Source organism: Camellia sinensis, chromosome 1, assembly GCF_055761805.1.
Source record: "Camellia sinensis isolate YWXY chromosome 1, ASM5576180v1, whole genome shotgun sequence".
Classification (NCBI taxonomy): domain Eukaryota; kingdom Viridiplantae; phylum Streptophyta; class Magnoliopsida; order Ericales; family Theaceae; genus Camellia; species Camellia sinensis.
The window spans coordinates 175,744,520-175,816,608 of NC_138961.1; positions in this window are offsets into that span (position 1 = coordinate 175,744,520).

Below are 72,089 nucleotides of genomic sequence, written 5' to 3' on the forward strand. Positions count from 1 at the left end.
TTTTTACACACATTGCTTGCGTAGACCGCTGTAGACACCCCATTTTTGACCGTCCTCAAGACTTGGATGTCACCGTTTGAACACCCGGTGATCATCTATGTTTGTGTTCGTTTGGAGTTCCCGGAGGTCTCGGCTATGCACCTTGCCTCAGGATCTCCGAACTCGACTGTTTAGTGTCTGGTTTTGCACCAAACACTTGTGTTTTGCCTTGGAGGGGTAGGGAATGCCTTGTGAAGCATCCCCACACATCACCGGCCATGGCCAGAGGCCACCAGCTGGTGTTTTGTTGCCATCGGCAATGTATATTGCCGGTCGGCAGTCCATTTTGTCAAAATGGCAATTTTGAGCAGCCGACTACTGTTCATCTGCTTTTGCAGATATTTTAATACAACTGTCTTGCATTTGGCTCCCCTCCATGTATGGAGGGATCTCTCTCTTTAGAAGCTTGTCTTGTAAGCTTTACAAGACAAAAAGCTTTATAAAGAGAGGTCTTCTCTCTTGTTGAGGGGGGTTAGACATTTTAGATAGCCATTTTAGGGTTTGAGTTCTAGGGTTAGTGTTTGTCTATATCCTAGCTCTATATCTCTCTTCCTCTTGTGTTAGTGTGTGTGTTTAGGCTCACTATTGCACACAAACACATAGTGTTACACCTTTTCTTGGTTCTAAAGGACCAGAGGTCTGTTCTTGGAGTTTTGGGGCTGGTTTAAGCTCAAGGAAGCAGCTGGTCCACCATTTGTGAAGAAGGTCTTCAAGGGTAAGAAGTTTGTCCCTTTATTCCCCATTTTTGAATTGTATTTTTACCTACCTTGAAATTGTTTTTATGTTTAGTATATAACATAAAAAAGTTATGTTTTTAGGCCCTCTAAATAGTTTGTTTAGAGTGTTTTGTGGTTTGAGGTTGTTTGACCCCTCTTAAGCCTTGTAAGGCTCCATTTTGTGCCATTTTGTGTGAGCTCCGAGACCTTGGTGTTTGGGCCTCCTCACCACTGAAATCTTGAGGGATTTCAGAGGTGAGGATGGTGCCTTGAGGTCCCAAGAAGGAGAGGGCCACCCCCTCTCCTTGTTGTCCTTGAAAAGGACCATTTTTGGCCTCTTGAGAGAGCACCTAGCTTAGGCTCTTGTTGACCATGCCTTAGCTGATTTTTGTGCTTATTATGTCATAATATGCCTCTGTTTTTAGTTGGTTTTGGTACACCATGCTTGTTTAGCATACATGCCTTGTAATGCCACTTTATTGCCTTAACATGCCTTAGGTTATAAACCATTGTTCTAGCATGTTTTAGGCTTGACTTTGTGAAGATTTTGTGCTTATTTTGCTATGTTTGAGGTCTGTCCTTAGTTGTTTAGGTCGAATTTGGCATGCTTAGTATAGCCCCTTTGCATTTTTGCCTTGTTGGCCTTAAGTGTGTGAATGTATAGCATGCATCCTTGCCTTAATTTAGTGGGTTGGGACCATTTGTCATGTTATTTCAGTCCCTTTAACATGCTTGTATGCTTGCCTTGGATGCCTCTTTGAAGCTTTGAAAGCTTGTCTTGCATGCTCCATGTTTTGGTCATTATGCATGCTTTTGAATTTGAGCCACTTAGATGCCATCTAGGTGTCCCTTGGGTGTTGTTTAGGTTCATATTAGACCTATTTTAAGTCCTCTTAGCCTTGTGAGGCTTGGTTGACTTAGTCTTGGTTTAAGCCTCTTGGCTTGTCTTGGGTTTTTTTTTTTTGGCTTTGTTTGCATGCCTTGTTTATCTTGTTTAATTGGCTTAGCACCTTTTGTAACATGATTTTCAATGCTTACCTTGCATGCCATTAGTCCATGTTATGCCTCTTTCAAGTGTGATTGAGAGTTGCCCTTTTGTGCTTGAGTGTTAGCCCTTTAACATGTGCATGTGTGTATGTGTGTTTAGTCCTCATTTCATAGAACTTATGGCCACTGTTTTGGGCCTAATTAGAGCTGCCTAAATCATGTTTAAGTCCATCCTATGCTTGTTTGCATACTTACTTTGCATGTTTGTTTGCATGCTTGCATGTATATCTTGCAATCCCATGTTGCATCCTTAGCTTGCATGCCTAGGTTGCATTGCATCTAGCATGCATGTCTTGTTCCTTGATCTAGTGATAGGAATTGGGCTTTCGTTTGTTGGTTTGCATTGCATTTGACATCAAAATATGCACACTTGGTCCCATGGGCCATCACGCATGGAAATGCACGATTGATGGTCCGAGAACCAAGGAGCATGTCCCTTTGACTCACTCACATGATAAGGGACATGATTGGTCCATATATGGCTTGAATTGCATTGCCATGCAAAGTTCTGTCCTCTGCTGCTGTCAAACAGGTTCTGCAGGAACTTCTTGCCGATTGACTGCATAAAGTGCCGACCGGCAATAAATCGGTGGCCGATGGATTCATTGTGTGCCGATGGACACCAAATCACAACCGGTGATGATTTCCTCCAGCCGGTGGTACTCTTCAACATCCAGTAAGCACATCCTAAGACTTTGGCAGTCTTCAGAGAAGTATAGCAGGGAAAACAGAGGCAGCTTGCGCATGGCAGTGTACGTCCAAGCAGGACCGAGCATGCATTGCATTGGGCTCTCTTCCCGAGGCAGTTTATCTGTTTTCCCTAGATTAGTTAATTTGCTTAGCTAATTAGATGGTCTGTAATATTTAATTAGCTTGTAGGTTAATCATCTGTAATATTTATTTGGTCCCTCCGGGCGAGGGCGAATCTGTAATAAGTGTGGGTGCGTGTGTGTGCATGTCTTCCAATCCCCACTTCTTTCTTCCCTTTTATTTACCTGCTTATGAAGGTAGATTAGGGCATGTTTAAATTAGCATACCTTATGCTATGCATGCGTGCATCCATACATTTGTCTTGCATGCATCGGGCTCGGAACATCATGCTAATTGCATTTGTACTTCAATTCCAAATTGAATACGTGCATCAGTTGATTGCATTTCACATGCCATGTTTAGGTTAGCCGAGCCTACTCTAATTGCATCCTGTATGTGTTGCATCAGTCAATTTGACATGAACTAGGGCCATGCATGTTGGCTAACTAGTTTATTGTTTTGGCACGGCGTACGATGTAAGTATTTTCATGCTTTAGCATATCGCATGTGTGTGAATACTATGATGACAGCATGCTTACCATGTGGCTAGATGCTTACGTGATAAATTGTTTGAATGCCCGTGGGTGAAGGTTGGATTGTCTGAGTTGGAAAAACTTGTTGAAATCCGTATTTTCGCCTACTTGCGAGTAGCAAATTCCAAAGTGTTTTTCCAAAACAAACGGATATGCAATGCTTATTCCCAAATTAGACAATCTAGTCTATACTTTTGTGCTGTGCACATAACATAGTAATTCTAGGCTAATAACCGGATTAAGAACACATAACGTTTTGAAAAATGGATATCATGCTTAGTAGAGGGCGATCTTCGGATCGGGCGAGAGGGGGTGCTCATAGCTGACCTTCCCCAATCGTACCCAAGTTCCCGAGCCGAGGCAACTTTGGTGATGATGGACACGTGGCCTTTGGCACTGAGTCAGGGTTTCCTAAATTCCCCAAAATAAAATATTTAGGTGGCGACTCTGTATCTGGCAAAGCAGTCCATGTTTGGCACTTCTTTTCAAAAATCTGTTTCTCAAAACGATTTGTCAGATTTTGACTCTTTGGTTCAAATTACGAACCGTGACGCAAATCGAGTCCGAACTGTAGCGCGGGGTCCCTCGCGGGCGCGTGTCTACAGTTTCTGGCGACTTTGCTGGGGATTTTAGAGAACTTGACTCAAACTCGTGATATCCTATTTTGATTTCATTTATGTGTTTCTTTGCATTGCATGTGCATTAGTGCGCCTAGGACACCATGTTTGCCATCTGCCATTCCTGAACGGTTTGCCAGAGACTTGAGTTTGTCAATGCATGCCATAAGACTGACCGGTTGTGGGCTCTGACAGTATGGGAACACAAACCCCGGTTTTACCAGGGCACCCCTTTTTGACCATTCGACCTATTGCATGTTCGGATCCATAGTGACCATTCCAAATTAGGACAGGTTGCTTACCCGATTATAGGTTGTTTGAAACTGCTACGTGCATAGTGAAACCCCAGCTCCTGACAAAATAGGACAAGGAAACCCTACCCCAACATGGGGGTGTTTTGGCTCTCACTTATCTGCTATGTGCTTTAGAGTGTATCTCTACAGGAACGTACATACCTGTTTGCAAGATTGAGTATTAGGCCTGAGGGCACCAGTATTAGTATTGTTGAGAAATCAGTTATCTGTGGGTATCAAGTTCAGTTTTGGGAACAGTGGTTCTGGGGAACAGTGATCAGTAGTAGAGTGCAGTTGTTCGGCTACACCTGTGTTTGATCTGTTTGGGCTGAAATGCTGTTTGTTTTTCCTTTCAAGGTTCAGAGGTTCAGAGAGTTGATACAGAGTAGCTAGTGTTCCCCTTTGCTGAGGTAAGACAGATATCTGATCCGTCTGTCACCGTTTAGTACAGCGGACTTATGATGACGCAGAATTCAGAAGAGGTTGTGATTATGACGGCTATGCTAGATCAAGGGATCACCCTGCAGGATGAAACCAATGTTGATGTATCGCATCCGCCCAGGTCGCCTGTCGCGCACCCGATCTAGACTCCCCAGTTGTATCAGGCTCGCGAGCCCACCACATTCGAGCTGATGGGAATGATTGGTGACCTCCAGAAATCCGTGGCCGATCTGGCCTATGGAATGTCTGCTTCGCCACCAGCGGTACCGTATGCCGGGAATTTCATGCCACAGGAGCTCCCGCTACTGGGGCGGATTGTGATAGAGCTCAGTCAACCAGAGGTTGCCTCCAGCTACAGCAACGACGTGTCAGCAACAACCGGGCTTCGCCCTGAAGTAACAAACCAAACCCTTGACCAGGCCGAGGCCAGAGGCAAGAACAAAATGAAGGTAGATGCTGATCCCATTGAACAATTGTTGTGGGCAGTCGAGGCTTTGAAAGCCGAGGGGATGTACAAGCAACAGATATTCGCAGTTGTGGCAAAAACTGTAGAGGATGCTTTCCCCACTCCACCTGAGGGTAGTTCAAGTCAGTCAGAAAATCGGGATAGGCCCCGTCATGCCAGAACAGTTCCTCCTATTCCCAACCCTGCACCTGGGAAAGATCAGAAAGCTAAGGCAGTGCCTGCCGACCCCTTTGCTAGTGCGTCTAGTAAGGATGCTTAGACTTCAAAATACCTGCCCCGAGGGCGCAGGACCTTTCATGCTCTCTACATGCCTCTGTCTAAGGTACTTCAGATTCTTGCCGAAAGGGGGCACCTAAAACCCCTTGAACCTCGGCCTCTCCCGAAGAATCTCCCTCTCACACATGACGCTGCTTTGTATTGCGTGTACCACCAACAGACCGGTCATGCCACCGACAACTTTTTCCGCCTTCGCCATGAAGTGCAGGATCTGATCGATAATGAGGTCATTCTTCCACCTACCTCGGCAAAGTCTGTTACCACCGAGCTGTTGGACTTTGAGGATACTGCGAGTATTTGATCAGGGGTTGCACCACCTGCGGGCAGCGCTCGGTGTATTTCAGATGTGGCGTCTGGAACGCACTTTTTGAGCATTTGTAAATGCAGTTTGGTAGCTTCTGCCTTGGGTTTTGAGTCAGTTCTCTGTTTTGTTTTGAGTCTGCCTCTTTGCTTTGAGTCAATCTTTTTGTTTTTGGGTTTGTCTTGTTGTAGCGAGTCAGTCCCCCTGTATAGAATGTCGAGTGATTCCGGGGCTGTTGCCTCGAACACCGTTTCTGTAGTTAACCTTTTTTGCTTTCTTTTTGAATCTGTCTCTACCGTGGAGCCAGTTACATCCGAGAAACCTGAATGAAATAGCTGCGGCTATCATGTTTTTGTGCTTATTGGTTGTTTGGGGCTAGTTGTGCTAGAGAATTTGAATCAGACGGCCGTGCATTCCACCTGTTCTCTTGTGCCCTGAAAATCATTGCATTGACCAATGTTTTTCAAAACCTCTTTAACACTACGGTAAAAAAAAAAAACGAAGAGGAAGGAATTCCTCCGGTTTTGTAAAAATTTGATCAATTGAGAGAAAGAGTGGCATGCTAAGCCCTTAATGAATGAAACCATGCTTGTTAGCGTGAGTACTGAGAAGGACCCTGGCTTGATCCAGATTGGTTCCACACTATCTTCGGCGCGAGCGATTTGTCGCTTTCTTAAAAATTTTCAAAAACAAATGATTTGTGCGGCCCTGTGAAGACCTGTGTGGAATCGCTCTTGAGATTGTGCAGCCTAGGATCACTCTCAGCCTCGAGATTCGACCTGTTCGTTTTCAAACCTTGAACCCCTTCAGAAAGTTCAACGGTCAACTGTCAGAGGAGGCCCGTGCGGCCAGTTTTGAAGCAGCCCTCGAACAAGAGGCACCAAAGTCGAATGAAAAAGATTAGATCTCACCAGAAGAAGCTCATGGAGTAGCCACGATGGATTCTTCGGCAAATCACAGCAACAGCCGTTCTCCTAGACAGAGAGAGGCTTCAACTTCAAAAACCATTTGGCATGGACTTGTTACACTTTTACCCTTTGAGAGGCTCGCTGGGCCGAAAACCCGGAACGGCGACCCAGGCAAAAGTTAGAGCAAGAGAAAAATACAAAAAACGCAAAAAAGAGGAGAAGAAGTAAAATAAAAAAAAATCAAGAAAAAAAAGAAAATGAAAAAAAAGCTCGCAAGGTCGAAAACCCGCATCGGGCACCTTGGCAAAAGTTAGAGCCTGAAAAGTGAAGGTTAAAATACCCGAGAGTACCTTAACCGGAACTACGTAAGGCTTGATTCCCATGTTTGGGATACGTAGGCAACTTCATCATGAAGTCCAGCCCCCAACGCTTTCATAGCATCTCAGTCCATACAATGGTTTCGATTTCATCCCAAAGTCCAGTCGCCAACACTTTCAAAGTGACTGTGTCCGTATATTGATTACGACCGTCTTCGTAATCTCCGTGTCCAAGAGTTCGACCACCACCAATGAAGACTGTTTGCGGACTGCTGCGGCATCATCCAAACAAGGGGCAACTTTCCGTTGCCATGATGTCGTCGTTCAAACCAGGGGCAATTTTCCATTGCCTCCGATCCGAGGTTGCGCATCTCAAAGAGTAAGTTCCATGCTCGTTGAGCATTGACTGTTTGCAAAATAGTTTTTGAAATTTTTTACTGAGGTTGACTATTTTCTCGAAAGCTATTCCATTTTTCAAAACTGGACTATTTTCTTGGACCCAAAAAGGAAAATTTTCAGTGCTTATATCCTGACTTGCATGATTTTCAAATCAAGAATCGAACAAGTACGTTAATCCGACTCTCATCTTGATCAAAACTGTTTTAGTGGAAAACCAAAACAAAAAATGGTCAAAATGATGAACTAGGGGCACAGTTGAGTCAGGCGTTCTATCTTTCCCCCGTCGTCAACATACTTGCCAGGAGGGCACTCTACCAACCAGAAGAAATAGCTGTGAGCTGACGGCATTGGGCATGAACCCGCAACTTCCTATTCATTCATTAATCACCTTGGGGAGGGACGAAAAATGAGAGAATAAGGAATAGAGAGGTGTAAGTTGAGAGAAAAAATGAGCCAAAGGGTTTTGAGAGAAAAAATGAGCTTGAGTGCCAGAGTGATGTGAGAATCACAAGTGAGAAAAGGGTGGGAAACAATACCTTGAGAAACTGGCTCCTCCTGATCTGAGGTCCCCCGTCTTCGTTAACGCGTTTGTATGTCGTGTCTTTTGTTTTGTTTACCTCAACCTTTGTTTTAGGTCTTTTTCGAGCGTGTCTCGTTGTGGTTAGGTTGTGTACCCTTTTGTTTGAGTCCTCCCCGCTGTGTTCGGTTGTAGGCTCGATACCCCAGTTAAAAATCCCTTTTTATTTCGAAAATGGTTTATGCTCAGAGTGCTGTGCCATTCTCTACATCTGTGCGAAACAGAAGAAGAAGAAAAATTCAGGGCATCTGAGCATGCTTCAACTCCAACTGGTTCCATCTTTGTGTTCCGTCTTGTCAGATTGGGCCGTTTGTTCAGGATTTGTTGTGTGCAGAATGAACCGAATGTGGCGTTAGGGGCTGTATGCAAACTAATCCCCAACAGAGTATGGGCTGTACGTTCAGTTTGAGCAGTGTGTTGCTTGGGTTGTTTTGGTTATGAAGTCGTTTGGTTATCTGATCATTACCGTACAAATGCTCATTTTTTTCAGACAACAGGTCAATTCCATTTACATTGAGGTGTAACGTGATGTAATGCAATACATGAGATATGTAAATGTAACACTTTTTAAGCAAAAAGGTTGTTCATTTCATTATCTTTTTCGAGTACATAGCTTTGAAAACAAAAATCTGCCTGTGGCAGTACAGGGTAATCTAACTACCAGCAAAGAAAAAAGGAAAAAGAAAAAGTACAAAAAAGAAGAAAAGCAGCAATCTGGATCATCATTAGTAGTCTCGGACCCGGGGATCTGTCCTCACCCTCTTCCTGGACGAAGGTCCAGGGGCATCGTCATCAGCACCGTCATCTGAGCCTGAGTTTGAGTCGTCTCCAACCTCCTCAGATGGCCCGGCCTCTGCCTTGCCTCGGACTCGTCATCATCATCATCGTCATCGTCAGGGGTCGACGCCCGAGAGCTACTCCCGACATGAACACGCCCCCCTGGTACGGGGACGTACAGTGTCTCCACGCCCTCCTCGAGCAGGAATAGAGGGCCTAGCCGGAGCACCACCCACTGGAGGAATTTGGAAGGGAGGCTAAAAAGTACAAAAGGCAAATACATCATAATACTGTGAGCAGTGTATCAGTGTGGAATGCAGTGTATGAATACAGTGTGTGAATGCCGTGAGCAGTTTATCAGTGCAGAATGCAGTGTATGGGTACAGTGTATGAATGCCGTGAGCAGTTTATCAGTGCAGAGTGCAGTGTATAAATGCAGTGTATGCAGTGTATCAGATGCTGTGAGATCAGTGTGTCAGGTGTTGTGTCGTGCATCAGACTACGTGAATCAGCTTATGAATGGTTTGAGACCGTCGTCAGAAGAACATACCGGAATACTATAGAGGGCCAGGAGGTCGAAGGTCCGCTGTAGCATCCCCGTCATGGAGGCATTCAACTCCACGGACTGCCGAGTGTACTCGGAGGACGCCTGCAAGAGTACAAGATGTATCAGTATTCCGCGGAATATCAAATAAACTGAAATGAAATACCAATGCAAGATGCAAAATGAAGTAATACATACCGGAGGCAAGTCGGTGATACCGGCTAACTCATGACTAGCCGGGGGAGGAGCAAAGGGGATCTAGTAGGTCGCCCCATCCTGCCCTCTATATGTTAGTAAAGTGGGTAGAGTAGGCCAGCTGGTCCCCCGCCCTCTCTGAACTCCACCCCTGCCGCGGACTCGAGCTCTCCTCGACGCTCCTGCTCCAGCCCCCACTCCCACTCCAGCTGCTGGCGCCGCTAGCCTCTCTCCCTCAACTCGACGGCCACCGCTCAAGGGTCGCATAATGTAGGTCCGAACGTACTCTGCGTAGTCGCCCTCACCTCTGTGATGCTCTGCACCCTAGCCAACGATGTAATGCCTCATCTCCTGGGCGGCGAACCTCTCAGTATCTCTCATATGGGCGGGAGGAGGACCCGGCACTATCTGCTCCGGTAAACCCAGGGTCTGATGCAAGAAACGCTCGCCCAGGTACCAAGCCCGACAGACCGAGCCCTCCAACAGAATCTGACAACAGGCAGTCTCCCATGCGCCCTCATAATGATCCCACACCACGGCCGGCAACGGAGCCCAGGGCTGCCAGGTGATCTGAAATGAAATGCAGTTGGTTATCTACTGATATTGAAAACATACAGTGCTAAGCGAAGCCTAAGCAAATTCTAGACATGAACATCCCTCCACGGCGGTGATGGTGTCGAAGTAGCGGCGGAAGAAAATGAAAGACTCCCGTGGCCTCCGCACGCATCGCACGTCAAAGCGATGGGAAAATGGGACACCGAGTGGGGTCTCCACATTAGGTACTAGGGCAAGCCTGGGAAAGTAGGCATACACCCACAACTGCAGAACAGATATAAGCATGACTATCAGATAAAGCAAAATACAAAATAAAGCAGAAATGGCAAAGCCGTGTGTTGTGCAGTGTATTGTACAGAGTATACAGTGTGTGCAGTATACAGTCAAAGTAAAGCGGAGTACATGTGTGCCGCGTGTGCAGTATATAGCCAGTGAGAGGCAAATCGTGGTGTGTGCAGTGTACAGAATACAGAAAATGTGAAGCAGAAATGTAAAAGGGGAAGAAGATGTACCTCCCAAGCTCGCCAGTAGCCGCCGAGAAGCTGCCCGCTGAGGCGGGAAGAAGAGCTCATGTAACCGTACAAAGTGGCGAAGCCGGCGCTGCCCCAATCATAATGGCAGATCCGCCTGACATCGACCAGTGCACTCAACAGGCATAGAGGCACTGTGTTCGCCCGGTCAGTGAAAAGAGTCGTCCCGAAGAGGAACATGATGAAGCCTCGCGCATACTAATCCACCTCCTCCGGGGTCATCTGCGCCACCTCCGCCAAGGCTGGCTGGAATCGGAAACGGTTCTCAAACCAAGAGTACCTAACAAACCCTGCTCAAGCGAGGGGAGGCAGAGTGCCGAGAAGGTACAGCTGGGCGGTGTCCCACTCACCCATATCGGTGTCGAAGGGGATCAGATCACCCCCTACCCCGATGCCGGTGAGCATCGAGAAATCATAAGGGGTCATCGTCATGTCCTCTGCAACGGAGAAGTGGAAGGAGTTGGTGGTATCCCACCACCTCTCCACTAGAGCGGCGAGCAAGGGCCTGCAGGTCGTGAGCCGGGAGAGCCCCCTGCAGAAGATGCCGAAGCCGGCCTCGTCAACGATACGACAAACAGCATCTGGAAGCTCTAGATACCAATCCCGAGCGACGATATTCCCATACCCGCGGATGGTATGGGAATCCCCTTGTAATAAAAAATAATTGCGAGGCAATATTCAAAACACAGCTTTAAGAAGCAAACAGGTATACAGCATGTGCGCATGTTTTCAAATTTGAACAGACATCGGGTGCCGGTGTACTTACAGTGAACTACAACGTGTGATGTGTCAGCGTGTTTGAGTGGTTCAGGGCAAATACAGCATGTGTACATGTTTTCGGACTCAAGCAGATATCGGGTACCCGTGTGTATGCAGTGAAATACAGTGTGCGCCATGTGTTTGGGTGATTCAGGGTCAGTGCAGTGTGTGTGCACATGTAAGTTTCAAACAGATATCGGTTGTAAGTTTGTTCGCAATCAGCTACAGTGTACAGTGTATCAGTGAATCCGGGCTAAGCTGTTAGAGAACAGAATCAACTAATGACAGTTATATTCTACATTGCGGGAAATAATAACACAGAAGAAAGAATGTTACCTCAGAAGCGCCGAAGGACAAATGAGAGGTAGGCTCACGTAGGAGAAGCTCGGGTGCCACGCTCCTCTCGAAGCTCCGGAACTGGCGTAGTCCATCGGGGAGCATCACATGAACCGCGGGCCTGTAGGTCTCCGGATCGAACGGCCGGATATGAAGTGGCAAAGGGTCGGCCTCGGGATCCATCTCGAGCTCGAGAGGGGCCCCGCCCTGTGGAAGATCGTCCGCCATCTCGAAGAGAATGTGAAAATGACCGGAAGACAAAAACATCGGGCGAGAATGTGAAAAGTCAACAGAAAGTCAACCCCGAGGAGGGCCGAAAAAGCCGAAGTGCGGAAAAGGCATAGATATCGAGAAAAACTCGAGGGAAACGAGCCCCGAGTGGCGAAAGTCAAGAATGAGACACCGAAATGAAATTTTAATCAGTTCAAAATGATCGAAACGCGAAGATATTCGCGAATCGGACAACGAAACGGGGGCTAGAACGCACGAAAATGAGAGAATCGAAGGAGGAAAACACTCTAGACAGAGAGGGAGAGGATTTTTGAGCAAAAGGAAGTGAACAAAATAGGGCTAGAAGCCCTATTTTAAAAGACCCGTAGCGAAATGACAGAACTGCCCCGATACAGGGACTTTTTGCCAGTCGGCCACACTCTTTGCCGGTCGGCAGGATAGTGTGCCGATGGAAATTGTATGATGGCCGATGGATGGCCGGTGATGCATTTTGATGGCCAGTGGACATCCAGTGATCTCTTACAGTGATTTTGGAGCCTCCTACACCCTTGTTTGAGTTATGTGTGGGGTCCAGGGCCTTTAGTGCTCAAAACAGTGCAAAACAGTGCATTTTTGACGCTTGACCGGCCTCCGTTTTCACCTCGGGTTGTGTCTTCTGTGCGTGGCACTCGAATTCGTGCAAGGTGTATCCTTTCCGTATCCTTTTGGCTTTTACGAAACTCAAAAGTTGTCCCATGTGCATCACATGTCAATCGCACTGTCTTGTGCACTCGCGTTGTCGAAACGCATCGCGCAGTTTTGCTCATTTCATTGCATTTTGCATGCATTCAATCTTGCTTACTTGCGTAGACCGCATATTTTGCTTGCGTAGACCGCATATTTGCATTCAATCTTGCTTACTTGCGTAGACCGCATGTTTTGCTTGCGTAGACTGCATATTTGCATTCAGTTTCATTACTTGCGTAGACCGCATGTTTTGCTTGCGTAGACCGCATATTTGCATTCAATTTCATTACTTGCGTAGACCGCATGTTTTGCATGCGTAGACCACATATTTACATTCAATTTCATTACTTGCATAGACCGCATGTTTTGCTTGCGTGGACCGCATGTTTGTTCAATTTCATTACTTGCGTAGACCGCATGTTTTGCTTGCGCGGATCGTATGTTTGTTCAAATTCATTATTTGCGTAGACCGCATGTTTTGCTTGCATGGATCGCATGTTTGTTCAAATTCATTACTTGCATAGACCGCATGTTTTGCTTGCGTAGACCGCATGCTTGTTCAAATTCATTACTTGCGTAGACCGCATGTTTTGCTTGCGTGGACCGCATGTTTGTTCAAATTCCTTACTTGCGTAGACCGCATGTTTTGCTTGCGTGGACCGCTTGTTTGTTCAATTTCATTACTTGCGTAGACCGCATGTTTTGCTTGCGTAGACCGCATGTTTGTTCAAATTCCTTACTTGCGTAGACCGCATGTTTGTTCAAATTCCTTACTTGCGTAGACCGCATGTTTTGCTTGCGTGGACCGCATGTTTGTTCAATTTCATTACTTGCGTAGACCGCATGTTTTGCTTGCGTAGACCGCATGTTTGTTCAAATTCCTTACTTGCGTAGACCGCATGTTTTGCTTGCGTAGATCGCATGTTTGTTCAAAATTCATTACTAGCGTAGACCGCATGTTTTGCTTGCATAGACCGCATGTTCTGCTTGCGTAGACCGCATTCTTATGTTCAATTTCATCGCTTGGATAGACCGCATGCTTATGATCAATTTCGTCGCTTGCGTAGACCGCGTGCTCCACTTACATCACTGTGCCTTCATGGCATTGTTATGCTTCCCACTTGCTTTGCGTTGTCACGCATCTTCAAGTACGTTAACGTGCATATTGTTAACCACATTGTACCTGTTAAGTTTGTTTTCTTTGCAGGCACGATATTGTATGTACGGTTCGTTTAAGGCTGGTGCAACCAGACGAACCGGACAGGTATGATGTACTCCGAGTGAGACATATCGAGAATATTGACGGTCTAGGAGACCTTAAATCCTCTGAAGGTGCAAGTCCTTCGGTGTTTGTCGTGCCCGAACGACTTTTGATAAGTTGCATTATACATGTATTTCAAGCGACTCGCGTCGTCGCATATTCAAGTTCACGTGCATCTTAAAAAACGTGCGTTGTCGCGCACTTCGAGGTCATGCATCATCATGCATTTGCATTTCAAAAAACAAGAATAAAACAAAAAATATAATTGCATTGTCATGCATCATCGTAAATAGTTGCATTGTCATGCACCATCGTAAATAGTTGCATTGTCATGCATCATTGTAATATAATGTACATTGCATTGTAGCTTGCAAGCATTCACTGCATCACCTCTGCCTATGGCTTGCGTCTTTCCATGTTGAGCTTGGTCTGGTATGTGCCCATACTTTTTACGTCGAAACATAGTTCAGTAGACCGTTCTATGTTAGACACGACTTGTATGTGTACATGCCTTTCCTAGGCAAGATTTGGTTTGGCCCGCAGGCCATATCCATTGTATCTATTTCCATTCCATTGCATATTTGTAGATATTGCATTGTAATTTGCATGCATTCACTGCATCACTTCCATCTATGGCTCGTGCCTTTCCATGATTGAGCTTGGTCCGGTATGTGCCCATACTTCTTGTGTCGAAGCATAGTTCAGTGGACCGTTCTATGTTAGACGCGGCTTGTACGTGTACATGCCCTTCCTAGGCAAAGATTTGGTTTGGCCTGTGTGCCTTATCCATCGTATCTTTTCCATCCCAGTGCACATTGCATTGTAATTTGCATGCATTCACTGCATCGCCTTTCATCTATGGCTTGCGCCTTTCCATGTTGAGCTTAGTCTGGTATGTGCCCATACTTCTCGTGTCGAAGCATAGTTCAGTGGACCGTTCTATGTTAGACGTGGCTTGTATGCGTACATGCTTTGCCTAGGCAAGATTTGGTTTGGCCCGCGTGCCATATCCATTGCCATTTCCCCAGCCTTTTCATTATATATTACATTGTAGTGTAATTGTTGCATCCAGCATTAGGATCGTAGTTCTTTCCCCAGCAGGTCGTTTCCCCAACTTTGTCACCCCCCCCAATACTTGTTCTTGTGTCCGTCTACATTACTCATAGTTCAGTTGACCGTTCTAAGGTAGACAGACTTGTTACCTCCATCAATCTATTTGACATAGGTGTGGTTTTGAACCGCTCATGATTGGATCATGATTCAATTGCTTTGCATATAGTTTGCATTGTTTCAATTACATTGCATCTTCATTTGCATTGTTTATACATAGTTTTGTATATATTGCATATCATCTTGCATCCATTTTGCATGCTATGCATGTTGCTAATAACATCGTACCTATTGAGTTGTTTTCTTTACAGGCACGATATTGTATGTGCGGTTCATTTGAGGCTGGTGCAACCAGACGAGCCCCACAGGTATTGTATCCTCCGAGTGAGACGTATCAAGAATTGCATGATTCTCTTACATCTTTTCTGCATTGTAGGGTAGTTCGGTGTATGCCAGCTTAAAACTGTTGCATGTGTGCTTCGTTACAGCCTTTCTTTGCATGATCATAAGTTATGCTTGGCTTCGTGCATTGTCTTGCATTTTGCCCTTGCCTTCAGGCGAATACCTTGTTTGTCTTGCATGTTTGTCTAAGTCTTCGGCCTTGTCAAAAATGGGTCGTCTCTAGGCTTTGACATTCACTCCCATCATTGTTATGACTTTCGAGTTCTGTCAAAGAGGGGCAACTGTAGACACCCCATTTTTGACCGTCCTCAAGACTTGGACGTCACCGTTTGAACACTCGGTGATCATCCATATTTGTGTTCGTTTGGAGTTCCCGGAGGTCTCCGCTACGCGTCTTGCCTCAGGATCTCCGAACTCGACTGTTTAGTGTCTGGTTTTGCATCAAACACTTGTGTTTTGCCTTGAAGGGGCAGGGAATGCCTTGTGAGGCTTCCCCACACATCACCGGCCATGGCCAGAGGCCACCAGCTGGTGTTTTGTTGCCATCGGCAATGTATATTGCCGGTCGGCATTCTTTGTTGCCGGTCGGCAGTCCATTTTGTCAAAATGGCAATTTTAAGCAGCTGACTATTGTTCATCTGCTTTTGCAGATATTTTAATACAGCTGTATTGCATTTGGCTCCCCTCCATACACGTGTATGGAGGGATCTCTCTCTTTACAAGCTTGTCTTGTAAGCTTTACGAGACAAAAAGCTCTATAAAGAGAGGTCTTCTCTCTTGTTGAGGGGGGTTAGACATTTTAGACAGCCAGTTTAGGGTTTGAGTTCTTGGGTTAGGGTTTGTCTATATCCTAGCTCTATATCTCTCTTCCTCTTGTGTTAGTGTGTGTGTTTAGGCTCACTATTGCACACAAACACATAGTGTTACATCTTTTCTTGGTTCTGAAGGACCAGAGGCCTGTTCTTGGAGTTTTGGGGTTGGTTTAAGCTCAAGGAAGCAGCTGGTCCACCATTTGTGAAGAAGGTCTTCAAGGGTAAGAAGTTTGTCCCTTTATTCCCCATTTTTGCATTGTATTTTTACCTACCTTGCAATTGTTTTTGTGTTTAGTATATAACATAAAAAAGTTATGTTTTTAGGCCCTCTAAATAGTTTGTTTGGAGTGTTTTGTGGTTTGAGGTTGTTTGACCCCTCTTAAGCCTTGTAAGGCTCCATTTTGTGCCATTTTGTGTGAGCTCTGAGACCTTGGTGTTTGGGCCTCCTCACCACTGAAATATTGAGGGATTTCAGAGGTGAGGATGGTGCTTTGAGGTCCCAAGAAGGAGAGGGCCACCCCCTCTCCTTGTTGTCCTTGAAAAGGACCATTTTTGGCCTCTTGAGGGAGCACCTAGCTTAGGCTGTTGTTGACCATGCCTTAGCTGATTTTTGTGCTTATTATGTCATAATATGCCTCTGTTTTTAGTTGGTTTTGGTACACCATTCTTTCTTAGCATACATGCCTTGTAATGCCACTTTATTGCCTTAACATGCCTTAGGTTATAAACCATTGTTCTAGCATGTTTTAGGCTTGACTTTGTGAAGCTTTTGTGCTTATTTTGCTATGTTTAAGGTCTGTCCTTAGTTGTTTGGGTCGACTTTGGCATGCTTATTATAGCCTCTTTGCATTTTTGGCTTGTTGGCCTTAAGTGTGTGAATGTATAGCATGCATCCTTGCCTTAATTTAGTGGGTTGGGACCATTTGCCATGTTATTTCAGTCCCTTTAACATGCTTGTATGCTTGCCCTGGATGCCTCTTTGAAGCTTTCAAAGCGTGTCTTGCATGCTCCATGTTTTGGTCATTATGCATGCTTTTGAATTTGAGCCACTTAGATGCCATCTAGGTGTCCCTTGGGTATTGTTTAGGTTCGCATTAGACCTATTTTAAGTCCTCTTAGCCTTGTGAGGCTTGGTTGACTTAGTCTTGGTTTAAGCCTCTTCGCTTGTCTTGGGTTTTTTTTTTGGCTTTGTTTGCATGCCTTGTTTATCTTGTTTAATTGGCTTAGCACCTTTTGTAACATGATTTTCAATGCTTACCTTGCATGCCATTAGTCCATGTTATGCCTCTTTCAAGTGTGCTTGAGAGTTGCCCTTTTGTGCTTGAGTGTTAGCCCTTTAACATGTGCATGTGTGTATGTGTGTATGTGTGTTTAGTCCTCATTTCATAGAACTTATGGCCACTGTTTTGGGCCTAATTAGAGCTGCCTAAATCATGTTTAAGTCCATCCTATGCTTGTTTTCATACTTAGCTTGCATGTTTGTTTGCATGCTTGCATGTACATCTTGCATTCCCATGTTGCATCCTTAGCTTGCATGCCTAGGTTGCATTACATCTAGCATGCATGTCTTGTTCCTTGATCTAGTGATAGGAATTGGGCTTTCGTTTGTTGGTTTGCATTGCATTTGACATCAAAATGTGCACACTTGGTCCCTTGGGCCATCACGCATGGAAATGCGCGATTGATGGTCCGAGAGCCAAGGAGCATGTCCCTTTGACTCACTCACATGATAAGGGACATGATTGGTGCATATATGGCTTGAATTGCATTGCCATGCAAAGTTCTGTCCTCTGCTGCTGTCAAACAGGTTCTGCAGGAACTTCTTGCCGATCGACTGCATAGAGTGCCGACCGGCAATAAATCGGTGGCCGATGGATTCATTGTGTGCCGATGGACACCAAATCACAGCCGGTGATGATTCCCTCCAGCCGATGGCGCTCCTCAACATCCAGTAAGCACATCCTAAGGCTTTGGCAGTCTTCAGAGAAGTATAGCAGGGAAAACAGAGGCAGCTTGCGCATGGTAGTGTACTTCCGAGCAGGACCGAGCATGCAATGCATTGGGCTCTCTTCCCGAGGCGGTTTATCTGTTTTCCCTAGATTAGTTAATTTGCTTAGCTAATTAGATGGTCTGTAATATTTAATTAGCTTGTAGGTTAATCATCTGTAATATTTATTTGGTCCCTCCCGGCGAGGGCGAATCTGTAATAAGTGTGGGTGCGTGTGTGTGCATGTCTTCCAATCCCCACTTCTTTCTTCCCTTTTATTTACCTGCTTATAAAGGTAGATTAGGGCATGTTTAAATTAGCATACCTTATGCTATGCATACGTGCATCCATACATTTGTCTTGCATGCATCGGGCTCGGAACATCATGCTAATTGCATTTGTACTTCAATTCCAAATTGAATACGTGCATTAGTTGATTGCATTTCACATGCCATGTTTAGGTTAGCTGAGCCTACTCTAATTGCATCCTATATGTGTTGCATTAGTCAATTTGACATGAACTAGGACCATGGATGTTGGCTAACTAGTTTATTATTTTGGCACGGAGTACGATGTAAGTATTTTCATGCTTTAGCATATCACATGTGTGTGACTGCTATCATGACAGCATGCTTACCATGTGGCTAGATGCTTACGTGATAAACTGTTTGAATGCCCGTGGGTGAAGGTTGGATTGTCTGAGTTGGAAAAACTCGTTGAAATTCGTATTTTCGCCTACTTGCGAGTAGCAAATTCCAAAGTGTTTTTCCAAAACAAACGGATATGCAATGCTTATTCCCAAATTTGGCAATCTAGTCTATACTTTTGTGCTGTGCACATAACATAGTAATTCTAGGCTAATAACCGGATTAAGAACACATAATGTTTTCAAAAACGGATATCATGGTTAGTAGAGGCCGATCTTCGGATCGGGCGAAAGGGGGTGCTCATAGCTGAACTTCCCCAATCGTACCCAAGTTCCCGAGCCGAGGCAACTTTGGTGATGATGGACACGTGGCCTTTCGCACCGAGTCAGGGTTTCCTAAATTCCCCAAAATAAAATATTTAGGTGGCGACTCTGTATCTGGCAAAGCAGTCCATGTTTGGCACTTCTTTTCAAAAATCCATTTCTCAAAATGATTTGTCGGATTTGGACTCTTTGGTTCAGATTACGAACCGTGATGCAAATCGAGTCTGAACTGTAGCGTGGGGTCCCTCGCGGGCGCGTGTCTACAGTTTCTGGCGACTCTGCTGGGGATTTTAGAGAACTTGACTCGAACTCGTGATATCCTGTTTTGATTTCATTTATGTGTTTCTTTGCATTGCGTGTGCATTGGTGCGCCTAGGACACCGTGTTTGCCATCTGCCATTCCTGAACGGTTTGCCCGAGGCTTGACTTTGTCAAAGCATGCCATAAGGCTGACCGGTTGTGGGCTCTGACAGTATGGGAACCCAAACCCCGGTTTTACCGAGGCACCCCCTTTTGACCATTCGACCTATTGCATGTTCGGATCCATAGTGACCATTCCAAATTAGGACAGGTTGCTTACCCGATTATAGGTTGTTTGAAACTGCTGCATGCATAGTGAAACCCTAGCTCCTGACAAAATAGGACAGGGAAACCCTACCCCACCATAGGGGTGTTTTAGCTCTCACTTATCTGCTATGTGCTTTAGAGTGTATCTCTACAGGAATATACATTCTAGTTTGCAAGATTGAGTAATAGGCCCGAGGGCACCAGTATCAGTATTGTTGAGAAATCAGTTATCTGTGGATATCAAGTTCAGTTTTGGGAACAGTGGTTCTGGGGAACAGTGATCAGTAGTAGAGTGCAGTTGTTCGGCTACACTTATGTTTGATCTGTTTGGGCTGAAATGCTGTTTGTTTTTCCTTTCAAGGTTCAAAGGTTCAGAGAGTTGATACAGAGTAGCTAGTGTTCCCCTTTGCTGAGGTAAGACAGATATCTGATCCGTCAGTCACCGTTTCATACAGCGGACTTATGATGATGCAGAATTCAGAAGAGATTGTGATTATGATGGCTATGCTGGATCAAGGGATCACCCAGCAGGATGAAACCAATGTTGATGTATCGCATCCGCCCAGGTCGCCTGTCGCGCACCCAATCTGGACTACCCAATTGTATCAGGCTCGCGAGCCCACCACATTCGAGCTGATGGAAATGATTGGGGACCTCCAGAGATCCGTGGCCGATCTGGCCTATGGAATGTCGGATTCGCCGCCAGCGGTACCGTATGCCGGGAATTTCATGCCACAGGGGCCCCCGCTACTGGGGCGGATTGTGATAGAGCTCAGTCAACCAGAGGTTGCCTCCAGCTACAGCAACGACGTGTCAACAACAACCGGGCTTCGCCCTGAAGTAACAACCCAAACCCTTGACCAGGCCGAGGCCAGAGGCAAGAACAAAATGAAGGCAGATGCCGATCCCATTGAACAACTGCTGTGGGCAGTCGAGGCTTTGAAAGCCGGGGGGATGAACAAGCAACAGACATCCGCAGTTGTGGCAAAAACTGTGGAGGATGCTTTCCCCACTCCACCTGAGGGTAGTTCAAGTCAGTCAGAAAATCGGGATAGGCCCCGTCATGCCAGAACAGTTCCTCCTATTCCCAACCCTGCACCTGGGAAAGATCAGAAAGCTAAGGCAGTGCCTGCCGACCCCTTTGCTAGTGCGTCTAGTAAGGATACTCAGACTTCAAAATACCTGCCCCGAGGGCGCAGGACCTTTCATGCTCTTTACATGCCTCTGTCTAAGGCACTTCAGATTCTTGCCAAAAGGGGGCACCTCAAACCCCTTGAACCTCGGCCTCTCCCGAAGAATCTCCCTCTCACACACGACGCTGCTTTGTACTGCGCGTACCACCAACAGACCGGTCATGCCACCGACAACTGTTTCCGCCTTCGCCATGAAGTGCAGGATCTGATCGATAATGAGGTCATTCTTCTACCTACCTCGGCAAAGTCTGTTACCACCGAGCTGTTGGACTTTGAGGATACTGCGAGTATGTGATCAGGGGTTGGACCACCTGTGGGCGGCGCTCGGTGTATTTCAGATGTGGCGTCTGGCACGCACTTTTTGAGCATTTGTAAATGCAGTTTTGTAGCTTCTAGCTTGGGTTTTGAGTCAGTTCTCTGTTTTGTTTTGAGTCAGTCTTTTTGTTTTTGGGTCTGTCTTGTTGTAGCGAGTCAGTCTCCCTGTATAGAATGTCGAGTGATTCCGGGGCTGTTGCCTCTAACACCGTTTCTGTAGTTAACCTTTTTTGCTTTCTTTTTGAATCTGTCTCTGCCGTGGAGCCAGTTACATCCGAGAAACCTGAATGAAATAGTTGCGGCTATCATGTTTTCGTGCTTATTGTTTGTTTTGGGCTAGTTGTGCTAGAGAATTTGAATCAGACGGCCGTGCATTCCACCTGTTCTCTTGTGCCCTGAAAATCATTGCATTGACCTATGTTTTTCAAAACCTCTTTAACACTGCGGTAAAAAAAAAAATAAAAAAAAAACGAAGAGGAAGGAATTCCTCCGGTTTTGTAAAAATTTGATCAATTGAGAGAAAGAGAGGCATGCTAAGCCCTTAATGAATGAATCCATGCTTGTTAGCGTGAGTACTGAGAAAGACCCTAGCTTGATCCAGATTGGTTCCGCACTATCTTCGGCGCGAGCGATTTGTCGCTTTCTTAAAAATTTTCAAAAACAAATGATTTGCGCGGCCCTGTGAAGACCTGTGTGGAATCGCTTTTGAGATTGTGCAGCCTAGGATCGCTCTCAGCCTCGTGATTCGACCTGTTCGTTTTCAAACCTTGAACCCCTTCAGAAAGTTCAACGGTCAACTGTCAAAGGAGGCCCGCGCGGCCAGTTTTGAAGCAGCCCTCGAACAAGAGGCACCAAAGTCGAATAAAAAAGATTAGATCTCACCAGAAGAAGCTCGTGGAGCAGCCACAATGGATTCTTCGACAAATCATTGCAACAGCCATTCTCCTAGACACAGAGAGGCTTCAACTTCAAAAACCATTTGGCATGGACTTGTTACACTTTTACCCTTTGAGAGGCTCGCTGGGCCGAAAACCCGGAAGGGCGACCCAGGCAAAAGTTAGAGCAAGAGAAAAATACAAAAAACGCAAAAAAGAGGAGAAGATGTAAAATAAAAAAAAAAAAAAAAAAAAAAACGAAAAGATACAAAAAAAATGAAGAATAAAAAAGAAAATGAAAAAAAAAGCTCGCAAGGTCGAAAACCCGCATCGGGCACCTTGCCAAAAGTTAGAGCCTGAAAAGTGAAGGTTAAAATACCCGAGAGTACCTTAACTGGAACTACGTAAGGCTTGATTCCCATGTTTGGGATACGTAGGCAACTTCATCATGAAGTCCAGCCCCCAACGCTTTCATAGCATCTCAATCCATACAATGGTTTCGATTTCATCCCAAAGTCCAGTCGCCAACACTTTCAAAGTGACTGTGTCTGTATATTGATTACGACCGTCTTCGTAATCTCCGTGTCCAAGAGTTCGACCACCACCAATGAAGACTGTTTGCGGACTGCTTCGGCATCATCCAAACAAGGGGAACTTTCCGTTGCCATGATGTCGCCGTTCAAACCAGGGGCAACTTTCCATTGCTATCCACCCCTTTCAAGCCAGGGGCAATTTTCCATTGCCTCCAATCCGAGGTTGCGCATCTCAAAGAGTAAGTTCCATGCTCGTTGAGCATTGACTGTTTGCAAAATAGTTTTTGAAATTTTTTACTGAGGTTAACTATTTTCTCGAAAGCTATTCCATTTTTCAAAACTGGACTATTTTCTTGGACCCAAAAAGGAAAATTTTCAGTGGTTATAGCCTGACTTGCATGATTTTCAAATCAAGAATCGAACAAGTACGTTAATCCGACTCTCATCTTGATCAAAACTGTTTTAGTAGAAAACCAAAACAAAAAATGGTCAAAATGATGAACTAGGGGCACAGTTGAGTCAGGCGTTCTATCTTTCCCCCGTCGTCAACATACTTGCCAGGAGGGCACTCTACCAACCAGAAGAAATAGCTGTGAGCTGACGGCATTGGGCATGAACCCGCAACTTCCTATTCATTCATTAATCACCTTGGGGAGGGACGAAAAATGAGAGAATAAGGAATAGAGAGGTGTAAGTTGAGAGAAAAAGCGAGCCAAAGGGTTTTGAGAGAAAAACTGAGCTTGAGTGCCAGAGTGATGTGAGAATCACAAGTGAGAAAAGGGTGGGAAACAATACCTTGAGAAACTGGCTCCTCCTGATCTGAGGTCCCCCGTCTTCGTTAACGCGTCTGTATGTCGTGTCTTTTGTTTTGTTTACCTCAACCTTTGTTTTAGGTCTTTTCCGAGCGTGTCTCGTTGTGGTTAGGTCGTGTACCCTTTTGTTTGAGTCCTCCCCGCTGTGTTCGGTTGTAGGCTCGATACCCCGGTTGAAAATCCCTTTTTATTTGGAAAATGGTTTATGCTTAGAGTGCTGTGCCATTCTCTACATCTCTACGAAGCAGAAGAAGAAGAAAAATTCGGGGCATCTGAGCGTGCTTCAACTCCAACTGGTTCCATCTTTGTGTTCCGTCTTGTCAAATTGGGCCGTTTGTTCAGGATTTGCTGTGTGCAGAATGAACCGAATGTGGCGTTAGGGGCTGTATGCAAACTAATCCCCAACAGAGTATGGGCTGTACGTTCAGTTTGAGCAGTGTGTTGCTTGGGTTGTTTTGGTTATGAAGTCGTTTGGTTATCTGATCATTACTGTACAAATGCTCATCTTTTTCAGACAACAGGTCAATTCCATTTACATTGAGGTGTAACGTGATGCAATGCAATACATGAGATATGTAAATGTAACACTTTTTAAGCAAAAAGGTTGTTCATTTCATTATCTTTTTCGAGTAAATAGCTTTGACAACAAAAATCTGCCTGCGGCAGTACAGGGTAATCTAACTACCAGCAAAGAAAAAAGAAAAAAGAAAAAGTACAAAAAAGAAGAAAAGCAGCAATCTGGATCATCATTAGTAGTCTCGGGCCTGGGGATCTATCCTCACCCTCTTCCTGGACGAAAGTCCAGGGGCATCGTCATCAGCACCGTCATCTGAGCCTGAGTCTGAGTCGTCTCCAACCTCCTCAGATGACCCGGCCTCTGCCTCTGCCTCGGACTCGTCATCATCATCATCGTCATCGGCAGGGGTCGGCGCCCGAGAGCTACTCCCGACATGAACACGCCCCCCTTGGTACGGGGACGTACAGTGTCTCCACACCCTCCTCGAGCAGGAATAGAGGGCCCAGCCGGAGCACCACCTACCGGAGGAATTTGGAAGGGAGGCTGAAAAGCACAAAAGGCAAATACATCAGAATACTGTGAGCAGTGTATCGGTGCAGAATGTAGAGTATGAGTACAGTGTGTGAATGCCGTGAGCAGTTTATCAGTGCAGAATGCAGTGTATGGGTACAGTGTATGAATGTCGTGAGCAGTTTATTAGTCCAGAGTGCAGTGTATAAATGCAATGTATGCAGTGTATCAGATGCTGTGAGATCAGTGTGTTAGGTGTTGTGTCGTGCATCAGACTACGTAAATCAGCTTATGAATGGTTTGAGACCGTCGTCAGAAGAACATACCGGAATACTATAGAGGGCCAGGAGGTCGAAGGTTCGCTGTAGCATCCCCATCATGAAGGCATTCAACTCCACGGACTGCCAGGTGTACTCGGAGGACGCCTGTAAGAGTACAAGATGTATCAGTATTCTGTGGAATGTCAAACAAACTGAAATGAAATACCAATGCAAGATGCAAAATGATGTAATACATACCGGAGGCAAGTCGGGGATACCGGTTAACTTATGACCAGCCGGGGGAGGAGCAAAGGGGATCTGGTAGGTCGCCCCATCCTGCCCTTTGTATGTCAGTAAAGTGGGCAGAGCAGGCCAGCTGGTCCCCCGCCCTCTCTGAACTCCACCCCTGCTGCGGACTTGAGCTCTCCTCGACGCCCCTGCTCCAGTCCCCGCTCCCACTCCAGCTGCCGGCGCCGTTGGCCTCTCTCCCTCAACTCGACGGCCACCGCTTAAGGGTCGCATAATGTAGGTCCGGACGTACTCTGCGTAGTCGCCCTCACCTCTGTGAAGCTCTGCACCCCAGCCGACGGTGTAATGCCTCATCTCCTGGGCGGCGAACCTCTCAGTATCTCTCATATGGGCAGGAGGGAGACCCGGCACTATCTGCCCCGGTAAACCCAGGGTCTGATGCAAGAAACGCTCGCCTAGTTACCAAGCCCGACAGACCGGGCCCTCCAACAGAATCCGGCAACGGGCAGTCTCCCATGTGCCCTCATAATGATCCCTCATCACGGCCGACAACGGAGACCAGGGCTGCTAGGTGATCTGAAATGAAATACAGTTGGTTATCAACTGATATTGAAAACATACAGTGCTAAGCGAAGCCTAAGTAAATTCTAGACATGAACATACCTCCGCGGCGGTGATGGTGTCGAAGTAGCGGCGGAAGAAAATGAAAGACTCCCGTGGCCTCCGCACGCATCGCACGTCAAAGCGATGGGAAAAGGGGACACGGAGTGGGGTCTCCACATCAAGTACTGGGGCAAGCCTGGGAAAGTAGGCATACATCCACAACTGCAGAACAGATATAAGCATGACTATCAGATAAAGCAAAATACAGAATAAAGTAGAAATGGCAGAGTCGTGTGTTGTGCAGTGTATTGTATAAAGTATACAGTGTGTGCAGTATACAGTCAAAGTAAAGCGGAGTATATGTGTGCCGCGTGTGCAGTATATAGCCAGTGAGAGGCAAACCGTGGTGTGTGCAGTGTACAGAATACAGAAAACGTGAAGCAGAAATGTAAAAGGGGAAGAAGATGTACCTCCCATGCTCGCCAGAAGCCGCCGAGAAGCTGCCCGCTGAGGCGGGAAGAAGAGCTCATGTAACCGTACAAAGTGGCGAAGCCGGCGCCGCCCCAATCATAATGGCGGATCCGCCTGACATCCACCAGTGCGCTCAACAGGCATAGAGGCACTGTGTTCGCCCGGTCAGCGAAAAGAGTCGTCCCGAAGAGGAACATGATGAAGCATCGCGCATACTAATCCACCTCCTCCGGGGTCATCTGCGCCTCCTCCGCCAAGGCCGGCTGGATCCGAAAATGGCTCTCAAACCAAGAGTACCTAACAAACCCTGCTCAAGCGAGAGGAGGCGGAGTGCCGAGAAGGTACAGCTAGGCGGCGTCCCACTCACCCATATCGGTGTCGAAGGGGATCGGATCACCCCCTACCCCGATGCCGGTGAGCATGGAGAAATCGTAAGGGGTCATCGTCATGTCCCCCGCAACGGAGAAGTGGAAGGAGTTGGTGGTATCCCACCACCTCTCCACTAGAGCGGCGAGCAAGGGCCTGTAGGTCGTGTGCCGAGAGAGCCCCCTGCAGAAGATACCGAAGTTGGCCTCGTCAATGATGCGACGAACAGCATCTGGAAGCTTTAGATACCAATCCCGAGCGACGATATTCCCATACCCGCGGATGGTATGGGAATCCCCTTGTAATCAAAAATAATTGCGAGGCAATATTCAAAACACAGTTTTAAGAAGCATACAGGTATACAGAACGTGCGCATTTTTCAAATTTGAACAGACATCGGGTGCCGGTGTACTTACAGTGAACTACAACGTGTGATGTGTTAGCGTGTTTGAGTGGTTCAGGGCAAATATAGCATGTGTACATGTTTTCGGACTCAAGTAGATATCGGGTACCAGTGTGTATGCAATGAAATACAGTGTGCGCCGTGTGTTTGGGTGATTCAGGGTCAGTGCAGTGTGTGTGCACGTGTAAGTTTCAAACAGATATCGGTTGTAAGTTTGTACGCAATCAGGTACAGTGTACAGTGTATCGGTGAATCCGAGCTAAGCAGTTAGAGAACAGAATCAACTAATGACAATTATGTTCTACATTGCGGGAAATAATAAAACAGAAGAAAGAATGTTACCTCAGAAGCGCCGAAGGACAAATGAGAGGTAGGCTCACGCAAGAGAAGCTCGGGTGCCACGTTTCTCTCGAAGCTCCGGAACTAGCGTAGTCCATCGGGGAGCATCACATGAACCGCGGGCCTGTAGGTCTCCGGATCGAACAACCGGATATGAAGTAGCAAGAGATCAGGCTCGGGATCCATCTCGAGCTCGGGAGGGGCCCCGCCCTGTGGAAGATCGTCTGCCATCTCGAAGAGAATGTGAAAATGACCGGAAGACGAAAAAACCGAGCAAGAATGTGAAAAGTCAACAGAAAGTCAACCCCGAGGAGGGCCGAAAAAGTCGAAGTGCGGAAAAGGCACAGATATCGATAAAAACTCGAGGAAAACGAGCCCCGAGTGGCGAAAGTCAAGAACGAGACACCGAAATGAAATTTCAATCGGTTCAAAATGTTCGAAACGCGAAGGTATTCGCAAATCGGACAACGAAACGGGGGCTAGAACGCACGAAAATGAGAGAATCGAAGGAGGAAAACACTCTAGAGAGTGAGGGAGAGGATTTTTGAGCACAACGAAGTGAACAAAATAGGGCTAGAAGCCCTATTTTAAAAGACCCGTAGCGAAATGACAGAACTGCCCCGATACAGGGACTGTTTGCCGGTCGGCCATACTCTTTGCCGGTCGGCAAGATAGTGTGCCGATGGAAATGGTATGATGGCCGATCGACGGCCGATGATGCATTTTGATGGCCGGTGGACATCCAGTGATCTCCTACAGTGATTTTGGAGCCTCTTACACCCTTGTTTGAGTTATGTGTGGGGTCCAGGGCCTTTAGTGCTCAAAACAGTGCAAAACAGTGCATTTTCGACGCTCGACCGGCCTCCGTTTTGACCTCGGGTCGTGTCTTCTGTGCGTGGCACTCGAATTCGTGCAAGGTGTATCCTTTCCGTATCCTTTTGGCATTTACGAACCTCAAAAGTTGCCCCATGTGCATCACATGTCAATCGCACTGTCTTGTGCACTCGGGTTGCCTAAACGCATCGCGCAGTTTTGCACATTTCATTGCATTTTGCATGCATTCAATCTTGCTTACTTGCGTAGACCGCATGTGTTGCTTGCGTAGACCGCATATTTGCATTCAATCTTGCTTACTTGCGTAGACCGCATGTTTTGCTTGCGTAGACCGCATATTTGCATTCAATTTCATTACTTGCATAGACCGCATGTTTTGCTTGCGTAGACCGCATATTTGCATTCAATTTCATTACTTGCGTAGACCGCATGTTTTGCTTGCGTGGACCGCATGTTTGTTCAATTTCATTACTTGCGTCGACCGCATGTTTTGCTTGCGTAGACCACATGTCTGCTCAAATTCCTTACTTGCGTAGACCGCATGTTTTGCTTGCGTAGACCGCATGTCTGTTCAAAATTCATTACTTGCATATACCGCATGTTTTGCTTGCGTAAACTACATGTTTGTAATCAATTCCATTAATTGCGTAGACCGCATGTTCTGCCTGTGTAGACCGCATTCTTATGTTCAATTTCATCGCTTGCGTAGACCGCATGCTTATGATCAATTTCGTTGCCTGCGTAGACCGCGTGCTCCACTTACATCACTGTGCCTTTACGGCATTGTTATGCTTCCCACTTGCTTTGCGTTGTCACGCATCTTCAAGTACGTTAACGTGCATATTGTTAACCACATTGTACATGTTAAGTTTGTTTTCTTTGCAGGCATGATATTGTATGTACGGTTCATTTAAGGCTGGTACAACCAGACGAACCGGACAGGTATGATGTACTCCGAGTGAGACATATCGAGAATATTGACGGTCTAGGAGACCTTAAATCCTCTGAAGGTGCAAGTCCTTCGGTGTTTGTCGTGCCCGAACGATTTTTGATAAGTTGCATTATACATGTATTTCAAGCGACTCGCGTCGTCGCATATTCAAGTTCACGTGCATCTTAAAAACCACGCGTTGTCGCGCACTTCGAAGTCATGCATCATCATGCATTTGCATTTCAAAAAACAAAAATAAAACAAAAAATATAATTGCATTGTCATGCATCATCGTAAATAGTTGCATTGTCATGCACCATCGTAAATAATTACATTGTCATGCATCATTGTAATATAATGTACATTGCATTGTAACTTGCATGCATTCACTGCATCACCTCCGCCTATGGCTTGCGCCTTTCCATGTTGAGCTTGGTCTGGTATGTGCCCATACTTTTTACGTCGAAACATAGTTCAGTAGACCGTTCTATGTTAGACACGACTTGTATGTGTACATGCCTTTCCTAGGCAAGATTTGGTTTGGCCCGCAGGCCATATCCATTGTATCTATTTCCATTCCATTGCATATTTGTAGATATTGCATTGTAATTTGCATGCATTCACTGCATCACTTCCATCTATGGCTCGTGCCTTTCCATGATTGAGCTTAGTCCGGTAGGTGCCCATACTTCTCGTGTCGAAGCATAGTTCAGTGGACCGTTCTATGTTAGACGCGGCTTGTACGTGTACATGCCCTTCCTAGGCAAAGATTTGGTTTGGCCTGCGTGCCTTATCCATCGTATCGTTTCCATCCCAGTGCACATTGCATTGTAATTTGCATGCATTCACTGCATCACCTTTCATCTATGGCTTGCGCCTTTCCATGTTGAGCTTGGTCTGGTATGTGCCCATACTTCTCGTGTCGAAGCATAGTTCAGTGGACCGTTCTATGTTAGACGTGGCTTGTATGCGTACATGCTTTGCCTAGGCAAGATTTGGTTTGGCCCGCGTGCCATATCCATTGCCATTTCCCCAGCCTTTTCATTATATATTACATTATAGTGTAATTGTTGCATCCGGCATTAGGATCGTAGTCCTTTCCCCAGCGGGTCGTTTCCCCACCTTTGTCACTCCCCCAATACTTGTTCTTGTGTCCGTCTACATTACTCATAGTTCAGTTGACCGTTCTATGGTAGACAGACTTGTTACCTCCATCAATCTATTTGACATAGGTGTGGTTTCGAACCGCTCATGATTGGATCATGATTCAATTGCTTTGCATATAGTTTGCATTGTTTCAATTACATCGCATCTTCATTTGCATTGTTTATACATAGTTTTGTATATATTGCATATCATCTTGCATTCATTTTGCATGTTATGCATGTTGCTAATAACATCGTACCTGTTGAGTTGTTTTCTTTACAGGCACGATATTGTATGTACGGTTCATTTGAGGCTGGTGCAACCAGACGAGCCCCACAGGTATTGTTTCCTCCGAGTGAGACGTATCGAGAATTGCATGATTCTCTTACATCCTTTCTGCATTGCAGTGTAGTTCGGTGTATGCCAGCTTAAAACTTTTACATGTGTGCTTCGTTAAAGCCTTTCTTTGCATGACCATAAGTTATGCTTGGCTTCATGCATTGTCTTGCATTTTGCCCCTGCCTTCGGGCGCATACTTTGTTTGTCTTGCATGTTTGTCTAAGTCTTCGGCCTTGTCAAAAATGGGTCGTCTCTGGGCTTTGACATTCACTCCCGTCATTGTTATGACTTTTGAGTTCTGTCAAAGAGGGGCAACTGTAGACACCCCATTTTTGACCGTCCTCAAGACCTAGACATAACCGTTTGAACACCCGGTGATCATCCATGTTTGTGTTCGTTTGGAGTTCCCGGAGGTCTTGGCTACACGTCTTGCCTCAGGATCTCCGAACTCGACTGTTTAGTGTCTGGTTTTGCACCAAACACTTGTGTTTTGCCTTAGAGGGGTAGGGAATGCCTTGTGAGGCATCCCCACACATCACCGGCCATGGCCAGAGGCCACTGGCTGGTGTTTGTTTGCCATCGGCAATGTATATTGCCGGTCGGCATTCTTTGTTGCCGGTCGGCAGTCCATTTTGTCAAAATGCCAATTTTGAGCAGCCGACTACTGTTCATCTGCTTTTGCAGATATTTTAATACAGCTGTCTTGCATTTGGCTCCCCTCCATACACGTGTATGGAGGGATCTCTCTCTTTAGAAGCTTGTCTTGTAAGTTTTACATGACAAAAAGCTCTATAAAGAGAGGTCTTCTCTCTTGTTGAGGGGGCTAGACATTTTAGAGAGCCATTTTAGGGTTTGAGTTCTAGGGTTAGGGTTTGTCTATATCCTAGCTTTATATCTCTCTTCCTCTTGTGTTAGTGTGTGTGTTTAGGCTCACTATTGCACACAAACACATAGTGTTACACCTTTTCTTGGTTTTGAAGGACCAGAGGTCTGTTCTTGGAGTTTTGGGGCTGGTTTAAGCTCAAGGAAGCAGCTGGTCCACCATTTGTGAAGAAGGTCTTCAAGAGTAAGAAGTTTGTCCCTTTATTCCCATTTTTGCATTGTATTTTTACCTACCTTGCAATTATTTTTATGTTTAGTATATAACATAAAAAAGTTATGTTTTTAGGCCCTCTAAATAGTTTGTTTGGAGTGTTTTGTGGTTTGAGGTTGTTTGACCCCTCTTAAGCCTTGTAAGGCTCCATTTTGTGCCATTTTGTGTGAGCTCCGAGACCGTGGTGTTTGGGCCTCCTCACCACTGAAATCTTGAGGGATTTCAGAGGTGAGGATGGTGCCTTGAGGTCCCAAGAAGGAGAAGGCCACCCCCTCTCCTTGTTGTCCTTGAAAAGGACCATTTTTGGCCTCTTGAGGGAGCACCTAGCTTAGGCTCTTGTTGACCATGCCTTAGCTGATTTTTGTGCTTATTATGTCATAATATGCCTCTTTTTTAGTTGATTTTGGTACACCATGCTTGCTTAGCATACATGCCTTGCAATGCCACTTTATTGCCTTAACATGCCTTAGGTTATAAACCATTGTTCTAGCATGTTTTAGGCTTGATTTTCTGAAGCTTTTGTGCTTATTTTTCTATGTTTGAGGTCTATCCTTAGTTGTTTGGGTCAACTTTGGCATGCTTAGTATAGCTCGTTTGCATTTTTGGCCTGTTGGCCTTAAGTGTGTGAATGTATAGCATGCATCCTTGCCTTAATTTAGTGGGTTGGGACCATTTTCCATGTTATTTCAGTCCCTTTAACATGCTTGTATGCTTGCCTTGGATGCCTCTATGAAGCTTTGAAAGCCTGTCTTGCATGCTCCATGTTTTGGTCATTATGCATGCTTTTGAATTTGAGTCACTTAGATGCCATCTAGGTGTCCCTTGGGTGTTGTTTAGGTTCGCATTAGACCTATTTTAAGTCCTCTTAGCCTTGTGAGGCTTGGTTGACTTAGTCTTGGTTTAAGCCTCTTGGCTTGTCTTGGGTTTTTTTTTTGGCTTTGTTTGCATGCCTTGTTTATCTTGTTTAATTGGCTTAGCACCTTTTGTAACATGATTTTCGATGCTTACTGTTGCACTTGGGCCCTTTTAAAACTTTTGGGAAGTGTATTCGAATCATGTATCGTGTCTTGAGAATCTTTGGTGTTGTTGTACCTTGGTTTTCGATGAGTGAAAATTTATTTAAACTTGTTGGGTTTGGTTGTTCGCACTTATTCTTGTCAAAAGTTCCTTTGAGACTTAGAAATTCCATTCTAGGGTCGACACCAGCCTTCATAGGGTCAACCCTTACCTGTTGATGAAGTTCTGGAGGTGTTGCTGGAACATAGGGTAGACACCAGTCTAGGATGGTGTCGACCCTCTTCTGTCTGTGTGTTGGTTGCTGGAACATAGGGTAGACACCAGTCTGGAATGGTGTCGACCCTCTTCTCTCTGTGTGCTGGTTGTTGGGAGATAGGGTAGACACCAGTCTAGGGTGGTGTCGACACCTGCAGTGCAGTCAAAGCTTTCCCAGATTTTTTTTCCTCTTTGGTGTCAACACCACTGTTGCAGGGGTCGACACCTACGACTTTTCCTAGATTTTTCTCACGATTTGGACCTACCTTTTTGGGGATATTTTGACTAAATATTTTGAGTTGACTTTGGGGCTTATATCTATTTTGACCTAGTACTATATAAAGGCCCTCACTTGACTTTTTCTTTCACTTTTTCTTCCATTTCCTCTCTCTAAACCGTGAAACACCTTCTCTCTCTCAGAAGGTACTTTTACTCTAAGATCTCTAGATCTACTCACCTAGAGTAATCTTTTCACCATGGTCCTTTGAGATGGATTGTAGATCTCGTCAAGGGCTTCCTTTTGGTCTGAGTGGTTCGTGGTTTCGTCGCCGGTGATTTTTGGGTGGTTCTCTCTCCTAAACTTGAGGTAGGGATTTCCTTGTTCTTTTTCAATATTTCGTCTATAGATAGACATGTGGTAGTTTTGTATTGCATGAAAATCATATCCATGTTGGATTTGTTTGAAATCATGAGAAGGAACCTAGGGTTGGTTGTTTGAAAATGGTTATTTTATCATTGATGGTTGTCTTGGGCTAATTGGAGTGTAAATTAGCATGTTATAGTTGAAAGAAGAAAAAGCCCTAAATTATATTTTGATTTGGTAAATTAAAATGGATGGTAGTTAACCTATGTTGTAAATCTCTATTGTTAATGCGAGTTGGGTGAAGGTGTTGATGCCTAAGGGGTTAACTTTGATTTTTGTAATGGTTTTGAAATAAATGTAGTGGATTAATGTGAGTTATGGCTCTATTATCAAAGGAATTGGTTTTGTAAAACAAAAGGGATGGAATTGATTTTGTGAAAACAAAAGGGATGGAGTTGGTTTTGTGAAAACAAAAGGAAACGGAATTTGTTTTATGAAATGAGAAAAGTATCTTTGATAAGTATGAAAATTGGATTGTTGTTTCTTGAGTGTTAAACACACACACGTGGGGGTTGTATCTTTAACTACCGTGTTAGTGTTATTGGTGGGTTTATGGTCTCATAGCAATTGAGTCTTTAATGGATGTACTAAATATTTACATCTAGAGGTTTTGTCCTTGGTCATCGGTGGAGGATGTCACGGTTGCGTTGAATTGTCGTGTATACATTACACCATTGTTGATTGAACATCTTATGTTATGAAGCGTGGAGATACATTATATATGTATACTTGTTAGGGAGGAGAGAGGGGTTGTACTCCAGTGTGTGTGAGAAGATAGGGGATGGACTCCACACACCTATGCGTTCATATACCTTAACACATTGTTGGTATCCTAATAGTTTATATGTATGTTTTACACATGTTGGTTATGCCTTGTTGTATTGTGATTGTTGGTGTTATACCCTGCGCTGATAATTAGAGGTACCGTTACCTTCCAGCTAGCGCCTGGAGAACTGAATGCGCTGAGAATCTAAGGTACCACACCCTTCCAGCTAGCGCCTGGTAAATTGGTATGTTGTTGTGAGAAGTGTATCTTTGGCTTACTACGCACATAGTTAGTAGAGAAAAGTTTTGTTGTTACTGTTTCAGTGTATCTGGGAACGTTGTGGATTGTGTTGGTTACAGTTTTGGAGGGCCGAGTTGCCTCATTGGTTTATCTTATGCATGTAGTTGAGTTGTTATCTCCCTTTTTATAAAGGTATGCATGTATAGTTATGATAGAATTGGGATTGAACGGAAACCCCTTTGTTCTTTTGGAAAGTGAGAACAGAATCGAACGTTTTAGAAATATGTTTTGAAAAGGTACATCTGTTGTATATCTGGGAAATGGAGGAGAGTCGTTGTCTTAGTGAATTTATTTCCTAAGTGATTGTTAATGTTATGAAAGATTGGGAACGGGGATTAATGAAAAGAAAAGAAAATTGAATCGCCTATGGCGTTGATTGAAATGGTTGTTTTCAAGAAAAGTTCATACTTATGTATATTTTGTATAAACTGTCACATTACTATTCTAGTATGAGATTGGGTATTCATGATCATAGCTATCTGTATGTTGTTATTGTTGAGGGCCATGTTGAGATCCCTACTGGACTATATGTTCATCCCACGTTGTTGAATCTTTTTCAGGTGTTGAGCCGAATGTGCTGCAAGATTTGGATCTTCTGATTTGTTGGCCACGGGGCCTCTCTTATATGGGCAGAATGCCATATGTGTAAAAGGGTTGCACCCTTCTTCTTGATTTGTTGTTAAGGATGTAAGCCCAAGGGCAATTTATTTATTATACTCATGTTGTATTTACTTGCATACGAATGAGAGCAATGTTATTCACTTCTACGAGTTGAATATACGAGTTTATTTCCGCATGTTATCTCTGAAATGGAATTAAGTAAATGAAATTGGTAATACTTCGTGTAATAAAAAGTGGGGCATGACACTTACCTTCCATGCCATTAGTCCATGTTATGCCTCTTTCAAGTGTGCTTGAGAGTTGCCCTTTTGTGCTTGAGTGTTAGCCCTTTAACATGTGCATGTGTGTATGTGTGTTTAGTCCTCATTTCATAGAACTTATGGCCACTGTTTTGGGCCTAATTAGAGCTGCCTAAATCATGTTTAAGTACATCCTATGCTTGTTTGCATACTTACCTTGCATGTTTGTTTGCATGCCTGCATGTACATCTTGCATTCCCATGTTGCATCCTTAGCTTGCATGCCTAGGTTGCATTGCATCTAGCATGCATGTCTTGTTCCTTGATCTAGTGATAGGAATTGGGCTTTCGTTTGTTGGTTTGCATTGCATTTGACATCAAAATGTGCACACTTGGTCCCTTGGGCCATCACGCATGGAAATTCGCGATTGATGGTCCGAGAGCCAAGGAGCATGTCCCTTTGACTCACTCACATGATAAGGGACATGATTGGTGCATATATGGCTTGAATTGCATTGCCATGCAAAGTTCTGTCCTCTGCTGCTGTCAAACAGGTTCTGCAGGAACTTCTTGCCGATCGACTGCATAGAGTGCCGACCGGCAATAAATCGGTGGCCGATGGATTCATTGTGTGCCGATGGACACCAAATCACAGCCGGTGATGATTCCCTCCAGCCGGTGGCACTCCTCAACATCCAGTAAGCACATCCTGAGACATTGGCAGTAAGCACATCCATCGGCAATGTATATTACCGGTCGGCAATCTTTGTTGCCGGTCGGTAGTTCATTTTTTCAAAATGGCAATTTTGAGCAGCCAACTACAGTTCATCTGCTTTTGCAGATATTTTAATACAGCTGGCTTGCATTTTGTTCCCCTCCATACACGTGTATGGAGGGATGGCTTCCTTGTTAGCTTCTTGAGTAAGCTTTACAAGATTGGCTTCTCTATAAGAGGAGCCCTCCCCTCTTGGCTTGAGGGTTAGAAAAAAAAGGTTAGACATTTTAGACAGCCATTTTAGGTTTTGAGTTCTAGGGTTAGGGTTTCATACATATCCTATATCTATATCTCTCTCTTGTGTGTGTATAAGTGTGTTTGTGTCTTACTATTGCACACAAACACATAGTGTTACACATTTTCTTGGTTCTTGAAGGACCAGAGGTCTATTCTTGGAGTTTTGGGACTGGCTTAAGCTCAAGGAAGGGGCTGGTCCACCATTTGTGAAGACGGTCTTCAAGGGTAAGAAGTTTGTCCCTTTATTCCCCATTTTTGCATTGTATTTTTTCCTATCTTAGAACTGTTTTTGAGCTTAGTGTATAATATAAATAATTTCTATTTTTAGGCCCTCTAAATAGTTTGTTTAGAGTGTTTTGTTGTTTGGAGGTGTTTGACCCCTCCTAAGCCTTGAGAGGCTCCATTTTGTGCTATTTTGTGTAAACTTCAAGACCCTGGTGTTTGGGCCTCCTCACCACTGAAATCTTGAGGGATTTCAGAGGTGAGGATGGTGCCTTGAGGTCCCAAGAAGGAGAGGGTCACCCCCTCTCCTTGTTGTCCTTGAAAAGGGCCATTTTTGCCTCTTTAATGAGCACCTAGTTAAGCCTCATGTTGACCATGTCTTGGCTGTCATTTATGCCTATTTTACCATGAAATAGCATTGTTGTATTTTGGTTTTGGTACACCATGCATGCTTAGCATACCTACCTTGTAATGCCATGTTTAGGCCTTAATATGCCTTAGTTTGTAAACCATTGTTCAAGCATGTTTTAGGCCTAGCTTTGTGAAGCTTTTGTGCTTATTTTGCCATGTTTCAGGTCTGTCCTTAGTCATTTTGGTCGGCCATGACATGTTTAGTATAGCCCCTTTGCATTTTTGGCTTGTTAGCCTTAAGTATGTGAGGGTATAGCATGCATTACTTGCTTAATTTTAATGGTTTGGCACCATTTATAGCATCATTTCAGTCCCCTTGGCATGCTTGTATGGTTGCCTTGGACACCTCTCTAATGCTTTGAAAGCTTGTGTTGTATGCTCCATGTTTTGGTCATTGTGTATTCTTTTGAATTCAAGCCATTTAGATGCCATCTAAGTGGTCTTTTAGGCTTTGTTTTATGTGCTAAAACTCTGTTTTTGGTCATTTAAGTCTTGCCATGTGTGGTCATATCAAGTGTAGTTCAATACTTCATTAGCTTGCCTTGAATGCTTGGGCCATTTGTTACATGTTTAGCCTATCTTGTTTGCTTGGTTTGGCACCATGTTCTTGCATGATTTTCAGAGCTTAATGCATGCCCCATGCCCATGATTACTCCCTTTTAAGTGTGCTTAAAAGATGCCCTTTGATGCTTAAGTGTTTAGGCCTTAACATGTGCATGTGTGTATGTGTGTTTGGTCCCATCTTCTTAAGCTTTGGCCACTGTTTTGGACCCAACTTAGAGCCGTCCAATTAGTGTAAGTCCATCCCTTGTATGCCATTCAAGTGCTATTACATTATCTCATGTTTGCATGCTTTGGTTGCATGTGTTGCATGCTTGAAATCATTTGCATTTGGAATGCATTCCCTTGGTCAAATTACTAGCATGTTGCATGATTAGATTACATCTTGCATGCTCTAAGTAGTTTGCATAGTTGTGGCATGCTTGTTTGCCTTGTTGCTTGGATTGGGTACCTAATGTGCATTGCATGTTTGCATGTTCCCTTTTATACCATGTTGCATGTTAGTTAACATGCTTAGGTTGCATTAAACATGCATGCCTTGTCCCTTGATTTAGTGATAGGGATTGGGCCTTTATGTGTTTGCGTGCATTACATTTGAAATCAAAGTGCACACTTGATTCTTTAGGCCATCACGCATTGAAATGCGCGATTGATGGTCCGATAACCAAGGACCATATCCCTTTGATTCGTACACATGATGAGGGATAGGATTGGTGCATACATTGCTTGAATTGCATTGCCATGCTATGCCTTGCCCTCTGCCGCTGTCAATTGCAGGTTCTGCAGACATTATTTGCCGACCGGCAGTGTTCAGTGCCGACCGGCAATCCATTGGTGGCCGATAGCTTCACCAACAGCCGATGATGACATACCACTACTGGTGGCTATTCTACTCAGCCGGTGGTGCCTCCCAATGTCCAGGGAAGCAATCCTGAGACTTTGGCAGTCTCCAGAGGAGTATAGCAGGGAAAACAGAGGCAGCTTGTGCATGGCAGTGTACTTCCGAGCAAAACCGAGCGCGCACTGTACTGGACCTTCATCCCGGAACCGTTTATTGCTTAATTAGATTAATCAATTTGCTCAATTAATTTAGTTGGTCTGTAATAATTAATTAGCTAGGATAGTTAATTCATTATTCGAACTGCATTATTTATTCGGTTCCTCCGAGCGAGGGCAAATTTGTAATAAGTGTGGGTGCGTGTGTGCATGTCTTCCAATCCCACGTCTTTCTCCCATTTTATTTACCTGCTTATGATGGTAGACTAGGGCATGTTTAATTTAGCATACCTTATGCTTAGCATGCGTGCATCCATACATTTATCTTGCATACACCAGGCTCGGTACGTCATGCTAACTGCATTTGTACTTAAAGTCCGAATTGAATACGTGCATCAATTGATTGCATTTCACATGCCATGTTTAGGTTAGCCGAGCCTACTCTAATTGCATCTTGTATGTGTTGCATTAGTTAATTTGACATGAACTAGGACCATGCATGTTGGTTAAGTAGTTTATTGTTTTGGCACGGAGTACGATGTAAGTATTTTCATGCTTTAGCATATTGCATGCGTGTGAATGCTATTATGACAGCATGCTTACCATGTGGCTAGATGCTTATGTGTTAAATTGTTTGAATGCCTGTGGGTGAAGGTTGGATTGTCTAAGTTGGAAAAACTCATTGAAATCCGTATTTTAGCCTACTTGCGAGTAGCAAATTCCAAAACATTTTCCAAAAACAAACGGATATGCAATGCTTATTCCCAAATTAGGCAATCTAGTCTATACTTGTTTGATGTGCGCATAACATAGTAATTCTAGGCTAATAACCGGTTTAAGAGCACATAACGTTTTCAAAACAGAATATCACGGTTAATAGAGGCCGGTCTTCGGACAGGACGAGAGGGGGTGCTCATAGCTGACCTTCCCCGATCGTACCCAAGTTCCCGAGCCGAGGCAACTTTGGTGATGACGGACACGTGGCCTTTGGCACCGAGTCAGGGTTTCCTAAATTCCCCCATAAAAAAATATTTAGGTGGCGACTCTGTATCTGGCAAAGCAGTCCATGTTTGGCACTTCTTTTCAAAAATCTGTTTCTCAAAACGATTTGCCGGATTTGGACTTTTTGGTTCAGATTTAGAACCACAAACAAAATCGAGTCCGAACTGTAGCGGGGGCCCCCTCGCGAGCGCGTGCTACACTTTGGCAGTCTTCAGAGGAGTATAGCAGGGAAAACAGAGGCAGCTTGCGCATGGCAGTGTACTTCCGAGCAGGACCGAGCATGCATTGCATTGGGCTCTCTTCCCGAGGCAATTGATCTGTTTTCCCTAGATTAGTTAATTTGCTTAGCTAATTAGATGGTCTGTAATATTTAATTAGCTTGTAGGTTAATCATCTGTAATATTTATTTGGTCTCTCCGGGCGAGGGCGAATCTATAATAAGTGTGGGTGCGTGTGTGTGCATGTCTTCCAATCCCCACTTCTTTCTTCCCTTTTATTTACCTGCTTATGAAGGTAGATTAGGGCATGTTTGAATTAGCATACCTTATGCTATGCATGCGTGCATCCATACATTTGTCTTCCATGCACGGGGCTCGGAACATCATGCTAATTGCATTTGTACTTCAATTCCAAATTGAATACGTGCATCAATTGATTGCATTTCACATGCCATGTTTAGGTTAGCCGAGCCTACTCTAATTGCATCCTGTATGTGTTGCATTAGTCAATTTGACATGAACTAGGACCATGCATGTTGGCTAACTAGTTTATTGTTTTGGCACGAAGTACGATGTAAGTATTTTCATGCTTTAGCATATCGCATGTGTGTGAATGCTATCATGACAGCATGTTTACCATGTGGCTAGATGCTTACGTGATAAACTGTTTGAATGCCCATGGGTGAAGGTTGGATTGTCTGAGTTGGAAAAACTCGTTGAAATCCGTATTTTAGCCTACTTGCGAGTAGCAAATTCCAAAGTGTTTTTCCAAAACAAACGGATATGCAATGCTTATTCCCAAATTAGGCAATCTAGTCTATACTTTTGTGCTGTGCGCATAACATAGTAATTCTAGGCTAATAACCGGATTAAGAACACATAACGTTTTCAAAAACGGATATCATGGTTAGTAGGGGCCGATCTTCGGATCGGGCGAGAGGGGGTGCTCATAGTTGACCTTCCCCAATTGTACCCAAGTTCCCGGGCCGAGGCAACTTTGGTGATGACGGACACGTGGCCTTTGGCACCGAGTCAGGGTTTCCTAAATTCCCTAAAATAAAATATTTAGGTGGCGACTCTGTATCTGGCAAAGCAGTCCATGTTTGGCACTTCTTTTCAAAAATCTGTTTCTCAAAATGATTTGCCGGATTTGGACTTTTTGGTTCAGATTAAGAACCGTGACGCAAATCGAGTCTGAACTGTAGCGCGGGGTCCCTCGTGGGCGCGTGTCTACAACCGCACACTATACTTACATGTGTCCAATTTCAAGTTCCTTTTTATACACATTGCTTGCGTAGACCGCATGCTTTACTTACATGTGTTCAAGTTCCTTTTTATACACATTGCTTGCGTAGACCGCACGCTTTACTTACATGTGTCCAATTTCAAGTTCCTTTCTATACTCATTGCTTGCGTAGACCGCACGCTTTACTTACATGTGTCCAAGTTCAAGTTCCTTTTTATACACATTGCTTGCGTAGACCGCACGCTTTACTTACATGTGTCCAATTTCAAGTTCCTTTTTATACACATTGCTTGCGTAGACCGCACGCTTTACTTGCACGTGTCCAATTTCAAGTTCCTTTTTATACACACTGCTTGCGTAGACCGCATGCTTTACTTACAGGTGTTCAAGTTCCTTTTTATACACATTGCCTGCATAGACCGCATGCTTTACTTACATGTGTTCAAGTTCCTTTTTATACACATTGCTTGCGTAGACCGCACGCTTTACTTACATGTGTCCAATTTCAAGTTCCTTTTTATACACATTGCTTCCGTAGACCGCATGCTTTACTTACATGTGTTCAAGTTCTTTTTTTATACACATTGCTTGCGTAGACCGCATGCTTTACTTACATGTGTTCAAGTTCCTTTTTATACACATTGCTTCTGTAGACCGCATGCTTTACTTACATGTGTTCAAGTTCCTTTTTATACACATTGCTTGCGTAGACCGCACACTATACTTACATGTGTCCAATTTCAAGTTCCTTTTTATACACATTGCTTGCGTAGACCGCATTCTTTACTTATATGTGTTCAAGTTCCTTTTTATACACATTGCTTGCGTAGATCGCACACTTTACTTACATGTGTCCAATTTCAAGTTCATTTCTATACACATTGCTTGCGTAGACCGCATGCTTTACTTACATGTGTTCAAATTTCTTCATACACATTGTGCACGTTGTCACGTGTTCTTTATTTGCATGTGTTTGTGCCTTCACAGCATTGTTATGCACCCCACTCGACTTGCGTTGTCACGCACTTTCGATTGCATTATTAGGCATGTTGCTAACAATATTGTACCTGTTAAGTTTGCTTTCTTTGCAGGCACGATATTGTATGTACGGTTCATTTGAGGCTGGTGCAACTAGACGAACCGGACAGGTACTGTATTCTCCGAGTGAGATGTATCGAGAATTGCATGATTCTCTTTCATCCTTTCTGCATTGTAGTGCAGTTTGGTCTATGATTTCTTAAAACTGTCGTATGTTATGCTTCGTTACAGCTTTCTTTGCATGATTATAAGTTATGCTCGGCTTGGTGCATTGTCTTGCATTCTGCCCCTGCCCTCGAGTACATATCTTTATCTGCGGCTTGTATGCCTTGTCTAAGTCCTCGGCCTTGTCAAAAATGGGTCGTCTCTGGGCTTTGACATTCACTCCCGTCATTGTTATGACGTTCGAGTTCTGTCAAAGAGGGGCAATTGTAGACACCCCATTTTTGACCGTCCTCAAGACTAGGACGTCACCGCTTGAACACTCGGTGATTAATCATGTTTGTGTTTCGTTTTGAGTTCCCGAGGGTCTCGGCTATGTGCCTTGCCTCAGGATCTCTCAACTCGACTGTTCTGTGTTTGGTTTTGCACCAAACACTTGTGTTTTTGCTTCCGAGGGTAGGAAGTAGCTTGTTAGCTACCCTTGACACCCACCGGCCTTGGTTTGAGGCCACCGACCATGGTTTGAGGCTATCGGCCATTGGTGAATTATACCATTGGCCGGTCGGCACTTAGTAAGGCCGGTCGGCCATCTGTTTGGCCGGTGACCTCCTTTTCTGGCCGGTAGCACCTTTTTGTCAGGCATGGTGCATGCCAACTGTGCCAGCTGGAATGCACCAAACCTGCCCCGGGGCATACAGGTGGCTGTTTTGCCCTTTTTGCACCCTTTTGGTCAAAGCTTCCTCAAGAAGCTTGTCGGCTGTCCTAGCTTCCTCAGGAAGCCTTGCACCCTTAGCTTGGCTTCCCTTGTAAGCCTTGACCCTTTTGAGTAGCTTCCCTTAGAAGCTTTGGCCAATTACCTTGCCTATATAAGAGCCCCTCCTCCTCATTTGTTAGGTTCAGCAAAAAACCAGAGATATACACATATATATCTAATACAAATCATCATCTCTCTCTATATCTCCCTCTCTCTCTTCATTTTGTGTGTGTTTGAGGGCTTAAAGTGCGTGCTTGTTCTTAGTTTTGCACACAAACACACACCATTACACCTTACTTCGAATTTGAGGGGCTTTGGGGGTTTGTTCTTGAGGTTTTGGACTGGTTTTGATCAAAAGAAGAAGGCTGCACTTGCTGTTCATCAAGGGTTCTTCAAGGGTAACTCTTTTACTTTAGATTATCCAATCTTGCATTAGACTTTTGCCTATCTTGCTCATTGTTTTAGACTTTGTGTATAACTGAAAAAAGTCTTGTATTTGCATGCTTAAGATATCTCATTAAGGTTGTTTTGGCATTAGGGGTTGACCTCCCCCTCTTAGGCCTTGTTTGGCCCCTTTTTGTGCTTCATTTATTAAGTTTTCTTTTCTTTGGTGTATTAGCCTTCTCACCACTGAAATCCAGTGGATTTTCAGTGGTGAAGAAGGGGGTTTGAGGTCTTGCATAGGGGAGGGACACCCCTCTCCCATGGTCTCTCATTTTGTTCATGTTTTGGCTCATAAGGGTAACATGTATGCTTGGTTGCATTTGGCCCCATTTCAGAAGTTTTTGGATGTTATTTGGTCACTTATTGCCTCTATTTTTGGTCAGATTTGTGGTCCCTTACATGCACAGTATACTTGCCTTGCATTCCTCCATTTTGCATAGAAGTAAGCCATGCATTTAGGCCATGATTCTTGCATGCTCTAGCAAAACTCCATGAAAGTCTTAGCATTATTTTGCCATGCTTAAGGACTCTTGGGGGCTGTTTTAGTCATATTTTTCATGTTAGGGTAACCTCTTTGCATTTTGGCTTGTGAGCCTTGAGCATGTGGGTCTCTAGCATGCTTAGCCTAGCTTATTCTAATGATTTGGAATCATTAGGGACCATGTTTCAGTCCCCAAACTATGCTTTTATGCCTGCATTCATCACCTCTTTCATGCTTTGAAGATGCGTCCTTTTATGCCTTCAAATGAGCATTGTGCATGCCTAAGTGTTTAAGCCTTCGGGGCTGCCATATCAGAGGGTTTTAGGACTTATTTCAATGCATCTAAACTCTATTTTTGGTTGTATAGCTCATGCCATGTTGGCTTGGGTTGTGGTAGTAGAATACTCCTTGGTTATGACTTAATCTTGGGCCTATTGGTGTGTATGCTTACATGAGTATTTGTTCATCATTTTAGGCATCTTTTGTCACTGTTTTGGGAGTGGGTTGAGGTCTGCCCTTTGTGTCTTAGGTCCACCATTGCATGATCATGTTGCATTGGTTTCATGTTTGCATTGTATCATACTTGCATGCTTGCATATTATTAGCTAGTTGCATTTCATGTCTTAGCTTACATGTTTGATTGCATTGCATTGTATCTTACATGCCTAGCATTGTACATTTGCATGTTTAGCTTGCATCACATTTGGCATGTTTTGTATCTTAGCCTCATGTTGCTTAGTTGAGCCACATTTGCATACATACATTGCATTGTTTGGTTTGGGGTGTCAAACCAAACATGAGAATTGAGATGCGTTCGTACTCAAAGTGACGTAACGCACCTCGATTCTTGGTTGCCAACCCCCTTGACCTCAACATGATAGGGTGTTGGCATTCATGTGTTTTGTTTACATGCATTTACATTAAGTTGCTAACTTGGCCTCTTAGGCCATCATGCATCAAAATGCATAATTGATGGCCCGGGGGTCGAGGGTCATGCTCCCTTGAGTCCCTTGCATGATAGGGAGTGTGTCCATGCTCACATTTGTTTGAAAATTCCATGCCATACACTGCTTGCCCTCTGCTGCTGTTAGCTGCAGGTTTCAGCAGGAAGAATTGGCCGGCCGGTAGTGTTGGGTGCCGACCGGCAAAAAATGTTTGGCCGATAGCTTATTCAGTGGCCGGTGATCATGCCCTCCGGCCGATGGCGTTTCTACTTGGTCGGTGGTATCCCACAGCATCCAAAGAGCATACCCTTGGACTTTGACAGTCAACAGAGGAGCAAGGCAGTGTTAACAGAGGCAACAGTGCTATGGTTGCGAGTTTCCGGGCGAGACGAGTCAAGCATGCATCATTCACGCATCCCGAGACGGGGTTGCGGCCACCTTTCTTCTGCATTTAATTTGTTAATTAATTAGAAATTTTTGTGATTAATTATTTAGCTTGAGAGTTAATTAATTAGGTGGTTTGTAATATTTATTCGGACCCTCCGAGTGAGGGCAATTGTGTAATAAGTGTGCGTGAGTGTGTGTATGTCTCCCAACCCCACGTATTTCTTCCTTTTTATTTACTAGCTTTTGATGGTTAGCCTAGGGCATGTTTCAATTAGCATACAGTATGATAGCATGCGTGCATCCATACATTTGTCTTACATGCACCGGGCTCGGCGCATCATACTAACTGCATTTGTATTTCAATTCCAAAGTTGATCACATGCCATCTTAGAATAGCCGAGCCTATTGTAGTTGCATCTTGTATGTGTTGCATTAGCCATCTTAACATGAGCTAGGATCATGCATTGATTACTAACTAGCTTTTCTTTCCGCTCGGAGTACTAGGTAAGCATTTATGCTTTAGCATACCGCATGTGTGTGAGTGTTGCCATAATAGCATGATTACCATGAGGCTAGCTGCTTATGTGATATAACTGCTTGAGTGCCTGTCGGTGGAGGTCGAATTACCTAAATTGGAATAATGCATTAAAACTGTGAGTTTTAAACCCATTAGAAAGTGGCAAAACCATATTTTCTAAAGCCCACTTGAGGGTGGCGAAATCTACATTTTTTTTAGCCTACTTGCGAGTAGCAAACCATTTTCAAAACAAGCATAAAATGTTTTGTTCCAATTTAGGCGATTTGGTCTATACTTGTTTACTGTGCGCATAACATAGTAATCCTAGGCTAATAACCAGAATAAGAACACATAACGTTTTCAAAAACGGATATCACGGTTAGTAGAGGTCGATCTTCGGATCGGGCGAGACGGGGTGCTCATAGCTGACCTTCCCCAATCGTACCCAAGCTCCCGAGCCGAGGCAACTTTGGTGATGACGGACACGTGGCCTTTGGCACCGAGTCAGGGTTTCCTAAATTCCCCATAAAAAATATTTAGGTGGCGACTCTGTATCTGGCAAAGCAGTCCATGTTTGGCACTTCTTTCAAAAAAAAAATCTGTTTTCAAAAACGATTTGCCAGATCTGGACTCTTTGTTGATTCATCGGTCTTGCATTGCACTCTGCGAGATTAGATACAAGACCGTGACACAAATTGAGTCCGAACTGTAGCATGAGGCCCGAGGGCGCGTCTACACCAGTTCAGACATGATCAGACCCATCTAGGTGAACGGGTAGAAAATCCAACTTCCTTTCCCATTCGTGGTTCACACTTGACTCGGTACCTCGCTGCTCGGAGGATGAGAGAGCTTTTGGCCCCTGCCCCTAGTTTTAGTTATACCATGTCTGGTGAGTTCCTGGCTTGGCTTGAGGACGAGGCATAGGTTGCGCCAACTTTGGCTGTAGAGGCTTCCACAAGCACTAACAGAGGACGCAGGAACACCTGATCTCACTTATGCCCCTAGTTTATTGCTTTGAATTTTCTTTTCAAGTTTTATGATGTAAAAGCAACTTTGAATCAAATCAGAGACTTGGAGTATGTACTTATGTTGAAATCAATGGAATTAAAGTTGTGAGCATTAAAATTTTCCTTTTGGCCCCAAAATGGTCTAAGTTGTAAAAAGGTAAAATTTTGAGAACAACCAACTTTTATTAGAACTTTAATCCCCTTCTGTTTTTTAATCCCTTCCCAGGTTTGTCTAATGGATAAGTTGAAAGTAGTGGACTCTTGCCCCGAATATTCAGCCAAAGCTTACTTCTTCCACCAGCGACTAGTGGATTTTCCCAATGAGGGATGGTAGTGTAACTGGATGTGCAACAGACCTGCAGTTGACATTGTTTGGCATTGCCTCTGGCTTAATTTGGTTGAGATGAGCTGTAACATGTCTCGACAACCGGGCATTAGAATGATTGGCCTCACTGATGGCATCTTCTATTTCCCATTCCAGTTTAGATGCCAGTTCAGACATGATCAGACCCATCTGGGCGAAGGGGTAGAAAATCCAGCTTCCTTTCGTGGTTCACACTGGACTCGGTACCTCACTGCTCGGAGGATGAGAGAGCTTCTGGCCCCTGCCCCTAGTTTTAGTTATACCTTGTCTGGTGAGTTCTTGGCTTGGCTTGAGGACGAGGCATAGGTTGCGCCAACTTTGGCTGCAGAGGCTTCCACAAGCACTAACAGAGAACGCAGGAACACCTGATCTCACTTATGCCCCTAGTTTATTGCTTTGAATTTTCTTTTCAAGTTTTATAATGTAAAAGCAACTCTGAATCAAATCAGAGAGTTGGAGTATGTACTTATGTTGAAATCAATGGAATTAAAGTTGTGAGCATTAAAATTTTCCTTTTGGCCGCAAAATGGTCTATGTTGTAAAAAGGTAAAATTTTGAGAACAACCAACTTTTATTAGAACTTCTCAAAATAATTTTCCGGAATAATCACTGCCTAACACACACAGAATCAATCCTTAAGGTGTACAACTCTAAATTTCCAATTGCCCATAACTACATTCATCATCATCGCTCTGTCTTCCAATTGGCCTTTCTACCGAAATAGAGGTATCATAGCCAAGCTAGACAACGATGGACCAAGATGGCCTGATCAAATAGATAGGACAATCGAGTTGGAAATGGTTGTGGCCGAACTTCAGGATGAAGTTGCCTATGTATCCCAAAGATGGGAATCAGGCCTTACGTAGTTCGGTTCAGGTTCACTCGAGTATTAATTCTCTCATTTTGCGCTCTAACTTTTGCCAAAGTCACGCTTTAGGGTTTTCAACCTTGCGACCTTAGTTTTTCTTTATTTCTAATTTTTCATGCTCTAACTTTTTCCTAGGTTGCCCTTTCAGGTTTTCGGCCCAACGAGCCTCTTAGGGGTAATATTTCTTCAACTTGTCCATGTTGATCGGTTGTGAAAACTCTAAGCCATCTTGATCCATGAGATTAATCGCCCTTCCTGACCAAATAGATTTGATAATATAAAGACCAGTCTAGTTAGGTCTGAACTTTCCCCTAGGATTATGGATGGGAGCCTGGTTATTTTTTAGTACCATGTCCCTTTCTTTGAGATATTTGGATTTGACCTTCCTGTTAAATTCCCTAGCAATTCTGTGCTGGTAACCTTAGACATGATACAATGCCCTCAGTCTTCTTTCATCAAATATCATTAGTTCCTCGAACCTGCTCTATTGCCAATCCGCCTCTGTTATTTGACACTCAGCCATAATTTGTAGTGATGGTACTTTGATTTCAATTGGTAGAGTGACTTCCATCCCACACAGCAAAAAGTAGGGGGTTGCGCCTGTGGATGTTCGAATCGGCGTTCTATAGCCCCAAAGAGCAAATGGCAGTTTATCTGGCCAATCCCTGTAGGTCTCAACCATCTTCCGCAAGATGTTCTTAATGTTCTTGTTGGCGGCCTCAATAGCTCCATTGGTCTGTGGTCTATATGTTGACAACTTGTGGAAAGCCACGTTGTATTTCTCAAGAAGATCCACCATCTTGTTCTTGAAATGTGAGCTGTTATCTGATATGATCTCATTCGGAACCCCATACTGGCAAATGATGTTATTTCTGATGAATTTGGCTATATGCAACACTTTCAACACAACGTAGGACTGAGTTTCCACCTACTTTGTGAAGTAGTCAATCGCCACCAGAATGAACTCGTGCCCATTTGACCCTCTTGGCATAACTGTGCTGATAACATCAATTCTCCAAACTGAGAAAGGCCATGACGAAGTCATGTTGTAGAGCTTTGACGGTCGGATATTCATGCGATTGACATGGATTTGACATTTGTGGCATCGTCGTACAAAACCAATGCAATCCTTCTCCATAGTTGACCAGTAATAACCTTGTCTGAGGATCTTCCGAGCTAGCATCACACCATTCATATACGCTCCCGCATTTTCTGCCGTGGATGGCCTCCATAAGGCGCTTCGATTCCTTCTCTTCAACATACAACTTGTGCTTTCCCAAATGGCCTCTTTTGTAGAGCTTACCACTGTAGATGATATATTGGACGGCCAGACGTTGTATGCCCGTTTGTCTTTGACATTTGCTCTTGGTGGATACGTCTCTTTTTCTAGAAAGTTCCAAATATCATAATACTAAGGTTTTTTGTCTTCCACTTCATCTATTGCGGCAATAGTTTCATAGGCCGGCGTGCATTTTTATTTAATTATGATTGAAAGCATCTTCACTCCCAACGGGATGTCTACCAGAAGATAGAGTTGCCAAAGCATCAACGAACTTGTTGTTATCTTAACAGATGCGTGAATGCTAGTTTTTCAAACCTAATAATCAGAATATCTAGGGTTTGATGGTAAACCTTCATCTTCTCTTCTTTGACTTTCCAATCTCTGTTTTGTTGAGAAACAACCAGGTTCGAGTCCTCCATAACATCCGACCTTATTGCCCCTAGTTCTAGGACAGCTTGCAAACGAGTAATACACACCTTGTATTCTACTTCATTGTTGGACACTTTGAATGAAGTTTAAAGGCTAAGGGTATATGGGAATCATCGGGTGCAATCAGCAGCATGCTGATCCGTAATCATATTGATTAGACACTACGTCAAAGTACATCGTTCACTGGAAAGATGGCCCTTCTCCAACTGCCAAGTAAGACATAGCTCTTTTGATGCATCTAAAATACCACTGGTTGGGTCCACGCTTGGTTCTTCCCCGATCATGGAGACAGTAAAGTTATCCCCCAAGTGCTCTAGGTCAATTGTGGGATTTGTAAGAAGATTAGCTAGTGCTGCTCCTACTTCAACCTCGCTGCTGTCTAAGTCATCTTCCATGCTCTGGCTAACTTTGATACTTGGTTCAGCCCTTTCTTCATCACTATCTTGCAGTTGCAGATCAAAGAAAATCTTGAATCCAGGGATGCGCTTCTTTGAAGAATTTACCCAAGGCTCGGGAAAGCCACAAAAAGGAAAATCCTCTCCCACTCGAACAAAACGGCCATTTAGTGTCCCTCAGATTGGCTTGTGGACGAGCTCATAATGTTTCCCAGCTTTCGTGGACTTGGCTCTACCCTTTATCCCCTCCCTCTTTCTGATCTAGTCTTCCCTGGTGGGCACATAGCCCAGTCTAAAGGCATGTGGGTTGTGTGGCATTGTAGCACGCGCCTGCGAGGGACCCCAGCTACTACAGTTCGGACTCGATTTTGTGTCACGGTTCTTAATCTTGAACCAAAGAGTCCAAATCTGGCAAATCGTTTTGAGAAAACAGATTGTAGGAAAGAAGTGCCAAACATGGACTGCTTTGCCAGATACAGAGTCGCCACCTAAATATTTTAAAATGGGGAATTTAGGAAACCCTGACTCGGTGCCAAAGGCCACGTGTTCGTCATCACCGGAGTTGTCTCGGCTCGGGAGCTAGGGTACGATCGGGGAAGGTCAGCTATGAGCACCCCCTTTCGCCCGGTCTGAAGATCGGCCTCTACTAACCATGATATCCGATTTTGAAAGCGTTATGTGTTCTTATTCCATTTGTTAGCCTAGAATTACTATGTTATGCGCACAGCAAATAAGTATAGACTAGATTGTCTAATTTGGGAATAAGCATTGCATATCCGTTTGTTTTGAAAAGCGCTTTGGAATTTGCTACTCGCAAGTAGGCTAAAATACGGATTACAACGAGTTTTTCCAACTCAAACAATCCAACCTTCACCCACAGGCATCCAAACAATTATATCACGTAAGCATTTAGCTGCATGGCAGGCATACTGTCATGGCAACACTCGCACGCATGCAGTATGCTAAAGCAGGAAAATACTTACATAGTACTCCGTGCCAAAATAATAAACTAGTTAGCAAACATGCATGATCCTAGTTCATGTTAGAGTGGCTAATGCAACGCATGCAAAATGCAATTAGAGTAGGCTCGGCTAACCTAAGCATGGCATGTGAAATGCAGTCATTTGATGCACGTATTCAATTTGGAATTGAAGTACAAATGCAGTTAGCGTGATGTACCGTGCCCGGTGCATGTAAAACAAATGAATGAATGCACGCATGCATGGCATAAGGTATGCTAATTTAAACGTGCCCTAATCTACCATCAAAGCAGGTAAATAAAAGGGAAGAAAGAAGTGGGGATTGGAAGACATACACACCACTCACACACACTTATTACATATTTGCCCTCGCCCGAAGGGACCAAATAAATATTACAGATTAATTAATTACCCAAGCTAATTAAATATTACAAATTGCCAAATTAATTAATAAATTAACTAAGCTAGGAAAAACAATAAACCGCCTCGGGAGCAGAGGCAAATGCAGCGCATGCTCGGGTCCCGTTCGGAAGTGCACGGCCATGCATAGTCTGCCTCTGTTTTCCCTACTCTGCTCCTCTGGAGGCTACCAAAACCTCAAGGATGTTTCTCTGGATGCTGGGAATCACCACCGGCTGAGTAGAATTACCACCGGCAGTGGTATGTGGTCACCGGCACAGAATGAATCCATCGGCTGGTGAATTAATGCCGGTCGGCAATGTACACTGCCGGTCGGCAAAGAATGCCTGTAGAACCTGCAACTCACAGCAGCAAAGGACAGAACTTGCATGGCAATACATTTCAAACAATGTATGCACCAATTATGCCCTCTATCATGTTTATGACTCAAAAGGGCACGTGTCTCGATTCTCGAACCGCCAATCACGCATTTCCATGCATGACGGCCTAAAGAATCAAGTGTGCAACTTTCATGTCAAATGAAATGCAAACCAAACAAACAAACCAAGGCCCAATTCCTATCACCAAGTCAAGGAATAAAGCATGCATGCAAGATGCAATGCAACCTAGGCATACAAGCTAAGGATGCAACATGGCATGACAAGACACTTGTGCAAGCATACAAGCAAACATGAGGCAATGCAAATTTATGAAAAGGTGGACTTATACATGATTTAGGCAACTCTAAATAGGCCTAAAACAGTGGCCATAGTGCTATAATAAGGGACCAAATACACATGCACACATGCACATGATTAAAGGCCAACACTTAGGCACAAATGGGACAACTCTCAAGCACACTTGAAAAGGGATATCATGGACAATTAGCATGCAACATAAGCTCTGAAAATCATGTTAAAACATGGTGCCAAACCAAGCAACAAATCAAGCTAAACATGCAACAAATGGCCCAAGTGCTTGAAGCAAGTCAAAGGGGCTTGAACCATGACCAAGCCAACCAAGCCCAACAAGGCTAAGAGGACTTAAAATAGGTTCAAGGCAGACCTAGACCATGCAAAGGGGACCCCCTAGATGGCATCTAAGTGGCTCAAATTCAAAGGCATACACAAGGCCAAAACATGGGGCATGCAAGTCAAGCTTCCAAAGCTTCAAAGAGGTGTCCAAAGCAAACATACAAGCATGCTATAAGGTCCGAAATTATGCTAAAAATGATGCCAAATCATTAGAATAAAGCAAATAGTGCATGCTACAAACTCACACACTTGAGGCCAACAAGCCAAAGTGCAAAGGGGGCATATAATGCGTGCCATGGCCGACCCAAACAACTATGGACAGACCTCTAGCATGGCAAAATAAGCACACAAGCTTCACAAAACGAGACCTAAAACATGCTCGAGCAAAGGCTAACAACCTAAGGCATATTAAGGCAATAACAAGGCATTGCATGGTAGGTATGCTAAGCATGCATGGTGTACCAAAACCAACACACAACAAGGTTATATCATGGCATAATAAGCATGGAAAACAACCAAGACATGATCAATACACACTCTAACATGATGCTCTCTCAAGAGGCCAAAAAGGGTCCATTTCAAGGACAACAAGGAGAAGGGGTGGCCCTCCCCTTTTGGAGACTTCAAGGCACCATCTCCACCACTGAAATCTTAAGGGATTTCAGTGGTGAAGAGGCCCAAACACCAAAGTCTCGAATCTCACTCAAAACAACACAAAATGGGGCCTTTCAAGGCCTAAGAGGGGTCAAACACCTCCAAACCACAAAACAATCTTAATAAACAGTCAAGAGGGTTAAAAAATAGAACTTTTTTGTATTATACACTAAGCTCAAAAACGATTTTAAGATAGGTAAAAATACAATGCAAAAATGGAGAATATAAAGGCAAGATTGTTACCCTTGTTGACTTTCTTCAACAATGATGCTCCAACAACCCTCCTTGGCTTGAAAACAGCTCCAAAACTTCAAAACCAACCTCTTAGAACCTCAGTAGCTAAGTGAAGGTGAAACACTATGTGTTTGTGTGCAATAGTAAGACACAAACACACTTTAACACACACAAGAGGGAGATATAGAGATAGAAAGTGTATGGTTTCTAACCCTAGAACTCAAAACCCTAAAAATGGCTGTCTAAAAATATCTTAAGTCTCTCAAGTGTCTCACCCTAAAGCCAAGAGAGAAGGCTCTCTCTTATAGAGCCTTTTGTCTTGTAAAGCTTACAAGACAAGCTTCCAAAGAGAGAGATCCCTCCATACACGTGTATGGAGGGGAGCCAAAAGAAAGACAGCTGTGATAAAATATCTGCAAAAGCAGATGCACAGTAGTCGGCCGGCCAAAAATGCCATTTTGGCAAAAATGAGTGCCGACCGGCAACAAATAGTGCCGACCGGCAACAAAAAGTGCCGATGGCAGCAAAAACCAGCCGGTGACCTCTAGCCACTACCGGTGGTGTGTGGGGATGCCTCACAAGGCATTCCCTGCCCCTCCAAGGCAAAACACAAGTGTTTGGTGCAAAACCAGACACTAAACAGTCAAGTTCGGAGATCCTGAGGCAGGGCGCGTAGCCGAGACCCCTAGGAACTCCAAACGAACACAAACATGGATAATCACCAAGTGTTCAAACGGTGACGTCCAAGTCTTGGGGACGGTCAAAAATGGGGTGTCTACAGGCACCTCAGCTGATGTCGTAACACCTTTCCGCCCACTCTGGCCAAGCCCCATTTTTGGAACATGCCGCAGCTTATTCATGAAGTAGATGGACTAGGCACTGACATACATGCCTTCGTCTAAAGCGAGAACGGTCTATACTACCCGAGCTTCAGCCAGAGTGAATCCCAAGAGGAACATATCTTCATTACCATGGTCAATCTCTAGCACTAGCGTGGTTACCTTCGGAGGTGGGTGGATGGATAAGTTCCCAAAAACATTTGCTACTCCTCTCTCTTGCGGATACTTCTACATCCAATGGAGAGTAGAGAAGACAACCTTCACATGATGTAACCAAGGCATTCCTAACAGCAAGTTAAAGGTATCCAGTACATCTAGGATGTGAAACTCGTTTTCTTGCTCAGGAGGGCCCACCTGGACTCGTATTTTCACCGTGCCCATGACCTCTTGGCTTGTGTTATCATATGCCCGTATAACCTGTGTTGTGGGAACAAAGTTTGCCGATTTGAGGCCAATCGCATAAGCAATATGGGACGGAAAGACATTAATGGCAGAACCAGTATCTACTAACACCGCCAGCACCCACTTCTCCCTGCATTTCACAGATACGTATAACGATTTGTTGTGAGTCGACCCTTCTGGTGATAGCTCTTTATCAGAGAAGGTAAGCATTGGTTTGGCACCACCCAGAAAGAGTAATCCCATAAGTTGCTCGGGCGTAGTATCAATGGACAATTTAGCCTTGTCCATTGCTGACAATACTGTCTGTCGGTGCACCCGTGAAGCCATGAAAAGACCCTAGGTAGAGATATTAACTTGGATTTTCTTAAGCTGCTTCAAAATTGACTCCTCCTCTAACTGTTTCTCCGTCTGTTTCTTAACCTCCTAGTCCTTTCCTGATGGCTCTGCTTGATCCAAGTGTGGCAGCTTAAAGTACCGTCCACTTTGGGTAAGATGATCTATCTCCTTAGCATACCACGTATTATCTGGGAAGTAACCTCTCCAGTCTTCGTCAGTATGAGCCAGACACAAATCATTGTCATCCCACCACTCGCCGTCAGCTGTTGACAAGCAGTTGTCAGGCTCCACGTGAATCATTTTCACATCATAAGTGACCCTTATAAGGTGCCACACAATTACGATTTTCAGACTGTCTTCATTTCTTTCTCTTTCAAATTGCCTCAGTGCAGCTTCTTGTTCAGTATCTACAGTGCTTATAACTCCCACTCCTTAACTTGGGTTTCCCACATATAAGCCCTCTGGCAGTTTTCCTTTCTCATCAACTTTCCCGGCCACTACAGCTACCTCTACTTCATTTCCCTCTGGTTTCAACCTAGTTTCTTCTTCCTTATCTAGCTCATCTCTTAGCCATCCAGTGTTATCGGTTGATCCATTCTAATCAAACCACTTGATCTGTACATCTCCTTGATCATGCTCATCATAGAACTATAGGTTGTCCAAATCCTCTTCGAGGTCGGCCAAATCATCCAATCCTTGGCTCGAGCCATCCTCCCTGACCACATTGATGCCTACCGAGATCGGTAACAGTACTATAGATATGATTTGACTGGTTGGTGCAATATAGCAACTCAGATCATATGTTCTGTCCAATAGCCCACGAAATACTCTGACAATAGACCGGTTCCTCCCTCCCAAGTCAAAACCTCCTTTACCACTGGTATTGTCACCACATTGTGAGGCTCAGGTTGTGGATTAGATGTGCCCATCATGCACAAATTTGTGCCCTCAGGAATGAACAACCTTAGTTTTGGAAGGTATAAAGGAGTAATATATACGCTGGGGTCATAAGAGGTGACCAGTGTATAGCTCTGGTTAAGATTTCGAGATGTGGGGGCTTGATTATGGGCTAGAAATTTGAGGTGGAGCGATCACCTTGTTGTCAATGTGATCCTGAATCTCATAACATAATTGAAAGCACTGGTTGGTGTCATGATCATGCTGTTGGTGAAAATCACAGTATTTTGTGGGGTTATGCTTGGATGGGAGAGAATCAGGAAGTGGGCGAGGTTCTGAGGCTTTCAGGTGCCCTTTCTTGACTTGCACATGCATGGCTTTGGATAAGGTCATGTCTGGTTGGTTAAAAGTCCTACCCTGAGTTCGGGTAGGGTTGGATGGGGTTTGTGGGCCTATATTAGAAAAAGGGTCAACAGGTTTTGTGGTGGTGACAACACTTACATCCGATGGCCTCGCAGTTGTGCTACCACTGGCAGTATTGGAACTATGAACAAACGGCCTTTTTGCCAGTTCCTTTTCATCTGTAATAAGCCCCTGCTTCATGGCGTCTTCGATTTGCACTCTCATTTCATGAAGTTTTGTAAATGTAAATAGTGGTAGAACAATCATCTTCTGCACCAACTTGCCATGTATGTTGCGGACAACCATTCTGATATGGTCCTTTTCTAAAGGTTGAGTGGTCATCATCGAGGCTTTAGCTATCCATCTTGTCACAAACTCAAAGAAACTCTCCTTCGGTTCTTGCCGTGTCGCCTCAAGATCACGAGTTGTGACCTCAATCTGCGTATTATAAGAGCACTGAACAATGAAGGCTTTGGACATCTCCTCCCAATTCTATTTGACGAAATCTTCCAACTTAGCATACCAAATGGCCACTATACCCAACATGGTGCGACCAAAGAGAGACAACTTCTGTAGTCTAGTTAAGTCCATCGATCACAAGACATCTGAAAACAGTCGCAAGTGAACCATCGGATCCCCAGAACTGTCAAAACGGTCAATGTGCGGCATCTTGAACTGCTCTGGCAATGTAACTACGAAATCAGTTAATCTATTCTCTATATCTGGAATGGAATTGACTCCTTGTGCTCTCTTGAACAATTTTTCCAATTTGTTGACTTTGAGTGCAGTAGGATCGACTTGGAATTCGAACGGTGCCTCAGTCTGATGTACCGGGGCTTTGGAAGCTTGTGAGGGGATTGGCTTTATTTGGACTGGAAAAATCGAATTACCCTGGCTTTGTGAATCTTAAGCAGTGGCAGTATTAGAAGTAACACCGAGCACATGGATAGCTGTGGGGGGCACATGTGATGCAAAAGCCGCTGCTGGCTATGGTTGCTATTGCTGCAGCCAGGTTATAACCTCGGCTTGACAAACTGCGTCATGCTGTAGTGTCTCAACTGTCTATTGCAAATGGTGTATTAATTCCTCTATACTGGCCAAGGGATACTGTGCCATTGGAATAGGTGACCTTTCTTGAGCTGACTTGGAAGTGGATGACAGTTCTCCAACAAGACTGAGCACAGGTGAACTGAGAGGTGTTTACTGTAAAAATTGGCCTGGCGAACTCTATTTGATTCTCCTCCATCTTGTAACCGGTGAGAGTGAGGTAAACACGGGTTGTCCCCGAACAAGATCCCCGGCCTTGCAAAGTCTTCCGACTTGAGTTCAGAGTACTTGGGGGATATTTGAACTTTCTGAAGCTATGGTTTAAAACTACCAAGAAAAAGAAATAAAGCAAAAGAGCAATAATCAGAAACCACACAGCACCTCAGCTAAGATGCGATCAACACAGACATGATCAAAGCTATAGGACTGTACTCCACACTGAATTCTGCCCCCAAAATAGATACCAACTGCACAACTGATATACACATTCCTAAACAGTTTCACTGTAAAGCATATACCAGTTAAGAGAGAACCAAAACACCCCTGTGAGGGGGGTAGGGTTACCGTATCCTAGTTTTGGTCATGCACTAGGGATTTACTATTTCAAACAAGTGGTTTCACGCAATCCTACATTCCGGTGAGCATCCTATCCTAGTTTGGAACAGTCTCTATGGCTTTTCTATATGCGACTAGCCCAAATGGTCAAAAAGGGTACCTTGGCAAGACTACCTAATATACCTCCCACACCTAACACCGAGAAGTGAAAGGAGGATCAAATAGTACAGCGGTAATCCAGATCCAAGAGTTGTGTTTCCAACATGGTAGAGCCCAAGACAAGTCAGCCTTCTGGCAAGCTTTTCAAGCAAGCCTCCAGCAAACCATCCAGGAATAGCAGTTGGCAAACATAGTGACTTAAGCACACCAATGCAAATACAATGCAAAGAACATATAATTGTAGATAAAATTTCACATCATGAAATTCAAGTCAAGTTCTCTAATTCCCCAGCGAAGTCGCCAGAAACTATAGCTTGACTTTTCGTGCTCCATTTGGATACAACTAGCCGTACAATTAAGACTCTCGTGGTTCTGAATCTAATTCCACAGGTGCAATGTGAAATAGATAAATAAAAAAGAGTTCAAATCTGGCAAATCTTTTGGAAAATCGATTTGGAATTAAATATGCCAAAAATGGACTATTTTACCAGATACAGAGTCGCCACCTAAATATTTTTGAAAAATTTAAAAACTCGAGACTCGTGTCAAAGGCCATTTATCCATCATCACCAAAGTGTCTCGACTCGGGAACTTAGGTACGAGGGGGAAAGGTCATGGATTGAGCATCCCACTCGCCCGATCAAAGTTCGGCCTCTACTAATCATGCTGTGATTCTTATCTATATTATATGCTCTTGTTTCGATTATTAGGCTAATTTACTATGTCTTACACACATGTATAGACTAATTTTCTTAAATTGGGATATTTTGATTAATGTTCCTATGAGATCACTTTTTCAAATGATACATATTCGAAACAATTTTTAAAACATACATGAAATCACAAAGTGTTCCAATTTTTGCAAATTAGTCTATACTTGTGTGCAACACATAGTAAATTAGCCTAATAATAAAAATAAGAGCATATAATGTAAATAAGAATCACATCATGATTACTAGAGGCTGATCTTTGATTGAGCTAGTGGGGTGCTCAATCCATGACCTTTCTCCCTCGTACCTAAATTCCCGAACCGAGACACTTTGGTGATGACGGATAAGTGACCTTTGGCACGAGTGTCGAGTTTTCTAAATTTTTCAAAAATATTTGTATCTAGAAAAGCAGTCTATTTTTGGCACATTTGATTCAAAATCGATTTTCCAAAAGATTAGCCAAATTTGGACTCTTTTGTGTTTATCTATTTCACATTGCATCTGTGGAATCAAATTCAGAACCACGAGAGTCTGAACTATAGGGCTAGTCATATCCGAAAGGAGCACGAAAATTCAAGCTACACCTCTACTTTAACTGTAATAGTTCCTCCTCAAGTGGTGGTAATGTTCTTGGTCACCCCTGCAAAAGATCTCTGACCTGTTCTGGTTTCCAAACACTGTTTGCTTCTCTGCCATTAGTGACTAGACCTTTTGTTTTGGGATTATGGTGTTATTTTCCTTCACTCTTCTCCTTACCATAATCTGCATCCTTGTAGCTCAACTTTTCATGCCCCTTTTCAGAAGACGAATAAACCCTACAGTATCGGACTCCTGCGGTTCTAAATCTGATCTCACAGGTGCAATGTGAAACAAATAAACACCAAAGTGTCCCACAGTGGCAAATCTTTTGGAAAATCGATTTTAAATCAAATTGCCAAAAATGAACTACTTTACCAGATACAAAGTCGCCACCTAAATGTTTTTAGGAAATTTAGGAAACCCATGACGCGTGCCAAAGGCCACGTGTCCATCATCACCAAGATTGTCTCGGCTCAGGAACTTAGGTACGAGAGAGGAAGGTCATGAATTGAGCACCCCCGCTCGCCCAATCAAATATCGGCCTCTACTAATCATGATGTGAATTTTTTTTACATTATACGCTTTTGTTCCAATTTATTAGGCTAGCATTACTATGTGATGCGCACACACACAAGTATAAACTAATTTTTCAAGAATTGGAACATTTGGCTCATGTTTGTTCTGCAAATTGTTCCGAATATGTACCACTTAAAAAAGTGATTGTATATAAACAGTACTCAAATTATTCCAATTCAGGCAACTAGCCTTCATCCACAGGCTTTCAAGCAATTATAGCACTTAAGCAATTAGTCCCATGGCAAGCATGCTAGACATGGCCACATCAACATGTGATATGCTAAAGCGAGCAAAAGCAGACCTAGTATCCAAGCCGAAAGAGAAATGAGTCAGAAAAAATGCATGATTCCTAAGTATGCAATATGACTAATGCAACACATGCGATATGTAATCTAAATAGGCTCGGCTACTTAACATGTCATGTGAATCAATTTGATAGCATACGGTCTAAGCATGTATTCAAAGAAGAATTGAAACTAACAATGCAAGTTAGAATGATGAACCGAGCCTCGGTGCATGCAACACAAATGGATGTAAACATGGAGAATGCTAAACAAAACATGATGCTCTAAACTAACCATCATAAGCTAGTAAATAAAAGGGAGAAAGATGTGGGATTGGAATACATACGCATTATTATAACATTACGCCCTCACACAGAAGGGATTGAATGAATAAACTAGCTAACTAATTAAAGCTAAGCTAATTAATTAATGTGGAGAAGTGGTTTGGAAATACTCTTCTGATCCTGAGGGGAGCTCGTGATCTGTTGATAGTCACCTGAAAAGGAATAAACACTCCGGTCGGGGGTGCCGAAATTAGCACTCTGACGGACAAGTCAGTCTCCACACTCAAGAATACTTGTGTTCTAGGTTAAGCACAACAATTCTCACATGCCTCTTTCTGGCTGATGTTCTTCTATTTATATCTTTTCTTCCATGGGCCTCGGGATTAGGTCCATTTCCAACTCCATATTCGGCATATTTTGTAGTAGACCGCTCTTTACTCGGCCCCTTGCTTAATCGGCTATTTCGCCGAGTAAAGTTAGATTCGAGCTTGCAAGCTGATGCCGAGTGCCACGAATTTCGACTCTCCCAGGTCCGACTATTCGGAATCTCTACGACTCCCAATACTCGACCCCCACAATTAACTATTACAAACCCAAATGAATAAATTAGCTAAACTACTTTAACTAATTATTACAACAAATTAATTAACTATTCTAGCTAATTAAAATAATTACAATACAATACAAATTAACTATTCTAACTAATTAATTATAAAGCCACTTCTTTAATCACAACACTAATATTATTACAACACGGATCCCGAGGATTGATGGAAGACTCATACATGAATGCGGTTTCCACCTGAAAAAGGTCACTGTTCTGCTTCCATGAAGCCTCTGTTGCACAGTAGAACACTTACACTACTTTCCACATCTAGACCAACTATATTCTGCTTAAAAAATACACTACTGGGTTTTGCATTGGTGTCTGGCCAGCCAAGAATAATGGCCTACCGTCCACTGATGGTGACCTGCTGGCCATAAAAGGTGGCATGCTGGCCACTGCTACAAGGTTCTTCCTGTTACAACAGAGAACAAACAGAGCATGCACAAAGTATCTTCAAGGGTTTTTTTCACAACTCACTTATCCTTATCATCAGACAGCTAAAAGGAGGGACAAAATTTGATTCACAAACCATCAACGGATACAATTTCATTGCATGACGGTTTATAAACCAAAAGGTGCAAGTGCAATGAATGCAACAGCACAAGACTCTCAAAACCCCCTCCTTATCATGAAAGATCAAGGGAAGTAGTTAACAATGAATCTTGAATCGTTTTCATCACTAAAGACTCAAGACTCAAGGGTTTAATTAATGTCCGATTGAACCCAACCAAGTTATCATCTTGCTCTTTTTTATTCACCAATTTTATTACTCCATTTTAGTTACCTCTCATTTCTTTAATCAATTAAGTCCACAAGTGAATTTAAGTCCTCTAATAGAAAGAGGGCTCAAACCAAGTGTTACTTTGGGCATGAAAGAGACATCATACCGTTGGTAATGAACCCCCAAAGAGATTAAACCATTAAGCATGACATCTCAATCTCATGCTTAAACAAACAAATAATTTGAAACCACTTTCAAAGCAAAGAAAAAGCCAAGAAAGGAGGGAGGTTTTAGAGGTGATTAAAGGTGAGAACAAGTAAGAAAAGCACTAAATAAATATAATTAACTCAAATAAGGTGGTGTCTAATGCCTAAAACACCAAACTTATAAGGACAATTACACTACAAGCATGCAATATAAGGCTCAAATGCAATGAACACTTAAAAACAGCCCTATAACATGCTGGAATTAAGACAAAAAAAAGCTAGGACAATTAGCTAAAACATGGATCATGCTAGGCTAGTAAGCAAAACACAAGGAGGAGAGGCTAACCCCTCTAATTTTGGATTTCAAACCATGATTTTAGCCACTGAAATAACTCTGAAAATCAGCGTTTAAAAGCTCAAAAAAAGTTAGTGTAAAGGTAGGAAACACAAGGGTAAAGGCCTTGAAAGCAAGGTGTAAAGAAAGGTGAACCACCCCTCAACCTTTATTGGCCTTAAAACCCAAGTTTCAGCCCAAAAAATATAGAGTTTTTATGGCCCAAAAATAGTTGAAAAATAGTAGGAAAAAGAGTAAATAAATTAAGTAAAGAAGCAACGCTTTATATCTCCTGAAGAGGAGAACCAATTCTAGGCAACAAATCAAGGCAAATACACCCTTAAGAGCTCAAACAAGGCCCAAAGGTACCTCAACTAAAAGATGGAGAGGTTTGGTTAAGAGTGTATAGGCTAAAACTTGCAAAAAGTTAAGAAATTTTAAGAGAGAGAGAGAGAGAGAGAGAGAGAGAGAGAGAGAGAGAATTTTTTGCTTCAAAAAATCTAACCTTAAAAATGGAAGGGAAGGCCTCCTATATATATAAAACCAAGAAACTCCCTCAGAAATATCTATACATACATGTGCAGGAAGGTGCATGCATCTGTGCCAACAACTGGCATAGTTGGCAGGAAAAATATCTGCAAAACACATTAGTGGCCGGTAGGCTACTAATGGTGGCTGGCAAGCAACATCAGTGGCTGACAACCAGAAGCAATGGCCGGCAGCCCATAGCAATGGCCGACAGGCCACCAAAGGTTGTAGGCTTGAAAATCCAAGGTTTTGGTTCAAAAATAAAGCAATAGGGGTATAGGGTTTGAAAGGCTCAAAGCTGTGGCATTTCGCTGAGAACATCGAGCACTTGACAAGCGTATACACTCATCATTGGGTGTGCAAGCGATGACATCCAAGTCGTAAGGGCGGTCAAAAATGGGGTGTCTATAGTTACCCCTCTTTGATAGAACTCAGAGTCATGAAATGATGTGAGTGAATGTCAAAGCCCGAAGACGACCCATTTTGACAAGGCCGTAAGACTTGGGCAAACAAACAAAATGCAAATGTAGTTGGTTGAACCCGAGGGTTGCCTACATATCCATTTTGCAAGGAATCAAACCAGCGTAGTTCAGGGGCAAGATGCAAATGATATGCACAAAAATATTTTGAAGCTGGACTCACACGCTTCGCGAAGCCAACTATTTTGAAAACTAATGATCATGCAAGATGATGCAATAAGCAATAACAATTGCAATAAACAAGATAACGAGATAACAACATATGAATGAGCAGCTTCAAGCTTAAAACCAACACAGGTTCCTTGCAAAAAGATCTAAAACACACTCTAACCATGCCAAAACGCAAGACGAGGAAAGAAAACATAGCTCAGGGTTGTGCCTTGCGTGTCCTGAGAAATTGGGAAATGAAAACTGCTCGGGGTCACATTTTACACGTCCCGAGATAAAAAAAAACCACTCAAGGTTGCGCTTCACGCGTCCTGAGAAACAAAGGAACGAAAACCGCTTGGGGTCACGTTTCACGCATCCGAAGATAAAAGTCACTCAAGGTCGCGTTTCATGCGACATAAGAAATAAGAAAAATCACCCGGGCTCGCGCTTCACGCGCCATGAGATAAAACACGCACAAGGCCACGGTTCACGCGTCATGAGATACAAGAAAGCTGCTTGGGCTCGTGCTTCACACGTCCTGAGATAAAAATAAGCCCAAGGCCGCACTTCGCACGTCCTGAGATATAAGAAAATAGCTCAAGCTCGCGCTTCACGTGTCCCGAGATAAAACACGCCCAGGGCCGCACTTCACGCATCCTGAGATAAAAGAAAACCACTCGAGCTCGCGCTTCATACGTCCCAAGATAAGACACACCCAAGGATACAGTTCACACATCCTAAGATACAAGAAAACCGCTCGAGCTCGCACTTCACACATCCCGAGATAAAACATGCCCAGGGCTGCGGTTCACGCATCCTGAGATACAAGAAAACTGCTTGAGCTCACGCACCATGTGTCCCGAGATAAAACACGCCTAAGGTCACGGTTCACGCATCCTAAGATACAAGAAAATTCCTTGGGCTCACGCTTCACGCTTCTCGAGATAAAAAACACCGAGAGCCACGGTTCACGCGTCCTGAGATACAAGAAAACTCCTCAAGCTCGCGCTTCACGCGTCCCAAGATAAAATACAGCCAGGGCCACACTTCACACATCCTGAGATACAAGAAAAATCGCTCGGGCTTACGCTTCACGCATCCCAAGATAAAACACGGAGGGCTGAATGTGCACGATAGATACACAAAATGAATAAGTGCGATAGATGCACAAAGTGAACATATGTGATAGATTCACAAAGTGAACAAGTCAATACAGCGACAATGCATATTCCATGCAAGATAGACAACTAATGTGTGATATTAATTGAAAGCATGTTCTATGAAAGAAACAAAAGCATATTCTATGCAAAAAACAAGAGCATATGCTATGCAAAATTGACAACACATTCTAGGCACGAATCATAAATGATGTAAGACATGCATGCAACATACGTATATGTGAACTACACATTCTATGCAATGGAAGAGAACAAAGACATAATCTGACAAAACCGATAAAAACGATATTCTGTAATAACCTCTGATTTACCTCTCGGACGCATTGTAACATGTTCAAATGGATACACCTCGTTCATAGTAGCAAGTGGGACATGCTCACACACTGGAACGTAACTGTAAGCTCCCAAAATAGAACCTTCCATACATTACTTCAAAACTAGAAGCATAAAACAGCACCAGAACCCACCTGAGAGCCATTGGCCATCTGCCGGCCACCTACTGGCCACCAGAAAGACTTTGCCGACCACGGATGGTGGCCTGCCGACCATCGATGGTAGATTCGGGGCAAATTGGTCTTTTTGGCTTGGGTCTATAAGTATACATCTCAAGGCTTCATTTCCTCACTTTTCCAAGCTCGAAAATCCTCTCCCTCTCTCTATGTGCTTTCCCTCTCTAGATCCGTGCTTTACACGTGTTTTCCAACGCCCCACGCACATTTTTTTCGTAAAACCCTTTTAGTTCTCTACATTTTGAACTGATTAGATTTGATTTCATCGCTTTTTCTTCATTTTCACCGCTTTAGGCTTATTCTCCTCGAGTTTCTCTCAGGTTTCGTGAACTTTCCCAAGTTTTGACTTTTTCTCCCATTTTCTCTCTCCGAGGGTTGACTTTTTCAAAGTTTATCCTTTTTTCTCCATTTTCTTCACTTTTCACCTACTTTTCACCCATTTTCCAAATAGTAGTTGAGATTCCTCATGACGGAGCTCCTCTCGAGGTTCCACCCGTAGCTGAGGTAGAGGAGCCAGCAGTTACCGAGGCCGGCGGGGCGGCTGATGGCATTGAGGCTAACCTTGAGGCGGAGTTTGTGTTAGAGTTGAGCCAAAGCCGTTACCATTGAGAGTGTGGCCCTTCGACCTGACGACATATCGTCCCCGTACAGACATATTACAGGCTGGACGCACTAGGCGTTTTAGTGATTTCGCTCGTGGCGTACCAGAGGACCTCTTGTTAAGGGAGCCAAACTTCCACCTTTCATCCAGCGCTACTGAGGTATGAATTCTATTTTAATGCATTCCTGCCTTTCCTTTAACTGCATTTCTTGCATTGCCTTTCATCTGACTGTTCTGTCATCACTATCTGATTCACTCTTTTTGTCTACCGTAGGGAGACTTTCGTGCCTACATGGTGTATAGAGTGACGACGGCGAGGGACTGGAACGGTGAGCTCCCTGTTGGGGTCCCCGACATTGTCAATGAGGCTGGCTTCGGCCTCTTCTACTTGGGCCTAACGTGCGTCATAGCAAGCCGTCCCCTTCTAGTGGAGAGATGGTGGGACACCACCAACTCCTTTCACCTTTCTACTGTCGGGGAGATGACGATAACTCCCTATGACTGTGCCATGATCATAGGCTTAGGGGTAGAGGGTGATCCGATCCCTTTTGACACATACATGAGGGAGTGAGAGGCTGCTTGGATCGACTTGTTGGAAGCGCGTCCTCCACTATACCGGCCAGCCATGGTGAGTGCAGTTGGTTCGCCGAGCAGTTCCACTAGAGTGAGCCTGAGACACTAAAAGAGATTGAGCAGTACACTCGGGGCTTCCTGATGTTTGTCTTTGGTACCACCTTGTTTTCAAACAGGTGGAACACCGTGGGTTTATATCTGATGACCGCCTTAGTGACCCTTCCCCCAGTGCGATTCTATTACTGAAGTGGAACTAGCCTCACCATCCTTTGCGGCTATATAAGCTCTACCTCCCGTATAAGGGGAGAGCAGATCAGAGGCTACTGGCTAGCCTGGAAGGTATGCATTTCAGTTCTCTCTTTGCATTCATACTTTCTATTTTAGATTTTCTGCTTTATATCTGTTCAACACCTGTGCTTTTTGTTTTGCACTTTCTGTGACTATTCATGCTCTATGCTTTCTACTTTGCACTTTCTATATCTGTTCGTGCTCTATGCTTTTTGCTTTGCACTTTTTATATCTGTTCATGCTCTTTACTTTTTGCTTTGCACTTTCTATATCTGTTCATGCTCTGTTTAATAACAACTGCCTTTTTTTTACAACTATGGGTTTATGCATATTTTCCTACCCTCGCTCCAGAGCCTATAGAGGAGCTCCCCCTTGTTGTCCCCTATTCAAGACGGTACGATGGTTGGTACCAGCTTCAAAGCCATGAGACTTTCGCTTTTTTTCGCCATTACTTTGATATTGTGGTCGCCGCCGAGGTAACCCGAAACTCACAGTCGTTTTTGTTTTAATACTGCTCTGATTCACATTTTGGCAATTGACAACAACTAACAATCTATACATCCTCTGTTTGAAGATCGCGTTGCGGCCTTGGGCCATGATGTCAGCCGAGGTGAGAGACCAGTATGTAGGAGCTTGGGCCATATCGCGCTTCCGAATTCTGCTGGAGGGCCCAGTCTACCAAGCTTGGTTTTTAAGCAAGTGATTCGTTTGCCAGACTGTGGGCTTGCCTGATCTAGTCATTTCGATGCCACTCCCAGAGTCTATAAAGACAGCAAACAGCCTATCTGTTAACGCAGTCATACAGTTCATGGTGGGCTTTGATGCTGACTTCTTCAAAGGAGAGGGTGATTACATGACATTTATTCTGACCCACCTTATGCTTCCTCTAACGGGTGCTCACGCAGGCGAAGGAGCAAAGGCTCCTGTGGCAGGCGAGGCAACTCGGGCGACTAGGGCCATACTAGAGGAGCTCTCCCCATTGAGCAGACTATCTGTTAGTCGGAGCTTTCCACCGTGCTTACATATTAGCAGCCTACTGGGACTACTTACCAAATTATGATCGTGCCGGCAGAGGCTGGGCATGAGTTTGTCAGAGTTCGGGGCTTGTCCCAGGTATGGACCACACTTTACCATTTGTACCCCACATTTCCATTTCAGATATGTTTATTGATCACCCAAATGTGCTTACAGACATCCATAGAGTATACGGGAAGCCTCGTCCAGCTGGTGCCTTCCCTGATGGGTATGGTGTAGAAGAGGAAGATGTTGCTTGGTCTCCGTGGTATCCAGGTAATTTCCTCCAGTTCAGCTTGCATTTTATTACTAACTCTGTTTATGCTTCATGCTATCATCTTTATATTGATACATTGGCATTTCAACTACAATCTTTCCCAAACTGCACTAATACACTACATTGGCACACTGTACTCGCACACTGTACTCATATTGTATCCTCATCACGCTGTCATATTTCCACTAATACATCGGCATTTCAACCGTAGTCTTTTCCAAACTACACTGATACACTGCATTGGCACACTGTACTCATATTGTATCTGATTTCTACGTGATACTTGTTCTGCATACTATGCCTATATCTGATACACACACTGTAGCTAATATGTTGACAACTATTTTTTCCAGATTCCATCTGCACCGATGGCACCGGCGGCGGCAGTAGCACCAGCACCGACAGCCCCAGCTCGTGGCTGAGATGTGAGCCGCGGCCAAGAGAGGCATAAGGGCACCCGAGGCCAGAGCAATCCTTCACGGCCCATTTTGAGCGATAATGATGCTGAGACTAGTGACTTGGAGAAGGTAGCGAGTTGGCATTCTGAGTCATCCGAGAGTGGAGATGATGATGCTGGCTCAAGGCTCGAGAGCAAAGGTGACGCCGAGGCAAGGAATAGAGATGATACCGGCTCTGGTTCCGAGTATGATTTTGACAGCAGTGCCGATGGAGATAATGCTCTCGAGTCGCCTCCGACAAAGAGGACGAAGAGGGCCTCACGAGCTTGAGATGATCGGCACTGATGTTTTTGTACTTTTTGCTTAGTTTCTTTTTTGTTTGGTAGCATTAGCACATGTATAGCTTCAGATAGGCTTTTATTTTTATTTTTATTTTATCTTTTTGAAACTTGTACGCGTCTTTTGTAAAAACCATGATCGGAATAAAACTTCACAGTTTTTGTGAAAAGGGTTGTCATTTTGCATCATGAGCACCATATTTGCATGAAATGGACATGGAATCAAATTTGAAAATGAAAACTGAACACTTGTATTAGACAATGTTCTTAATCGAGTAATGAGCAGACCAACAACCAAAATACAACTCAATAAACAAAGTGAAAACAACTCAAAAATAAATAAACAATCTTGCTAAAACAAAAAAAAAAAATAAACTAAAAACAAGATCTTAAAACACTCAAAGATCAAGACAAAACACATGCTGCCAACACTGCCTAGCACACAGGTGGACGGCCGGCCAGAAAGGAGAGTTGCTAGCCAAAAAGGGTGGCCTGCCAGCCACCAGTGTGAGAAACCTCCAAATTGTTTATAGTTGACTTCCACTCATAGCCTTATCTTCTACAAAAAGTTCTGTTTCATGATTTCTTCTCCAAAACCTCATTTTAGCTGCAATTTCTTCCACAAATGAAGATATTCCTTGCCGAGAAGCTCACGGATTGGATAGCTGCTTTAGATGGCACAAAAAAGGTAAATTTTTGGGGTTTCGACATAAGTGCACTTTTTTTGTTAAGTCGTACTCCACTTTGTTTTCCATTCCTCCATGTCGCAGCCCGATGCTGGGACCCAATTACACATGTCTTTCGCTTCGAAGGATAAGAAATATGCCCGACACTTGAAGAATTTTAGGGACTAATGGAATGCCAACGCGATGAGAAAATCATGCCTCAGCCTTGTTTTGGCCATGCCTAAGCTTTGGGAGGGATGTGCGGGCTAACTTTACACGAAGCACAATCTTTGGCCCACAATAGAGAACTAGACACATCCGACTTAATTCATTGATTTTCTGCCATTGGTAACAGAGGAGACCTTTTCTGGCAAGGTTTTCGGCAACATGCCCTCTGCTTATGTATGCTTGCTCATTTCCTTCTTGCCCCTAGCTTCGGTGTAGCCAGCATTTGCTTGATCGATGTGGTCCAAGGTCTAAAAGAAGGTCAAAGTTGCATTGGTTTGGCGTTGGCTGAGACATTGATGGGCTTAGATGCCTTTCATCGGTGAGAGACTACTAGATTCGCGGGGAGTCCACTACTTCTTCAAGTATTGTTTTTCACCCTTTCTCATATGTGTTTCTCACATCACTTGGCACTCATGCTCTATTTTTCTCTCAAAGCCCTTTTCTTACTCTTCTCTCAACATACATCGCTTTATTCTTTAATCTCTCTTTTCTTTCATCCCTCCCCAAGTATGGCTTATGGATAAGCTGAAGGTAGTGGACTCTTGCCCTACGTACTCAGCTCGAGGTTATTTCTTTCACCACTGACTAGTGGATTTCCCCAACGAGGGATGGTGGTGCAACTGGATGTGCAGTAGGCCTACAATTGACATAGCTTGGCGCTGCCCCTGGCTTAATTTGACTGAGATGAGTTACAGCATGCATCGGCAACCTGGCATACAATTGATTGGCCTCACACATTGCGTGTTCTACTTCCCATTGTAGTTCCAATGCCAGTTTGGGATTAGACCGGCCCAGAGGAGGGAGTAAAATATCCAATTTCATTTCCAGTTCGTAATTCACACTTGACTAGGTACCTTAATGCTTGGAGGACAAGAGAGCTTCTGGCCCCTGCCCCTAGTTTTAGTTATCCCCTTTCTGGCGAATGTTTGGCTTGGCTCGAAGATGAGGCACAAACTAGGCCCAATTTGGCAGAAGCTTCCGCAAGCATGAGCAGAGGACGCGGGAGCACCTAACTCATCTATGCCGCTAGTTTATTTCTTTGACCTTTCTTTTCAAGTTTTTCTTTTCGATGTAATAAAAGCAACTTTGATTTGTATCGGAGAGTTTGAGAACTTTATGTTGAAATCAACGAAATTAAAGTTGTGAGCACTGAAACTTTTTTTTTTGGTCCAAAAATGGTCTAAGTTGTAAAAGGTAAAATCTTGAACAAAATTAACTTTTATTAAAACTTTTAAAAACCATTTCCAAAAAGGATCACCACCTGACACACATTGAATCAATCCTCAAAATATACAACCCCGAATTAAAAGATCATAACTGCCCCTAATTGAACACCACTGCTCTGCATTGTAACTAGCTCTTTTTTTCCAGAATGAAGATCACAACCGAACTCTCAGATGATGGACAGACAAAGATAACGTGGTCAGACATATGGACAGGACAGTTGAGTTGGTAGTGATTACGGTCGAACTTCAGAATGAAGCTACCTACATATCCCAAAGATGGGAATCAGGCCTTACGTAGTTTGGTTCAGGTTCACTCGAGTATTAACTCTCTCCTTTTGCGCTCTAACTTTTCCCAAAGTCGCCTTTTAGGATTTTCAACCTTGCGAGCTCAGTTTTTCTTTATTTCTAATTTTTCATGCTCTAACTTTTGCCTAGGTCGCCCTTCTAGGTTTTCGGCCTAGCAAGCCTCTTAGGGATAGTATTTTTCAACTTGTTCATGTTGATTGGTTGAGAAAATTCCAGGCCATCTAAGTCCATGAGAATAATAGCTCCACCTGACCAAATAGCTTTGATGATATAAGGACCAGTCCAATTGAGTCTGAACTTGCTCTTAAAGTAATGAATGGGAGCTCGGTTATCTTTCAGCACCATGCCCCCTTCTTTAAGATTTCGGGACTTAACTTTCTTGTTAAAAGCCCTAGCAATTCTACGTTGGTAGCCCTAAACATGATATAATGCCTTTAGCCTTCTCTCATCAAACAACATCAACTCCTCAAATCTAGTCTGTTGCTAGTCCGCCTCTGCTATCTGACACTCAGCCATAACTCGCAGTGACAGGATTTCTATTTCAATTGGAAAAATAACTTCCAACCTGTAGATGAGAGAATAAGGAGTTACCCCTATAGACGTCCAGACAGAAGTTCTATAACCCCAGAATGCGAATGGCAATTTGTCTGGCCAGTCCCTGTAGGTCTCAACCATCTTCTGCAAAATCTTCTTGATGTTCTTGTTAGCGTCTTTAACAGCTCCATTAGTTTATGGCCTGTATGTAAATGACTTATGAAAAGTTACATTGTATTTCTCCAACAAGTCTATCACTTCTTTCTTGAAGTGGGAGCCATTATCTGATATGATCTCGTTTGGGACTCCGTATCGACAAAAGATATTGTTTCTAATAAAGTTGGCAACATGCAATACTTTTAACACTGTACAGGACTGAGCTTCCACCCACTTTGTAAAGTAATCAATTGCCACTAAGATATATTCATGCCCATTCAGTCCTTTAGGCGTGACTGCACCGATGACGCAAATTCCCCAGACTGAGAAAGGCCATGGCAAAGTCATGTTATGTAGTTTTGATGGCTAGATATTCATGCGATTGGCATGAATTTGGCATTTGTGGCATTGCCAAACAAAATCAATATAATCCTCCTCTATGGTAGACCAGTAGTAACCTTGCCTAAGAATCTTCCTAGCTAGCATCGCACCGTTCAAGTGCGCCTCGCACTCTTCCCTATGGATGCCCTC